This window comes from Hirundo rustica, chromosome 3, assembly GCF_015227805.2.
Source record: "Hirundo rustica isolate bHirRus1 chromosome 3, bHirRus1.pri.v3, whole genome shotgun sequence".
NCBI lineage: Eukaryota > Metazoa > Chordata > Aves > Passeriformes > Hirundinidae > Hirundo > Hirundo rustica.
Window position 1 is genome coordinate 83,248,745 of NC_053452.1, and position 72,089 is coordinate 83,320,833.

The following is a 72,089-nucleotide window of genomic DNA, read 5'->3' on the forward strand; positions in this document are numbered from 1 at the left end:
TGTATAAAACTGTGAAATTCAGAGAATCTACAGAAAAAAAGAAGGGAAGAGCTGTTAGCCTTAACATCAGACTCCATGGGATGGATTTTGCCAATGAAGGATGTACTGGTGCTTATGTGCTGCAGACTGGAGCCCCAGAGCAGCAGCACCCACGGCATATCCAGGACTGCATGTGCTTTCCTTACAGCTTTGCCCTGTGAAAGAGAAGCTGACACACAAATTGGCAGGAAAGAAGGAAAATTGGCTGAGGCTATCTTGGAAATGCATGCAGAAACCATCAAATCTGATAATTACTCTTTTCCTATTGGGAAGGTGTGAACTGGAACTATTTAGTGAAGAGGAGTAATGGGGTAGCAGCAGCTGGAGAAGCCGAATGGGACAAATCTGAGCTGTTGTGTTCAGCAAACCTCGCCCACTACAGCTCCATATTATTTGCCTGACCTTGACCCTGGACTCCTGATCCCCTTCTGTAGGTTTGTCTCCATGCCAGCACTGATCTGCCCTTCACTGCTTTAATCACACACTAGTGTAACAAATCCTTCATGCCTAGGTGCAGTTGTGGTCTGGTCCTTTGAGAGTCAGAAAAGCAGTGATGGGTTTTGCTTGGCATCTGGGGCTAGAAGTCCTTTACACCCTCAACTCTGGCACTTCACAGTGACGTGTTTGCAAAATCTTGATGATACCAGAAGTGCCTCACCCAAAGAAACAAGGCAAGAAAGCAAGCTACTAATGTTTTTCCTTTGGATTCCCAGCACAGTAACTCAATCTGCCAGGTTTATTTGTGGAAGGTGCTGTAATGCAGAGAGATGTTGTTCTCAGCTCTTATTTTTCACATCTTGATATTTATTGATTGCAGTGGGATTGATCTTGAGCTCCAAAGAACTACAAAGGAAAGATAAGCACAGGTTGCTGTGTGGCATGGTTGAAGGGGATAGAATCCCTGAACCTGGAAGTGTGTGCTTTCCCTGGAGGGTGAGGTTCCTCTCCTGAACTAGATGCATGCACTATGCACAGCTAAACTGGATGGGGCAACCAAGCAGCTAGAGACTGGCACACATTTCTCAAGCTCTCTGCTTCTCAATTCCCTGTTTCCAAATCAGAATGTAACAATTTCTTTCTTGTCTTCTGAACACAATTTTTCAAGGCTCCAGCTGACCTTTTCTTTAGAGGGCTATTCTTTAAGTCTGTAATTTTCCATTTCCCAAGTTTATCGGGGGATTGAATCACATGAAATGATCACCTTTAAAGAAATCATACAGAGGACTTGCTGGTGCTGCACCATGCAGCCTGAGGAGGGTACTTCAGACAAGACCATCAAGGCACTTTCAGTGACAGCTTGGTTGAAGCCTAGGGAATGAACTACGCAAATCCTTCTGGCGCCTAAAAAGCAAATCAATCAAATGGGAGTTCAGTAGGACCTCATCACAGCCCAGACTGACTGCCCCAGGGTAGGAATGAGATGCAGACAGACTGGCACACACACACTTGCCTGTGTACAAGCACTTTTTTGCACTGAGGTTGCCCTGGCACAGGGAGCAGATGCAGAGCTGGGACGCACGGAAGGATGACAGCCAGTGGCAAGGCACGCCACACCGTGTGACCTTTGTCTGCTTTCTGCTCTCAGTGTGGTCTCTGGCAGCCAGGAAGGAGGAATGGCAGTGCCACTGCTTTTCACACAGAGTGCAGGCCACGATGGCACATGAGCACTCTGCAAATCAAGATCCTGCCCACCTGTGTGGCAAAATCTGTCTGCATCTACCCACCATGACAAAAGAGCTGAGCTACTACAGCTCTGCTCACTTCAGAGCAGTGCTACTGATTCTGCATCAGCTGAGGACCCTTCAGGTTTGCCTATTCTACCTGCACCTCTTTCATGCATCCTGCCTAAAGCAGATGGTGCAGAACCTTGCTCCAGGGTGCAGCAAAAGCCACAAATGGAGCTTTCATGGCAGCAACCACAAAAGACAGCAGGCAAGTTTTAGACAGGAAGGTTAAGGTATTAAAACCAATTTAATAGTCTGAAAATCAAAGGAAGACTGTAATTATGCAGCCTGTACCTGGTTAGCTAGTTACCTGGTAAAATGTATTTAATTACCTTCTATGGATTGGCAAAGTGGATAGGCAAACCAGGAACTCACAATCCTTTCAGACATAAAAAGCAGTGAAGGTTTTAGCCCTAGGAACAAGAATTCGTTGTGTGAAAAATTCCTGTCACCAGTGTCCAAGTCACCCCAAAGGACCTGCCCTTTATTTCCAGGTAACACAAGTATAAAAAATGGAAGACAATACATCATCCCTTTTTTCTTTTTTTTTTTTTTTTTTTTTTTTTTTTTTTTTTTTTACTACTATTTATCTGGAGAGACCCCAAATGAGCAGGTATTCAGGACACATTGCAATTCCCATGCCATCTCTGGGGTTCAAAGGCAGTTAACATCTTACAAAATCAGGCTCACCCATTCCAGGTGAAAAGTTCTGCAGAGGCTGCTCAAACCAAAGCACTAGGCTACCACCAAAGCACTAGGCTACCACCAGAGCAAGCCGCAGCAAGAATAAACTCTTTTTTTTTCATCGTTTCTTTTAGCACAGACAACACAGGGCAAGTTTCTTTTTTGAATTACAGTTTTTTATTAGATGAACACAGTTTAATACATAACACGTACACGACCTAGGATGCAACATGCTCCCTCCCCTAGCGAGTTCCAGAACACTGCTGCCGTGAAGGGGAACACCAGCTCTGCGTTTGTGACCCCACGGGGATGTACAGACGGCCAGGAGTGGAAGTTTTGCACACAGGTAGGTCTACAGAGGACAGGATGACACACATGAGGAAGAGGTAAAGATTAGGAAGAAGGGAGTAAGCTGGATCTGCCCTGGCTGACGGACTGCTCTCAAGAAGATGTTCTCTGTTTTCCCTCCCAAATTCCTTAGGGACGAGGGGGGTGAAGCATAGGCCATGATGCAGCTGGAGTCCCGTGGAAAGCAGTCGTGTGTGGTGTCATACGTGTCACTGCCAGCCAAGGGTCCCTGTGAGAGCCACTGCTCAGGGTGCCAGAGCAAGCTGTGGACCATTCTGCACTGGGTCTTCCACTCGGGCTCTCTATGAACCGTGAATGTATGGGGCTCCATCCTCTTCCCACTGCTCATGCCAAGGTGTAGTGAAATCAGTGAATAAGTTACTGAAAACTGGTGAGATTTGGCATTTTCCTGGTGATCACCCCACTCATGCACTCCTGTGAAGGGCCACAAGGCAATTTCAGGGTCCTGCTTCTGAACCATGGTATTGCCTGAATAGGAAACCTCAAATAAATGGCCTGATGGTAGAGAAGGACGAGGAGGGACAACCAAGAAATCCCCTGAGAGCTTGGCAGCTACTCTTCATTTCAGTGATAGCACTTGGGCTGCTCAACATTAGAATTAGACACTATTTTAAAGAAAGTGTAAACATGAATTTATGGGCTTTACTCCAGGTTCACTTCCTTTGGAAGGTTTGGTTCCAGACAGTCAACAAAAAGGAAAAGAAAATTAAAAAACAAAGTCACCTAGGAAAAATCAAGAGTTCAGAAGACTCATCAAAAACTGTTTCAGTCTTACAAAGCATGTGCCTTTTGACTCAGGCCTCAAAATAAATTTACTCCATTATTTAAAAAATAGCAATATAGAAACTACGCCTTTCAAAGTTTAAGCTCATCTAAGAAGACCCCACAGAAACAGTCCTCTTTCTGGCAAGGCACTATCCAGTAGTGTGTGGCACAAACAAAAACACCTCTATCAAAGCTACTGATACAGTGAATGTGCACATGCACATCAACCCAGACAGCAACTTTAGCTAGGTAAAAAGATTAAGTTTCACTCACACTGCTCTCTATTTTAAAAAGTGGGGTAATTATAAGTATTAGCTAAAAATTGGGATAATTTTGTTCTTAAGCATAATTTATATGCCAAAATTTTAAACAGAATTAAGAATTTCCTATTTCTTTCAATAAACATCTCAAATTTCCCCAGACCTTTTCAGTTACCTGATAGCTACACTTCATTACTACAAAACTGATTTTAAAAATTCCAGATCATCTTGTGTAACAAACTAGAAGTCTTCTTGCTTTAATTACAAAAATAAGGCTGTTGTACAACAGACAAAATTCACATCCAAACATATATACTCTCTCTTCTTTTTTTTTTTTTTTTTTTTTTTTTTTAAACCAGCTATTTATAATTCAAAAGCACACATCCTAAGGGACTTACACTGCCAATCCATGCAGGCAAGCAGGATATCTTTGGAGCTACTGTTGTCCTCCATACAACTGACCGTGCCCACATGTATGCTCTGAAATAAGCCAGGTTTACTTAACAGCTGAAACAGCTGAAACAAGACTAACTCTCCACTAAACAAGAGCCTTCTCTCCTACAATCATCAAAATTCAAAAGGAACTCTGTGAAACTAAATTCATCCCTGGAGAAATCAGTCTGGTTTTTCCTTTCACGTCAGTAAACCTGGGATTTCACCCAGAATTACTCATGTGTATATGCTTACACACTTAGGTAACTATTTTTCAGACCTGGGAATTCAGGCAGTTCTCAAAGTTTACAACGTTATCAAGTACATGATGAATCCAGGATGGCTTCTCAACTGCAAGTAATCAACTATAAAATTACAGAAATTTATATCTCTATTCATTTACAAAGTTAAATATTTAACTTCTTTTTAGGAATAGCTATATTGAATGTGGTGAAGTTAATGCACAGCTCCACCTCATGTCATATTCCCTTCCTATAGTGAGGTTCAAGTCTCATGAAAATATGGGATTGGCTACAAGAATGTCACAGTACCTTGACACAGACAACATAATTCTTAACGTGCAAACATTAATGCCCGTTCAAGATTTCCTCTAAAGAAGGTGCTCTGCCAAAGATTTTGACAAGTAAATACAACCATGGACTTCAAATCTGTGTGTGCTCTTGCTCCCTCTAGCTCTTTAGCTCAGCTGAGCAGCCTCATTTGTTCAGTCTGTAAGAAGGCGGCGAAGAGGTGACCCAATGGTAACCTACAACTAACTATCTCGAGGGCCAATAAAAAAGAATGGTACCAATCTCTTCTTGTGAGTGCCAAAAAAACCCCAGCAAAGGCAGCAGCCTCAAATTAAAGCCTAGGAGTCAAAGCTGGACTTTAAAAGATAAAGTTTTCATTAGGAAAGCACTGTGGCAATGTCACAGGTCACCTAGAGAGTTATGAGATCTTCATCGCTGGCTATTCTTAATGCTCTGCTAGACAAACCCCTACTGATCCAAGCTAGTGTGGTTCTTCAGCCTGATTTTGACAGTGCTGGACCAGATGACCTTCAGTTGTCCCTTCCAGCTGATGTGTTTGGTATGCCGTGATTACTGATGTCAACAGAGGAAGTGATTCATTTCACAGTGTTGTGATAGTATTGCTTTCTGACACTTTTTACAAGTCTGGCTTCCTTCAAACCACACAGTCTGAGTGATGCTGTGATTGCAAAGCAGCTTTTCTACACAGTGGTTGTCTTTCACTTACCCAAAGACATAAGGACATTCACTGTGATGGCACCACCTTGCCAGTATGAAATCACTTGAGTAAAAACTACATTACAGCATAGATGTTATTTATGCATCCAGATTTGATTCAGAATGCATGATGCAATTTTGCTTCTGTCTAGAATGAATTTTGTAACAGCTATTGGCAAGTCATGGGCCTAAGTTCTGCTATGTGCATCAATGCAGTCCCACTGGAGTAATCTCCACTTCCTTTACCTGGCTCCTGCTCCTCAGCTGAACAGCCTCTCTGGCCCCATTTGGTAAAGCACACACTCAGCTCTCTCACTGTCTTCGAGGCACCTCCACATGACCACATCTGGGGATATAACCAGGATAACAGCTAGCAAAGTTGGGCATGCTCTTGGACCCTGGTGGAGCATTTAACCATCATGGGACTGAAACCTGGCTCTCAAAGTATCCCTGACTCTCATGTGGCTTGTGGTAGAGCTGTGTGTTACTGAGAGTAAACTGAAGTTTTGGCAAAATTTCATTTTAAGACAGTCCAGTTATAGAGGTCCAACCTTGGGCATTAAGACTTTCTCATTTAAGAGATAACTTCAGATTATCATTAGCTACTAGAGTCCCTTTAGCTCTTCTGAACTCCCCAGTATTGCCACCAAGTGTTTTACTGAACCTTTTGCCTGCATTTGGAAACACGTCAAAATATTTCACTTTGGCACCTCCTTCATGATAGCAACTCGTTTTAAACAGTCAGTTGCAATGTGTATCATTAGACAAATCAAGTCTTCATTAACAAAATTAGCAGCCCATGTCTCTTAAAATAACCATGATCTAGAATAAACATCACAATAAATAAATGCAGAGCAAAAATATGGCAGTTATTGGCTTAGACTGAGATCTCAAGATTGATGCTTTTTACCTTCTGGATCATAGCCAGCACAAACATCATCATAACCACCAGCACTTCAACTATCATGATGAGCTAATTTGAACTACAGTAGTGGGAAGAATTAAAAAAGGTAAGGAATGTGACTACATAAGTATACCCACGAATGATACAAGCCCTACACTTACACTCCTTATTCTGAAACATACATTAGAATATCAGGGCCAGTTGCAAAATCCAATGACAGAAGTGAAACATCAACAGTGATCATTTTTACAATGGAAGATGAGTAGCCCAGCCTTCATCCTATTTCATATGTGTGTTATTAACTCCTCATTATTGGAGAGCACCCTCTCATGGCAAGCAGACTACTACTAATGACACACGTTTGCTCTATCACAGTGATCCATTGGGGAAGCTGTTATGTGCTGAAGAATAAAGTCATTCATTCAGGAATGTGCTTGTTGATACTTCACATGGCCTTTCAACAGTTCTGACTCCTACTAAAAAGAGAAAAAATAAAGAGTATTATTAATTATTATTAACATAATGTTACAAGTATGTTCTCATCTCCTGTACCCATGACCTTTGCCTGTAAGGTGACCCTAACACCGGACCACTTAGGAGCTGAGGATGCATCTCTCTGAAGTACCTCCAGACTGAAGCAGGAAGTTTACAGACACCCCTCCAGGCCTCCAACACCATATTTTCCAGGAACAGAGCTGCACAGAAGCTGCTATTTCAGATTGCATCAGAACATCATCTTTTTCCTAGGACAAGTTCTCCAAGCTACCAAGTGAGGCAAGCTGCCAAAATAACCTGCTTCTGTGGTTCTCTGATGAGGTTCCTTCCCACTCCCGTCCCTCAGGGGGTCCAGAAATAAATGAACTCCTGGCAGAAGAAAAGCTCTATAGGTACTCAAGAGCTACCACCCAGGCCCGAAACAGCACCAGTACCAAATATATCTATAACTACAGTATCCAAGGAAAGAAAAATCCTCCCCTCTGTGTCTGATCTACTGCCAAAAGGTGCACCACACAGTCTGTTTGAACAAGTGTCTAGACTTCCATACAGCAATAAAATTTCCTCTGATATACTGCCCTCAACAGAAAGATGTTACCTGGCATTGTGTTTTGACCTCTAAATACGTGTTTGCTAAAACTGAATTCAAAAAAGTTAATATAAGTTCTGATTGCTCCAGCATTTCAGCATTAAAAAAAAAAAAAAAAAAAAAAGCCTAATGAATAAATGCTGAACCATTATGCCAGGCTTCAGAAAGTCCAGTGAATAAGATCCTAGTTCTTTCTCCTGTTATAATTAAGCCAGTTGCTTACAGTTTAGATTTATAATGTGAAGGAGAATGTAATCTTTAAACTGAATTTATCTGCAGTCCCAAATTACTCCCCTGTATATGCTTGCTTTCATTTAAAATGCTTTACTTTTCCTTACAACATCTCAATTACTTCATTAGCGTTAAGGTGATATGGACAAGGTATGGGTCACAGCAGGGATGCATCCAAACACAGAGTTCCATCCAACACAGGGATCAAAGAAAATTCAGTCTCAATATCTCAAGAATTCCAATGAAAAGTCTGCAATACTAAACTAACCTTTGATGCCAAAGTAGGTTTCAGTCCAAGAAACGAGAATACAGTGTTGCTTTCCTTTGATTCAAAAAAGCCATCATAATCCTAGAGAATTAAAAGAGGAAAAGATGAGTCAACATTTGTATTCCTATTTTCCTGATCGATATTACCACACCTTGTATTAGACTAAAGAGTGATGTGTAATAATGCTCAGAAAAATATTGATACTTACCCCTCTCCTCCTACCCAAACCTACAACCCAAACTGCAACGATATCACTGCAGGGGTGAAGAAAAGCACATCAATTCTCTAACTTCAACATCTCTCACTGCTTTGACAGGAAAGTACAAGCATGTACCTGCATCAAAATGAACTCCATTGGAGGCATATTTTAAAGGTATTTAAGTGCAGAATTTCTCCTAAAACCTTCATGGTGCACTAGATGAAGGTGCTTTACCAACATTTCAACAATGATATACTGCTATGTCAGTGTGAACTGATGCAGTTGCATATTTATTTAAACAGCCTCAGCCCCCCCAAAAAACCACAACCCATAGCTGCACAAGGGCAGTTTCTCAGCCTGACCCTCTGTATTAAAAGCACCTGCAAAAGACACCAAGAGGCCAGCAGGAGTGTAAAATGGTCCTCAGGCTTCAGATATATTAGGTGACAAAAGTAGAAAGAGTAAACCTTCTTAAGATGACATCTTGTTGTTTTCTTCTTAAAACACAACATATGCTAACTTAGTAATTAACAAAAATTTACAATTAATTGCCAGAAAGTAAATCCAAGTCAAACCGGCAAATCAACTAAGCCATGGTGTAAACCGAAAGATTACTGAAAGGATTCCCAACAGTGCCATGGATTAAAAATAATCATTGAATTCCTAGAGGACTAATAACTAATGCCGAAGCTCTGCAGAAGGATGTTTGATTAAGCCCTTGACCTCTAAGAGTGAGACTTCAAAAGCTGCATGGACACTATTAAACCTTAAAAAGGTCTGTTCTGGCTCTTCTAAAGCAGATGAAAACCCATGAGGGGCACAGGCTCTATAAGCAACACACGGGAAGACAGTGCGTGATCTGCCTGAGAAATAACCTTCGTTTACTCCACGGGGCTCATCAACAAGTGAGTCACACTGTCTCTGGAGCTGAAGGTAGGGAAGCAGTGGATGAGTACAACCTACAGCGAGAAGGACCCTTGCTTTAACATCAGGGCTGGTCTAAATTGCCTGAAGATGCCCACTACAGCCCTGTAAACTACCAGCAGCCAACCTGTGGTCATGCAGCCATTGTGGCAGACACTTTTTTGGGTCCCCACCAGGAATATTCTCTCTCCTCAGCACCATGGCCAGTCTTCACTGCCCCCCCGACACTTCTTTGCCTCAACAGTTTGTCCAAAGAAGGTTCTGTGTTTGTTTGGGTGAGTCATCATCTCTCAGCACCATTTCCAAGTTCTGGGGTTCTCCTGAAGTCTCTTAATCCCAGTACTGCCATTAGCTACAGAAGTATCACTACTCGAAGACCATAGGTTTTTTTCACTCTTTGTTATAAACTGGTAAGAAAAGAAAGAAGAGAAGGACTAAGAGACTGAAAATAATGGCATAAGAAAAAAGGTTTACTCCTGGCTCTGACAGTGACTGACACTCTGCTAATCCACCAGTATCTATGAATATCTGTTAACATCTGTTTAAACTAACCTCTGTAAAGTAATTTAGTATTTAATAATAAAAAGCTGTCTTCAGGTACTAGTTATCATTTTACTTTCAGAATTATCAAGTCCTGACTTAGTATTTGTTTTTTTAATTTTTACTGATTAACAAACCTGGATTCACTTACTGAAAAAATTGTGAAGGTTAAATGGTGAGCTAAACTAAATCTTTGTTTGAAAGAGTACAAAACCCAGTGGATTGATTCATTTTAAAGGGACCTGAATATTTAAGAACCACGAGAGATTATCCTACAGAAGCAATCTCCCTGATGTTTTGAAATATCTCCATTGCAAAATGTCATTAAATGCTATTGACACTTACTTCATGGGCAGTGGGGGAGAAAAAGCATCATGCTTTTAGTTAAAGTAGAAGTAAATTTGAAACAGGAGAATTTTCCTAGTGATGTCTGTAATTACAACATATGATCTCAAAATATTCAAATGTGAAACACAAAATGTTATAAAAATACAAGATAGTCCTATAAAATTTTTAAGAAATCACTTTGTCACAGTAGTTTCTTAAAAGATTATTGAGAAGTATGACCTCAATGACTCCATGGCTGTGTCATGAGTGGTAGGAGTTCAAAGTGAGCATCCCTGGCTATTCCTGTAACACAAGCAAGATAAAAGATGCTCCAAAAACACCCTGCCTTTGATCTTACCATTAGAAGGAGAGGAAGTCTATGCATACTTGGGCCACATGTAAAGACACGAAACCCATGGGTGAGGACATAAAAATTCTTATCTCAATAAAGAACATCACACCGCTATCAGCAGTAGATGCAGAGGCTGAAGAAGGAAAACAGCACAAGCTCAATGAAAATGAGAATTTCATAGCTAGGCAGTAGCCCAGCTCCCTGGTGACCCAACGGGTTCCGTTTGGAAAAACTCTGTGGGACATTCTGCCCCCCACAGAGGAAAGATGCCACCGCTCACTGGTTTTGGCAAAGCAGCTGTTCCCTCTTGCTGCAGCACGCTTCACCACTAGCAGCAAGTTACTACAGCCCACTTGTCACTGTCCCAGGCAGCTCTACCCAGGGAGTGCTGTGGCTGTGCTGGGATCGGTGGAGCAGCGCTGTCCTGCCCCTGTGCAAGGAATTGCTCCCATTGTCACTGGGAGGCACTCCGGGAGCAGCTGTCAACATAAAAATATACCAGTACAGCAAACTGCTACCCACCGGCCCACTTCAAAAGGCAACTATGTTTACAAATATAGTTTTGACTGTAGTATTTTGAATTATTTTCATTCAATTCATTTAAATTATTTCTGGTGCTTTCCAGAGCTGCTAATCGCACTTCATTAATGTATAGAATTCTGGCATCATCAGTAGCTGAATAAAACTGCCTAAAAACTGAGCACTAAAACTAGTAGGACAGTGGAGACAGTGGACATGAATCATCAGCAGTGCAGAGATGCTCAGTCCCTCCGGAGAAGTTGAAAAGCCAAAAATACAGATGATAAGTCCCATTACTGAGGGTATGAAATGTTACCAAGAGAGACAAATGCCAGTTAGGAGGAAAAAATATATCTCAGAGTGGTTTAAAGGGATAAAGAAGGGACAGGAGGATAAAGAAGGTAAGCAAAAAGGTTTTTTAAACTTTTAAGGTTTTGTTTGCTCGGGGGTTTTTATGTTTTTTATGCTGGTTTTTTGTTTGTTTGGTGGTTTTGTGGGTTTTTTTGCTTGTTTGTTTGGTGGTTTTGTGGGTTTTTTTGCTTGTTTGTTTGGGTGGATTTGTTTTTTGGTTTTGTGGGTTTTTTTTGTTTTGGTTTTTTTGTGTGTGTGGTTTGGGGTTTTTTTGTTTGTTTTTGGTTTTTTGTTGTTGTTGTGGTTTGTTTTGTTTTGGTTTTTTTAAGGGCTATTTAACAGGGTAACAACTAGCTTTAGGCATGGTTCCTCACGCTTGGAGTTGGAGGCAGGTCCATCACCCACCGTGTACCCTGAGCAGGATACAGAGTTTCTGGTTTCACACCTCCACAGTTACAGCACTCAATACGCTCAATGAGCTGCTGGGCAGTGGATTATCTGACCTAATAAGCTCTTTGTTGAAAATAAACTGAAGTCACTGTAGGTGAGCTGCTTGCCTGTAGCTCACCGATAAATAAGCCTTGTGTGGCCTAAAGCTCTGTTTTGCTTTCCCAGCTCCTGCTGAGTGACTCTAAACTGGATATCGAGACAAGCTGTGGCTGCAAAGGTCTTCAGGACCAAAGTTACCCCAGAGGGTAAAGGGGAGGAAGGCTGTGAAGCTCACAGTGGTGGCAGGTACTAGATGTGTTACTGGACACGTGGATTGCATTTCCAGAGCATACCGAAGATGCTAAAGGTTTCCGCCAGAAGGTTCAAGTTCATGAAAGAAAAATGTAGTAAGAATTACTAAATATGTTAAAGTGACATTTATTTCAGGAAAATACTCAACCATTTTATATCTTTCCTAGGCTTATGGCCACTGCTGGGACAAAACTGGGCTCGATGGACCTTCAGTTTCACAAATGTAAGGCCATTTATGCTAATCTTAAGGTGTATCATGCACTAAATTTTAAAATTATTGTAGAATCATAGAATGATTTGAGCTGGAAGGGACCTCAAAGATCATGTAGTTCCAACCCCCAATAATCAGCAAAGCCATGTGATGTTGTCCATTAAGTATGATGTCAAAGGGAAAAAAAAAGAAACCAAAACACCAAACAACCCAAGCCTCCAAGCCTCACATTTCCATGGCTTTGTTTTTAAAATTTAAATCTTTGCAGGTTATCCTGGAAATAAAAGGTGCTGTGGCTGCTTTGCACCTCTTTAAAACCAGATTAATCAAAGACAGGAGAACTTTGTTAATGTCTACATTATTCAGTAATCCTGAAGACCATGCATTGCCCAAATGCTACAGAAAACTAACATCAGTCTTAGTCTCTGAGACACTGGACAAGCATTCAGGAAATCTGACACAAATGTCTTAGGTTCTTCTGGCCTTCATGTCGGTTTTATGCCAATTTACTCCAACAGGAAAACCATTGGTCCTTGGGAATTCTCTCCTCTTTAGAAATCCCACTTCCAGAGTAGGTTCTTCTCTCCACAGTAACGGGCAAGTTCACAAAGCTCAAGCTGGCTACAGCATTAGCTGCATCCCAGCTGTGATGATCACTAGACCTTAAGTGTGGTGTATTCCTGGTGCTGGGAAACCAGATCACTGCAGTGAGTGATGTGATTACAGACACTGCCATAATTAATTTGGCTCAGGATTTTGTTAAGCAGGTATACTCAGGATTGTTTAAATAAACACTGTCACTGCTGGGAAAAACTACTAACTGCACACCAAAGTTAAAATTGGCAGTTCTGCAGGTCAGCATAAATAATTAGTTGGGCTTTAAGGAACATAACAGAAGCATAAAGGCGTTGAGTCGAAGTAAAACATTAACACAAAGTAGATTTACAATTAGCAATTTTACTTTCAGTACTGCACTGAGATTAGGAGAACATTACATCTAATGAACTTCCAAAGACAGCAACTGTGAATAAAATTCTTTCCAGTAAGTTTCTTCAAACAAGCAAGTTGATTTTGTTGCTGCTTGCTTTTAGTTGGCCACAAGAGTGAGCTTGTTAAACATCTGAGACAAATCTTTATTGCTTACCACACCAAGAAGCAAAAAAACCAAGAAACCCACCCAAATATAGCTTGTATAGCCTTTCCTAAAAATTTTTAAAGTGCAGTGATTACTGGACTACACTTACAGATTACTCCCTTGGCATGTGGTTCAAATTTATTTCTCTTTGTCAATATTTTTAATATAAAATTATGATCTCTCCATTCTTCTAAAAGGGGCAACATAATTGTCCTTCAAGTAATAGTGAGAAACTCATAATCTAAACACATTGATTTGGCACTTTGCTACTGACTGAGTTAATACTGTATGCCATTGAGAATGAGCTGTTAGCATCCTCCTGAAAAGGGCAGTTCCGTTCTTCAGAACAGATGACATTCATTTACTGATCTGATTAGGATTACAATGGAAAACTCTTACGCAGCACAGCTCTCCTTGGAGAATGTGTGTGCATGTGTGAGTCCCTTCTAATATTATATAAATATACAAATAAAAGAAGATCTTGTCTGTACAATACAGGACAAGTTAAATATGACAGTTTTCATTACCTAACCTTCTGATAAGATCTCTGCACAGGCTTTTTAAAGATCTTATAGAATTGACTCTACAAAGCAACTTGTTACTCCCCTACTAAAGGCCAGATGTTTATTTTGGTAATCTGTTTGGCTGTAGCCTTCCAGAAACAAAGGCTTTAATAAAAGGGAGCAGATGTCAGCCACAGCTTTATTGTTTGGACAGTACAGGACAAACTCAGGCTGATGTGATGTTTGCCATTCATGCAGCAATGGTGCCAGGGTACACAGACATCCACTGTCTAAGAACTGATATCCCTCACCTCCCAGGCACGGAGTCCAACTGCAGCAGGACCTCCCTCAGACCAGCACAGAAGACCTCAAATCTAGTGCTTAGCGCCCAACTGGGGTAAGAGAATATTCAGGGGAGTTAGTGGCAGAATCCATAAGTACTGTGGGTGGTAAGAGCTGCCACCTCCAACTTTTGTGCACCTTCCAGCTCATTGTGTCATTTTACAGATTGTTTGGATAAGAATATTATCAAATCAGACCACGACAGGAATTTGAGAAAGGGAGAGATGGAAATATCAGGGAGTTAACTATGGAAGTCAGCCTGTTACATGAGGCAATGACTAAAAGACACAAAATGACCACGTTGCACAGAAGCTTTGCATGCACATAGTTTAACTCAGACACAGTGGAACAGCCGTGGACTGAATTACTTATTTCATCCTGGCTGTTCTCTGACAACAGCCAGGGCCTTTTCTAGATATTGTTCCAAAGTACTGCTACATCTGGATTCTGGGCGATACTATGTGACTTCAAAGTATAGCTGCCACTTACTAAGATTTCTTAGCCTTTCCTCATATATAATTTATCCTCTATTTTAGAACTGGCCTTTTAAAAAGACTTTCGTTAAAGCAGTCCAACATCTTCAATAATAAAACCTATTTTTTTAAAAAAGCATGGGACAATAGGAAGTTTCTGTTCTGTGGAAAGGAGAATTAGGATCCCAAACAAAATTTTTAACAATTATGTCATATTTGCTCATAAGTTTTGCAGAATATCAGTGTAATAAATATAAAAATGAAAAAGATATGTGCAGCAATTTCTACTATATCCTGTAAAAGTAACAATTCCAATTTTACCAGTCCCTTTTATGTGTTCTAAAATACATGTATACCCTACATTATTATATTTAGGAAATAAAAAGTCTGCAAACAAAGTATCTCCAGAGATGTCTTTGATGCTTATCATCTTTATGTGAGAGGATGGTTTACAAAATACCTGCTACCTCACTTTGAAACAGCTATTAATGAAGTTTATAAATAAAATAAAAACTGTGTGCTCCACAGGATTGTACTTTCTCCACTAGAGGGTAAACAGCAGGAATATAATACATTACTGAAATGAGTCCTGACTTCTCTGAGGGAGATAAAATTCTTGGACTATTTTATTTTAACTTAGTGCTGAGCTTCTGTTTTTTAAGCCTTGACACTGGGAAAGCTGGCTACTCTACACTCTGCCCCTGGTACCTCCCTTTAAAAAGTGCATATTACACAGAACTAAAGCTCTTTTCCTCAGGATGCAGAAAAGCAATGGAGATGTGGATGGCGAAAGCATAGGCATAATCACAAAGTTATAACTAGCTCTTGTGAATGATCTGAACAGAATCCTCGCAACATGGAGAAGAACTCTTGGGCAGGGGTTGCTTTCCAAGACCAGCTCTGCCTTCTATGTTCCTTTCTTGAGACAAGGCCATAATCAGGAAGATAAGCAGTGCATGTCACTGGCCTCAAGTCACATTCAGACTAGGGTTTGTGGATTCCTGTGAGCCAAAAACTGCTCCAATACAACTGCAAAAGGTAATTAAGAACAATTTCACATGCAAAGATTAAATTTGCCATACAGGAAACCACTTCTGATGGCAAAAATAATTAGTCAAGAAAGTTTTAGCATCATTAACCATTAACAATTGTTACATGACCTCTAAGCAATTCACGTTAACTTTTATCTAGCAAAATTATCTCTCTTCTAAAAGCAGACCTGGACCAAGAAAATGCTAATCAAATAAGATACCTCCAAGGGTGTAGAGAATCCAATGTATACTTGCTGGATACCAGATTAGCCTCACAACTCCTCTAGCTCCTAAAGTTAACACACTATAGCAGGCACACTAAGGTGAATTCTGCCACATTGTTTGAGGATCTAGAGACAGAGTTCAAGTTCTCTGTACCTGTAGGCACAAGAGTAATAACAATCTCCCCAAAACCAGGCTAGGGCAGAAAATCTGAGGTGGCCTCTAGCCAGTTTCGTTAAATTCTCTTCTTTTGTTTATCAGTGAGCAGTTACTTCTTTGTAATATGACACCTATAAAAAAGGAAGAAAAAGAAACATGTATGCATCTTTTCATGATCTTAAAAAACCCAGAACAGAATGATACGTAACAGTACAAAGAAACCAGGGCTAGAATAATTGGCTGTGCACTGAATAGTTTCCCAAGAACACTGCACATCTTTCAGCAGTCTATTCTATTTCTTTCTTGTCTATATGCCTTTGCTGTTTTGTTGGAGTTGACACCCATACACTATATTTCAGGGAAGGACAATAAATATCACATATCTCTGTCTTTACTGCTGCCCACTAGGCACTCTATGAGGACTTACCATAACACTCTAAATCATACAAACAGCTTCAAAGGGAAAGGAGAAAAAAAAATAGTCAGCCTGCTATGTAAATATTTTCCCTTTGGCTCAAATTCCCACCTGGAGACAGATTTCCTTTTAATTTTGGTTGGCCTAAATTTCAGGCAATTCCCCTTCAGTGGTAGATTTGTGCATATAAAACTGTCACTGCTCAAAGTGCTAACTTGCAGCTTCACAAGAGTGTAGTTTCACTGGGAAGCGGATATTTCCAGGCTTCGGAAATATCCAGGAATCACTTCTAGTCTATGAAGAGTTGTGTACTCAGCTGTGGAGAACTCAAGAAGAGGGAGGTGTGAGGCACAGGCTTAATTTCAGTTTTCCAGCATTCCTGGCTTTCTGCTTAAATACCTGGGCTGCTGCAGGGTGCTGCTGCCTGGGTAGAGAACCTTGTAAAAGGACGTGATGTCCACTCACGAACCCCAGAGCCATGTCACTGCAGAACATGGACACAAGGAACAGGCAGACCAGGCTGCCAGAACTGAGATGGCTGCAGTGGACCTGGGTTGGGAATGTAAGGGCAAGCTGACCACAGCTCAGTGGGCCCGTGACACATCAGGACACCGAGGAGGAGATGCAACAGGCTCATGATCAAGGGCTGGAGCTGACCACTGAAGACACTGAACAGGTTGTCCGTGAATGTGAGACATGTACCACGATCAAGCAAATCAGGTGGAGAAAGCTCTTCTGCTGTGGAGAGCAGTGGCTGGGAAAGACAGGATGGGATTATTTTCTTGGGGAAACATAATCCACAATTTGAGTTGCATTTCATAGCTGTAGGTCAAAGTACTATAGCAGGAGCCACTAAATCTAATTGAAGATGCGCTCTATAAAGAAGTGGGTGAGACAAAACTGATTCCAGTGCCCAACAACACAACACAAATTACAGATCCTATTAAGGCTCGACTCCAAATTAACCCCACTTTACTATTCTTTATGCAAAGTGCATGAGTTTTCTCCAGAAACATGCAATAGACACCAACATCTCCTCACTCTTACAGAGCACTAATTAGAGCAAGAAAACTGTAATAATTTCAGATTTACACTACTGCCAATTTGTAAAGCAGGATCATGTGTCTGATTTATCTGAAAGGTAGACTCTCTTTTCACATACAATTTTATAGCAACTTCACTAAGATGAAACAACAGACTGTAAAGTCATGAACATATGTAAATTATCATATTGTGGCTGCTATAACACAGCATTTGATTATCAGTCAAATTATTTGTGTTCTCGTGTGCTTGCAGCTCTTATCTTGTTCACAGGAAATAAAAATTGTTCTTGCCAAGCACTTTATTTCAAAATCTCTTAGCATAACTTGTTACTGAAAAATGGGGAGTGCATCTCAGAAGACTGAGAAAAGGAGAAGATAGATTAATGATTAGTGACTGTATCTGCAATTACACCAACTCAGAAAAACCACAAGGTCTTGCTCACACCTCAAAACATGGAGTTTGCCTCGTGGTATCAGAAGAATCCCTCCCTCTGTGGTACAAGACAGTCTGTGGACCAGTAACATTGATCATCTTTTTGTACCTTTCTACCCTCCTACATGAGCTGCCAGATGTTTGGTTGACACAAATCCATTTTGGGTACTTGCTGAAACTATTAAAGACAAACTTCCTCTGGCTTGCCGTTACATCCTGAAAAGTGATTATTTCAAATGGGGATGTCCTAGCCAGGAAAATCTAGTCTTAGATAAACCCCCTTGTGCACACTGCTGAGGTTTTTTACTAAGAGAAAATAGTGAGAAAAAATATCCCAAAATTATTAATGCTAATACTAACACAGAAAAAAAAAAAGAGTATAGCTATGAATATAACACAGAGTCATGGACATCATATGCTTGTGAACTTCTATTGAAATAACATGACCAAAATAAAAAGTGTACCTAGTTTTCTTGGCACTGTCTAGCCCTCATACCTTTAGAGGAACAGCAATGGACCTGACCAGTTTGTATCGCAAGGAAGTGTGAATTGTCAGCAACATAGGCATAAGCCAGAACAAGTATATAGAAAGTCTCCTGATAAGACTGTAGAATGCAGAAAAACAGACATTTTTTTAATAGAGAAAACTGGATTAAAAATTACCTGAACACAAATCAGAAATGATAAGCTACAAATTTCACTAATTCAACTAACAGAAAATTCAGTATGTTTTCAGTTTAAGTTACTTAATAGGGATTATGAAAACACTCACTGTGGAGATGACAAAGACAAGATGTGCAAGCTTTGCTGACTTTTATCTAATTACAATATTTTACCCCCCTTTTCAGCACTGACCTCCTTTGCCTTCTGCATAATGTTTCACCTCCACTCTATTACCTAAGAACTTTATTAACTAATGCAGTAGGTTAACTCATGACTGTTGGAGATCCTGCACATCCTTTCTCCTTCATCCTAGAAAATATAGTTTCTTTCAAAGCATGTTTGTTCTTTACAAATGTTCATGCAGACAGTGAAGTCTAGTAATAGGATTAACTCTGCTCAACCAAAATGGCTATCAGCTCAGCAGAGATTAATGAGATCATCTCACATGTTGCATGACATCTTCTGCCTTGCTAATTCCAAATAGCAACTTCTAAGACTAGGTTAAAACACTTTATAAAGGCGATCTGAAAGAGTAAGAAACAACAGCTTAAAATGCTGCATTTCCCAGGCAAACTAAAATCACAGAGAACAATGTAAAGGCTGTTATTTGTGAGGGGCTGATCCACAAGCAAGGGTAATAATCCCTTCCACGTCCCAGATACATTTCTTTGATTGACTTACCTTGCCTGGAAGTAAGAAGATAAGAGTTACACTGCTGCGGTAAACAAGTAAGTCCAATACAAAGCACATGGGAAGGATGTTAAATACTTTGCTTGGAGAAACCAGTTAGCTGCTGCATCATACCAAACCTCTTTGTTGCACAGGATCCTAAATCACTTTTCATATGCTTCCTGCATTAAGCTAACAATTGCACTGCAGTCAACAGGCTCTCATCAGGCCTGAGCAGCACAGTTGGATCTGGCAGGGACTAAGTCAGAACCACTTTGGATGTCTGTATCAAAGGCTTCAGCTTGCGCTGAAAGACACCTAAAAAAAAAGCCCACCCATCAACCTGTTGTCAGATTTACAGCAAATAGTGCTCATTTATCCTAAACACTCTGATTGTATAAAGACACTCTGAGCATAAATGGAATTTACAGCATGACAGCAGCAGAGAAGGAGCTTAATTACAATAACAATAAAACTCAATCTAGGCAGTGTTCTCATTTACTGTGCCCAAGACAGATTTCCTACTGTATTTTTGTGCTTGGACTAGACCCAAGCAGCAAGAATACCACGAATTCCCAGCTTACAGTGCTCTCACCAGGCACTTTACCATCAATGGGTCATACATGAAGCTAGTGACATTTCTGATTTTTACATTCCTAGAGGGAATCCCTTAGATAGCTCTGGAATTTACAGAAGAATGACCTGAATTTTCCCCGTATGATCATTACCTGATCCTATTGCCCCATTAATTCAGATTCTACTAGAGAAAGCTCAGCAGCAAGTCCCATGTTTAAATGGGCAGCTGAGTGTGCTAACACATCATCCACTGAGAACCATAGCAGCTACTTACCCCACAGTAGCGATCATCACTGAATATCTGTGGTGGCAGTGGATTGCCTTGTGCAGGCTGCCTGTCCTCAGGAATATTTTTATACATCCATTGTCTCTTCTCCTCTGACATGGTGATATCCACTTCTTCGAACTCTATGCGATTGGCTTCTAGAAACCTCACCACATCCTGTTGCCTCTTCTTTATCTAGATGGAAGAAGGAAAATTAAAAAAACGAGAGTCAGAGCAAGTCCTCCATAACACAGACATGCTCACCAATCTGAGAACATTCTTCCTCCCCCATCCCACTTTCATAGGATGGGAAGCCACAAACTCAGACAAAGGAGAAAATATTTTTTCAGTTTTAAGTTCATAAAAGTTGAGCACTGCTGTTTCTTTACGTGTTGGCAAAGGTGATACTTCTTCACCTCAATTGTGTAAGGCTGTCTGTTTGATTCAGCTTTGGTAATTTCAGCCTTTACCCTCTAAAGACATTTTTAAAAAGCAAACTGTAAGGGTCTCTTTGGAAGTAGAAGTTAAAAGAGGCAGTCCATTTCCAAAGACATTACGGGCTACATTTTAAAAGTACACAGGCACTTAAAAATGCCAGGTAAATAACCTGACAAGTCCCAGAAGAATTTACTCCTAAAAGTGTTCATTGAGATGAACATGTCAGTACATCTCAAAACAAACAAACAAACAAAAAAACACCCAAAACCCCCACACCAGCTACACACATTTTTGTTTTTCTAGACACCTACATATTTTTTAAAATGCAGTTCAACAGTTTCCCGAGCAAGGCTTGTTGAATATTTACCTAAGAGTGTCTGTCACCATAATATGCATGCCTGAAAGTAAGCATGATGTCATCTCTTGAAAATGAACTTTTTTGCAAAAAACAAAAAGCTTGAAGTTTGTATTAAATCTATGGGGTTTCTGCCCCTCAAAGAGAGTATCATCTTTATACAAAGAGGCAGAACACTGGCAGGTTTTATTTCATTGTAGTTAAGATTGGTTGGATTTAATGATCTCAGGTCTTTTCCAGCCTTAACAATTCTGTGCTATTAAGATCAGGCCTTAAGAGCTAGCTGGGCTTCAAGAAGATACACTCAGGTAAAGACAACCACTGCCTCAAAAAGGATTTTACATCAAGACAGCAATCTTTGAAATGAAAGTCTGTGTACTTTTTGCACCAACCTAATGAAATTAATACTTTCAGAAAGGAACTATAAATTATGTGCCATATTTTTTACAGCTATCATCACAGTGTTATTTGAAAAAAAAAATCAGCTTTAATAATTTTACAGTATTCCTGGAGTGTCATATCCATGCAGTTGCTGGCTGGCATAAAGCCCAGGTAGATGAATCATGCCTGTGGGTATCATATGACCTAGATACTCTTTGGAAATCAGAGGATTTTCAAAATGCATGTGCTAGTTGCTCCTGTCACATAACCGAGTCTACCTATCTAAATGCATCACAAAAATACATAATTTTGAAAGCAATGCTGATGGAATTCTTATTTCCTTGAAATGAGGCAGCCATCCCAAGAAACTACAAATACAAAGCTTTGAAACAATTACTGTCTTTCTTAAGAAGTGTTCTTTTTCCTTTATTTGCACACACCGGTACAGTTTTTTAGGCATATGTGAAAGAATCACGTTTTCATAGAGAAGGCAGCTCCTAAACTTGCATGCAAGTAATGCATTATCAACAACAGCAACATTACTGCATCATCATCATCATCACTGGTGGTACCAAAGGCAACACACCTTTTACTACGTCCCTAAAAACTCAAAGTGTAGAAGTGAAAGACAAAAACATTTTCCTCTGCCTTTCGACAACAACAACAACAAACAACAACAACGAAAAGAAGTTACAAAAGAAGACAAAAGAGACAGACTGAAATAGTCTTAATGCAAATATTAAATATCTGGTTAAACAGAAGGGAGATGTCTAAAAATATATGTGGGAGAGGTAATTTAACTATAGTGAAGTGCTGCTAACACTCACATGAGATGTTCTCCTGCACTGGTCAGAGCAGTGAGCAAACTCCGGAGTGGCTGGGCCAGCCCTCTGGCCCCAGGGCCAGTTGGCATCCTCTGGCCAAAGCTGGTACACCTGCAGCCTCTCAAAGCTGCTGCCTGCAAACTGCACACTGGGAATGATCCCTGGCACGCTGTAACATCTAAATCATGGCCAAGGGCTGCTTGTGAGACTCTAAGCTAGCCTTGGCCAAAGCTGACTGTGCCAGCAACCATTCTTTAAACAGTTCCAGAGTACCAGAGTGCTCCATTCTCGGGGCCAGGACACACACCAGTACAGGTGTATCCACATGGACCCATTTTCATCTGCTGTCTCCCAACAGCCTGTAAACTGAGCAACTTAGATCTAGTCAGATCCCTATTATTTTACAGTTCACACCACCAGAATGCTCCCACAGGCACAAATTTCCTAATGCCTCATTTTATTTTTATAAAACTAATTAAGATGTTGAAGTGAAGTAAATTGGGGTTTTCAGTTTTTTTAGCCATAAGCCTTACAATTCTCCACATGACATCTGTATGAGTTATCAGCTGTAGATGTACCAGCTGCATAAACCTAAACAAAATAGCCTGAAAATTTCAAGCCAAAAAAACCTAGCATTTTCTCCTGCCCAATTTATTCGATTCAGGCCTATAAACTGAAACAAGAGCATTAGTTTTATTTCAAATCCTATTAAATTACGCCTTGTTGTTTAAGATGGATGCTCAGAGCATCTGTCAGAACAGAAGCCAGCTGATTATTCCCCAAGAAAACCACAGGACCTTTGTCTCTGTCTACAACTGGATCTGTGCCGCAGAAGTGCGTCAGCCTCACAAAAAATCCCGCCTGCAACTCTCATCTGTGCTTACCCAGAGCCCTAAAAGCTCCCAGCATTTGGCCACAGGAAACATGGAGCAAAGGCAACACGGCACAAAGAGCAGTGTCAGCCCTCGCTCCCTCTTTAGCCTGTCCTGTCAAGAGCCCAGTGGAGAAAAATACATCCTCGTTCGACAAACTACGGAGGTGGAAAACACTTTTTGTAAAGTATCTTGCTGCTTCCAAGATCTTTCTGCTTCTTGAGTCTGATGCAACGGAAAGGAACCTGAAAAAAACAATCCCATTGTCAGAGGTACCATGTTCAGAAAAAACTTGGTTTGTGGCTATTCATACACTGCTTTGGGAAAGCGTTTGTAGTCTTACATGACAGACTGCTCCAGCATCAAAATATTTTGGGTAAAAATAGACACTGTAAAGCACACCTTCAAAACATATATCCACTGTGAAGTTTCAGAGGGAAGTCTTTATGTAATATGATCCTAATCTATCCTTAAAATGCAGCGAGAAAACTGATGGAGTTAATGATCTGCTATTATAGTCCAATGTCTGCATCCCCTATTTTTAGCAGGGTAATTCTTTTCTGAACATCATTTATCTGGGTTTTGTTTTATTGTTAATCTATATTCCTATTCTCAAAACTTAGGGAAAAAATCCTCAGAGACAACTCAATTTTATCCTTGTATTCAGAGCTGGTATCTTTATTAGGATTCAAAAGCAACAGAAATAGGCTGTCCATTGTGATACATAAAACATGCTAAAATGAGCTAATCACTTAATCAGTAACCCGATTTATAAAGGATGTCTATTGCAACTAAAGTATTCTGTCTTTCTGTCCTAGTTTTCATTTCTTTATACTGATTTGCAACAGGTAACAGGAGGATACATTTTCAGACTGCTTAGGAGAAATATTTCAAAGACATACTCAGGCCAGTCCAGGTGGGACCACTGGGATTATCTGTTCTAACTTTTAGCATCCATGAATTAATTCCTCTTACAAGTAAAGGGTTTCTTCTGACTTCTTTTCCCCTCTAAGCTCCATTCCTGAACTGATAATAACAGAGAGCTGGTCTTTGCAAATTGTTCCCACAATTAATTGACTGTCTTTACTTGAAATATTTGCTTGTTTCTGTTCAGAATCCACCTTACTTCAGCCACCTCACTTTTCACATCTTTGCCCAGACTAAAAACTGTTCTGTTCTAAGATCTCTGTTTCCCACACAACTAATATCAGATCTCCCAGCTAAGCTGAACAGTGATCTCCAGTAGCAAGAGAAATCCTATTGCTATTTAGTAGCAGAATGAGAAAATGAGGATGCTACCATCATAAATCATGTCCTGGTTGGAGCAGAAGTTTAGAAAAATCAGATTACATCCTCTATCTAAAGTTCCCTGGAAGCTTCTCATCACTTCGAGCAAGTGACAGTTTCCTTCCTTTTGCCCTGCCCATGCTTCCTGAACCCATTTTCAGAAGTTCTCCTGTCCTAGAAAGGCTTCCTCACTGAGAGCTGCTGAACCAGAGGAGATAGTCTGTGGTCTCTTCATTATTAAAAGTCAGCTGCATTTCATACTATTTCTATACTATTTTAACCAAGATATTCAAAACCTTGCAAAAATCTCAGTAATCCAGATTTATCTAACTCAGATAGCATAAACAAACATTACTTACACTCTATGCAAGATGACTCAAGTCACAATATTAATAGGAACTGTGCCATGATTAAAAAGAATTTCTCTGCCTTTTATCATTAGCCCAGTTAATATAAATGGGACAGAGCAGACACATTCTCAGTTTCAAATTTCTTCAGAGTATCAATAGGAGGAATGTTGCTGAATGTCTGGTGCTCACAAAGTGGATGTGGAAGGTTGGTCTTCTGCTGTAGACTCTACCCCCCACCTTCCAGAGATAAGGCACTCCCTGGGCTTCTGTGCTCCTGCCTGCAAGTGGAGGGAATGACAGCAGGTACCACTCTTTGCACTGGCTGGCAACTGAGATGTGCAGCACTGACTGTTCTACAGTCTCATCCTCTTGGAACTGAAGGAACTGAAAGCCCAGCCTGAACTGTCCACTCATTCCAGACAGATCTCATGAACAAATAGCCATATTTCTAACACAAAAGCCCACCCCCAAAAATATTCAGAACACCCATGGTGGGTGAGAACAAAGCCTTATGAGGTTATCTTCTAAGCTGGTTTGTCAGACCACGAGCACATTTTAGAAGCCGGACATTTAAAAAACAAAAATTGAATGCATTTCTAAGTTCATCTCAAATACTTGTTTCACAGCCTGGCACGCCTGTGCCTCTAAAGATGGAGAAGGTCCTGCTAATTTTCTTCCTTCTTTTTAATCTGGTTACTCTTTCCACACACCTGCCCTCACTCTAGAAATGCATCCGCCACATTATCCACCCACTGACTCAGCCAAAAACTGAATGTATTACATTTGGCAGGGGCACCTTTATGGTGCAGTTTGATGATACAACTCAGCAGATCTCACTGCTGGCTGTCACTGAGTTGACACAATGTTCTTCCCTCCTGCCAAGCTCCTGCAGCTTTCCTCACACAAGCATAATGCAGGAACCAGGGGAACAAGGGAAGGAGCATCAATAATGTCAGCACCACAATCTTATCAGTTTACATCAGGAACAAAACTGCATCCTAAAAAAATGGCTCAGCAGTGGCTAAAGCATGACCAGCTACAGGTATTTGAAATATGAACTGCATAAGCAGCATTTGTGTTACATAAACACAAGCTCATCTCACCCCCACAACTGAAAATATTATATGTGAGCCTCTGCCTTTGCAAGTCATGCAAACATAACCAAAGGGACTCTTGCAGTGTAAAATGCAGATGTAATATAGCTACTGCAGAGGATTACTTATCTTCACTCCTCACACAGAGGTGGCTTAACATATACCCACAGATAATAAGGAATTACTATGTCTAACAAACAGATACAAGCCCTAAACACATTTAAGGAACAGAATTTTAAACTGTGTTAACACATTCTCTTCTGTTTCCACGATGTTTCTGCTCTCATAGAGAAGCAATAAAAAACTATCCCATGCATTCACAAGCTTGAAATGCAAATCCTCGTGGTCCTGTTACATTTGAGACCAGTAGTGACAGAGATTTTCTGCTAAATTTCTCTTTCCTATGCCTGACTTAGAAAAAGAGAGCATAACTGACCCCTGGCATTTTTTATTGCAGTGAAATGACAGCACTGAGACAGAACTTCACAAAGGATGATATAATTAATTCATTGCTCTTGGCACAGGAAAATACAACTCAGCCATGTACATATGAAAAAAGGATGAGAAGCTGTGATGAAGAGAAGTTTAATAGAGGAGAAAAAATTTAAATAAAAATAAATAAAAATCAGCATTGCATAACTGTTTCTGAAAGTAAAGTGAGTGGCTCTCCACTGTAGCAAATACCTCATTGCATCTGACAGAAGGACAACACTGTCTTCTCATAACAGGCTTCCAAATTGCTAAAAGCACCTGAATGCTTCATCCTCCAAAAAAGAAACGTTTCAATATTCTAAAAAATAACCACAGAACTCTTCAACCTGAAGAGAAACAGAACAGTTTGTGAACAGTGGCCACATGCAGCCAGCACTGCCCAGGTCTCCTGCTAGCAGCAACCTTCCGCTTGCACACAGAGACATAATTAAGGACACACAATATGAAACACCATTAAACTGAGAGGGCAATCTGTTCAGCTTTATGCAAAATCAGTCTGCAGGTCTCTGGGAGCTGCTGAGATACTGCTTAGCCAAGGACTCTGCACACCTTTGCCTCTCGGCAATGTTTGTAGGGTAACTTTGAAAAGAATCCAGTATTTAAGAAATGCAATTAAAATTTGAGACCGGTTTGATTTTTAAGAGATTCTTAATCACAAGCAGTCAGCGAAGGAAAACATTTTCTATAAAGCTACAAAGACAGTTAAACTGCTCCATGTCCAATGCCTGCTAGCTTCATATTTTCCTAGCCAGACGTTGCACTCTGATAAATGTATTTAAATCTATTTCTGTGTGCACATATATCTATCACAAGGTGAGGGGGCAAGTCCATTATTTAAGGCAGTTTCCTGAAATCATTGCTTTCTGTGCAAGTAACAGAGTAACATTCTGAAATACAAAGGATTCCTTAGCAAGTATAAATACAACTACCACTGCTAAAACCAAGAGATGACGGGAGTTCGCTCACCAGTTTATTAGGTATGGTTTCAATAAGCACAAATGGAAAAGGAGAGACAAAAATGGAAGCAACAGAAAAAGAGAGAAGACCAAGAAAGGGAAAAAGTCAACGTCCTACAGAAAAATCACCTAGACAATGCCCCGCAGGGTGCTTTTGAGATGTGTGCAGCTGAAAAAGCCTCTGAAGTCATCCCCAAGTCTACTTCTTTTGAATTCTTCTGTGTTTTGGAAAACAAGACTTGTCACCGATGTACACAAATAAAGTCAGTGATTCTATAATTCTCTTCTCACTGTAGAAACAATGTGTTCTTACAGTGTTGAAAATCCGTTTACACAGGAGTCTCTGATGGAGTGTAGGAAAACAGATGCTATGAACCCCAAATTATGGCTCACTGCTTCCTCATCAAAAGAATAAGAATGCCATTGATGCTGGATCCACCTCCCAATAAATGCTGTGCATTTTTTTTTCTACTGCATCAACATGAAACTAAAAAATACAGCATTGCTGTGGAAATAAAAAATAGCTAAAATAAAGTGAAACTTTGTATACTGCAAAGCAGGAATTGAACCAGAACCTGGAATTCTCACTGAGGGTACAGGCAGCTCCAAATTGGTGAGACACACTAAGCAAAAGGACTCCATGCAGACTGAGTAACATAGCCAGAAGATTCCCTGCCCAGCCTGGCAAGCAGCAGGTGACTGCCAGATTAAAGGTCAGGATGCAAAGCTGGTTGTTCTAGTAGGGGAGCTTGCAAAGCCTGCTGCCAGTTAGATTATAACCTACAGGAAGAACCTATGGAATTACACTATCCTGAAAACATTTCTATTTGACAAAATGCATGCTTGAAATGGTATTTTTGCTACAGATACAGAATCTTTCCTAGTCGTAGGTATTTTCTTGTGAGGACACTGGGAGAGCATGTTGGTTCTTCAACGGTTCTTTATCTCTAACTAAAACAGAGGGCAGACTACCAGAGCTTTGCCCATAACTTCATCTAATTTTAAAAATGCCTCCGCCAACAGTGAGCCAAAAAGTCAAAATTTTTAGAATTATGAGTTAGGACCTTTTTTTTCCTTTTAAACAAAGTTGAGGATTGTAGTTGCTAGCACAAGAGATGCGAGAAACTTTGACCAGCTTGGAAGATCTCAGGGATTCGTAGAGCGTATCCTCAGCTATCAAGAACTTCTGATGGAACCATCCTGCAGGGCTAGACTATTGCTTCAAAAGGCTAACAATTGAAATCTTAGCTGGCAGCTAACTTCTTTCAATAGATAGATGTTTTTGTTTGCAATTTACCATATGTTTCAGTAGTTCAAGGGAGTGGTTAAAGTGTTATTTTCATGTATTTTCCCAGCAGAAACCTTTTAAAGATGCCAGAGAATAATTTAAATCTCCTGCTTGGCATTCTGCATTTAACTCCTCCTTGTACTACTCCCTTTCATCAAAATGGCATATTTATAGCAAGTATTTTGCATCATGAAAGAAATCCTTTCAACAAGCAGCATATATCTTCTTTTTCAAAAGACATATACATAAATACAAGTATGATAACTGCAACCCTTATCATTTCAATTACTTTTCAGTACCTACTAACTAAATGCAAGTTGTTCTTTGATCTCCATGCTATATTACATTTATTCATGTTTATTTCTTCTGATTTCTCCAAGTTATTTGATTCTGAGGAATATCCTTTGCTCCCCAGCAAACTTCCAGTTCAGCAAGGCAGATGAGAACTGTCACGTCTAAACTATTGGAAATTCAGTCCTGCATAGATGAACAAAAGTTGATCTTTCAGCCTCACAACTGTGCAGAGTAAGCAGAAGAGATAGTTTGTGCATAGGAGTCCAAAACTGCTACAGCCAAAAATCTACAGGGATTTAGGGATGTTTCTTTGTCGTGTGCATCAGCTTGCTTGGTAGAATTATGATTTTGGGAAGTAAAACACGATTAATCCATTTTGTTCCTGTATTTTCCTAAAGCATTAAATATTTGGTAATTGATTAAATTTTACTGAAATAGCACCAAAGAGAGCAGCCTTCTAAGCCGGTTTTGGAAAGTAAGCAAATGCTCTGATACTAAGCAGTGTGCCCGGGCAGCCAAGAGGGCAACCCGCATCCTTGGGTTCACCAGGCACGGCGTCACCAGCCAGTCCAGAGGGGCGATTATTCCGCTGCATTCCGCCTTGGTGCTGCCTCACCGCGAGTGCCGTGAGCAGTTCTGGGCCTGGCAGTTTGGGAAGGATGTGCAGGTCCTTGAATGCATCCAGAGGAAGGCAACAAAGCTGGAGGTGGAGCTGGAAGGAATGTCCTGTAAGGAGCACCTGAGGGCCCTGGGCTTGTCTAATGTGGAGAAAGGGAGGCTGAGAGGAGACTTCATAACTTCCCACAGTCTGCTGAGGAGGGGAAGTGGAATGGGAGGTGCTGATCTCTTCTCACTGGTATCCAGTGATGGGATGTGTAATACCTTACTCAGGGGAAGTTCAGACTTTTCATAAGAAAGCCTTTCTTCACAGGTACTCAAACACTGGAACAGGCTTCCTAGCTTGTCATTGTTTAAGACACAATTAGACAATGCCATTAATAACATGCTTTAATTAACTTCTGGTGAGCCCTGATGTGGTCAAGCAGTTGGATTAGACGATCACTGTAGGTTACTTTCATCTCTGAAATACTCCATTCTACTCTAAATTCTGTGAAGAAAAGAGTTTAAAAACAAAAAATCCCCCTAACAAGAGATTCACATGTATTTCCTATTATGTAACATGTTTACCACCTGAACTTTTAAGATGAAAACACAGAATTTATTCCTTTTTTGGTGATGAGGTGAGTCAGCAGAACACAGAAAGTGTTTGAACTAGTTCTCTGTATTTATCAGTCACATTGTTTTGTCACAATGAATAAAGCATTCCTAGCTGTATTTTCTGTATTTATTGCAAATGAGATATAAATTTTCAGCTCTAAAAAAAATAGGCCACCTTTCCTCCTTCTCATTAGCTTTAAGTAGCAAAACCCGGTGGCATAGGAGTATTTATCTATCAGAATAGATAAAAACACCTAGCAGTCCAGGAGACGTAACAAGCAGTTAGCCTTGTTTCATCTGGGTGGGGCCTTAGTTCTGTCAGCTCAAGATACAAGTTCCTCTGGCCATCTCCTGCCATAACCATGAGCTGCATCCTCTGTGTTTTGTCACTCAGGGCCCATAGCCCAACACCCAGGTACCCCCAACTGCGGCTCCAGCTACTTGCGAAACAAGAGCCAGTGGAAGCAGAAGGTGGATCCATAAGATGCCACAAGCAGCAGTCTCCTGACAGCAAGGCAGAAGGTTTAAAGCACATTCAGGCAAGCTTGAGGACTGCAATACTCTCTAGCCCAGCAGTGGCACGCTGGGTTTAATGCAGAATCTGCATTAAACATAATTTAATGCTGTTCCTACATAAACACAAAGTCACAGCCATATCACTCCCACACAGGTACTAATCCTCCTCCATGAATTTGGAGGAATAAGTCCCCTTGACCACTTAGAAAAAACATCCAGCCTTTCCTCAGGAGGGACTATGCTTGCATTTGCTTGTTTTCTCACCGTAAAGGAGCAGAGATACTATCATTCCAACACGCCCCCAGAGTTTCAAATACAAGTTTGTGAAATAAAGTTGTTGATTCTTTCGCTATTTTCTACTGGCAGTTACTATCCACACAGCACAGATGTGTCGTTCTGCCAGCCACAGATGTACACACCCCTGACAACGCACTTCAAAATAACAGCAGTGCAAGTCATCCAGAATTCGTTGTGCTAAGTTTTTGCAGATATTTACAGGTTTTCTCAGCACTACATGAAACTACAACAGAAAAATGTGCTGGTGACTCAAGACAAATGTCATATTTCAGATAAATCTGGACTATGTTACTGCAGCATTTTCTCACGTTTTTGTAAGGCTAGAAGGATGGATTTTCTAAACAAGGGCTGACTGCCACTGCTATTATTCATATCAGTAACAAAATTATCTTTGATTCAACTGAGCAGAACAAGGTTTCTAACCCTATTAATAAATGTCAACATTATTTCTCTTTCAACAAATGCAACTATATCTATGTAGCTTGTGTGTGTTTTGCAGCTCTGTATCTGTAAATTCTCTTTTCTTTTATACTTCTACAGACCCATTTCTTAGTGACAAGGTGCATCCCCAAACACAGCGGCCATCTAATTATTATCCCATAAACTGCAGGCACATCTCCTGTAAGGTCAACAGGAGTCACCTCCACATAGCCAAAGGAATTGCTGAATAAACACCCTGACTTTCAGATCTCCCTGGGGCCTCACGCTGGGAACCTTTACTAGAAAACAGACCTTGCTGCAGGCAAGCCAGTTTGATTAGCAGGAAGGGACTGCTTGCACATCAGGGCCTTCATAGCAGCTGTCTTCTTTGATCAAAGACTAGTTTTGTATCTCCTTTCTAACTAATTTTAGTTTCCTTGCTGGTTCCTACTGAAGAATGTGATGCTATCTACAGCCTTCAAATGCCACTCCTGCCTCTGTATCTACATAAACCTATCAGATCACTCAATTAGAGATGTTTCAGAAAGACTATCTGACCTTAGGAGATGCAGATCCTGATCAAAGGTTTAATGCATAGTTGAATTGCATTTCTTGAGATGGGACAGGGATGATAATTTCACTAACCCTGCAGCAATTTAATGGCAGGTTTCAGTTGCTGATGCTCTACTGTTCATCAGATCAAAGGAAGCCTCCTTTCAAATGAAGGCACACAAAAATTCACTTGATTTCCTCTGAAAAACACAGATTAAGAAACCAGTCTTTGATTCATAATGTTACTATTAAATTGTTCCAAATAATCCCTCAAAGGTTTTAATATCACAGATAATACCCAATATCATCCTCTGCAGCATATGGAAAGCCAGGAAACAAAACAAACTTGTGAAAGCTTTAATAGAATTTCCACTGTTAAATTCTGATGAATTTTTTTCTGAGTCACTTTCTCTTGCTTCAAGTGAGACCTATCCAGTCAATTCAGAGGACCTGTGCTGCATGGACTGGTGAAAAGCACCACAAAACCCGTATCTCCCACCATATGAAGGTAAACAATATTCTGCCCTTTTGTAACTGCACAAAAAAAATCCAAAGCCAATGCAAGAGCATGTTAGCATGTGTGAATGGAACATACCCAGTCATGCTTTGATTTGCATTTAATATGAAGCACAAGTTCATGGTTTCAGGCCTCTTCTCACAAACAAAAGCTCTGCGGGTAATCCCGATGGCAGAGTTTGTGACCGAACAATCCCATGAAACGGGACGTTCGGAAAGCCAGAAAGTGTGGATGTTCAGGGCTTTGCCTGAAGCTATCATCACCCCTCTGGCAGTGGCACAGTAGACATGGCCTGGTGCTGCAGACACTCGGCTCCATGGGGCAACGAATCACCCACCCACCTGAGCACCCACGAAGGCAGATGCTCACAGCTGGCATGGAGGAGGCCAGGACACAGCCAGGTGTTCTGTCCTGGAGTTCTGCAACAGCCAGAAGAGCAACTTTGAAGCTATCAACACCAGAGTCTTCAAATGCCCTGTCAGAGCTGCCAGATAAAAATCTTTGTAACATTGTTTACACTGATGTTACCTTTTTCCTAGGTTGGAACTATTTTATTCCACTGTATGTCCCCATCAGCCAGCACAATCATATTGGTGGATAACCTACGTTGGTATAACTATTCCAATATTCTGCAAAACAACTCATTAGCTGAAGTAAGGTACATAAACAAAGCTTTTAAGTACAGGCAAGACACATGGAATAACACAGAATAATAGAGATAGGTGAGCAAGCACCAGGATTTCAGCACTCTAGCTTACACCGAAGATAGACATCCACAGCTGCAATAAAGGACCAGGCATTTTTGACACGGCCCCAACAGGTGCTGACATATCTTGAGCATCCTAAAGGCACCAGGACTTTATTTCTCTTCTGGGAATGCTAAAATCAGCAGTTTATTTTTACTGAGGGATAATTAGCATTATTAGTGATTCAAAGGTTCAAGTATGTATACATAAACATACATATATATATCCATATCCACATATATATGTGGATATTTGTATCTCTCCATGTGTGCTTGCAAAAGTGCATACCTACATATGCATATTCAAACAAAATGCAAGTTGATGCATATGCAAATGTCACTCCCAGTCATTAACTTCTGCAAGTTTATTCCTTGCAGTAAAATGACAAACACCTTGTGTTTTCCCATTTTGTCTTAGTAGGAATGATGCGGATCTGTTATCCAGGGACAGAACAGCAAAACCAACAATAACAAATTTTGGAACTCTCAACTGTGAAGATAAGGTCTGTCCTACCCAAGGCAGATGGGCAGCAATAGAAGGGCATACTGTCACTGATGATTCACTTGATTCCCTGAACAACCTGCATCTCCTAAGAACTTCTCTTCAGAAATCAGCTAGCAAGACAGTTACCCCCTTTTCTTTGTACCAAATTCAATTACAGTGAAGTACAATATTAAATCTAGACTAAGTAACCTTGTTTACTGATGTAAATCAAATTGATTTTCCCTTCCCCCACTAATGAGATAGAAATAACTTGTTTTGAGTAGGTTCCTCATCACTGTAGCTCTTATGACCACAAAAGGGCCCACATTCTTTAGAGTCAGCTTCTTCAGAATGGTGATAAATATCTTACAGTAAAGTAGCACACCTGAATGGAAGGACTGCCACAGTTTTGAACTGAAGAATTAAAATATTTCACCCCAAAATACTTCACAGATGGAGCTCTAGAGCCCACACAAGACAATGTTCTTAAAAAAGGAAGTTTTGTGTCCATGTTCTCTTGCAATACGACAAACTATGTTAAATTGATTGCCTGTACGTTTGTATCTCATTCACTGCTTCTGCTCAGTCCCCAACAACTCTGAGTCATTCCTCAGAGGAATGAAAGATCAAGTCATCCTCTGCACATGGGACACACTGAAATCTGATGTTTTCAGAAATGACAGGCAACAGTGACTTAGGTCTCTGAATTGAATCCATTTGCCCATCCAACAAGTGCCAACTAAACAACCCACTAACCCCAGGAGAGAAGATTATAGAAAGCAATATCTCAGCTACTGAGGAATTCAGAAGCTCTTCTGAGCTTTGGCAGCTATCTGCAGACCAATTTCATTGATAGTCACCGGTAAGAAACACCACCACTGCCTCTACATTTCTCCTCACCTTGCCAAGGAAGAAAATTTGCCAACTTAAGGCACTTTTGCAATGTTAGCTATCTTCTGTAAAACTTATTTTAAAATTAAGCTGTTAAAAAACACTGACATACTTGAACACAGTCATGCTTTTTTTGATACAGTAGACATCAACTAGGAATAGATTCCATAGAGTAGTGCCCTTCTGTGTTCATTATTCTTCCTAGCAAGTTTCCACACTGCAGGGAAAACAAAGATTGCAGCATTTCCTTTTGGGCAGACTCCCTGAGGAGGCCAACACCTGAGGCTGCAGGTGGGGAAGCTGTTACCCTTGGAGTACTTGCTAGTAAAGAGATACACTCTGGGTTACCAGCTCACTTACAATTCTCTTATCTCCAAGTTGTACTCAGATTGATAAACACAAAAGTGATACTGATTTTATACAATGAAGAACTTCCTTAAATGCTGTTTTGCACAACTCTCAATTTATGAACATTACTGAGTAATTTGTACTGATAAATTGCACGCAATTTAGCATGCAAAAAAGTTAGCTTTTACTTCAATATTCTTTTTCAATTATTATAATCAAATTCAGTTATATGCAACATCCAGAAATCCCTGGCACTATGACCAGAGTCAGGAAAAAGAACTTCTAGACTTTAACAATATGGGTGGAAGATTAAGGAGAACAGGTCACCATCAGTGAAATATGTCCATTTCAGGACTTGCACGTTGATACTGCCATACTCTATAGAAAAACAAAGGGGAAAAGTCTTCATAACCTCAGTCGGAACAATATCTCCTTTGAAGTTTTATTACAGCTAATTAGAACCAAAGGTTGGTAACCAACCTTCTGCACATGACACTGTGTAGTCCAAAGCATGTTCTTTAAAGCAGCATTATTTCTGACATGATCCGTCTGCCAAGAAGAAGTGTAAATATTTGAAAAGCACTCGAGCATGCAAGAATGGTGCAACAGTTAGGTACTAAATACCATACACAAGTTCAACCTGCATCCTTGTGACTGGAGTTCACACTCAACTCCTTCCTGAACACATTCCTTAAGCAATCTGAACTGCTGTTCACAGGCTCGCAGTTCTCTCCATCACAAGGCAGGAGAATGGAACTAGAGTTTAGACTTATTTGGAATACAGACCTGAAACCTAGATGTACAGACAGTGAGTCCTTAAGGTGAAAACCAGCTAAAGCTTTCAACACTGACTTCCCTGCCTCACAGAATTCACAGTCATGAGTGAACCTCGCAGGCTCTCTCTGCCACAACCTTGCAAAATAGGACTGACAGAAGCCAGCATAGATGAATATGAGTCACATGACCTGATGATAAGAAACTTGAGGAAGAATGAAGGAACTAATTTTGTTCATCAAAGGGACTAGTTCCAGAAAGTTCCCAGAGCTCTCCTATGCACCTAATATAATTCCTAATGTCCAAGATGTGGATACACATGATGTGTCCAGTGACTGAACAAGGATCCAGCTTTTTTCTTCCAATATCCTGTGCTCTGTAGTTGCACAGCCAAAAGCACCACCACCTCGAACAGGTGAAATGACACAGTGTGATGTTCATGTGGGGTTCATGAATCAGGCTTTGAGGATCCAATCCAACAGGCTGAGGATTCAATCCTCAGCACGCTGACAGATGTAGACAATACTGTAGTTAAGCACTTAAAATACTGCTACTTCCTATGTAAATATTGCAGGATCACTTCCAGCTGTAAAGATTATTGTCTCATTTCTGAAAAGCTAGCTTACCTGCTTGCTCTGATCTTATTTTATAAAATATATTAAAAAATAATAATATTTATAATTTACAAAGCTTTTATTTTTTTTTTTAGTTGAACTTGCATAAATCACATGCAGCATTGTAAAGCTGTAAATCCTTCCAAATGGCCACCATAACTAACACTGTTTTCTCAAAAGGCACTTGTATCACTCAACCAAATCACTTTCAGTTTTGGCTGTTGTGCTTTTGGGGTGCAGAGAGGCAAAAAAAAAAAAAAAAAAAAAAAAAAGTTAAGATGGTGGATATTCTAGAAGTGACATATTCTAAGTCAACTCCAACAAGAAGCACAATCTTTCTGAGAAGTGCTAGGAGAAAGGTTGAGTTACAATGAATTTTTACAAATAAGGGTGGAGTTGAAATTCATCATCCATCGGAAACCAGCTTAGCCTTAAGAATGCTAGCGCCGTATTTGTCTCCATTAGATTACCCAACAACACGTTTGTTTGTGAACCAAACAAACATGACTATAATTATTGTGACATTCCAATGTTTTATAATGTGATTTAAAGTCATTCCAGGAAACAAAAAATCCAACTCATTTGACCTCCATAATACGCTTAATCAAAAGGAAAGCTTTAGTCTCATAAAACCAATATTTGCTATAGAAACAATTTAACTATAACTGCACCTATCTTATCAAGCTTCCTAGTAAAAAAAATCCATAATCCTCTTCAGTTACAAGAGTCAAAGTCCAAGTTTTGGTCATTTAAAAAAGTCTATTCTTTTCAGGTTGTTGCTGTTCCTCCCCCAAACTCTCCTGTCCTCCCAAACAAGTTCTCCTGAAGACTGTGGCAGAGCAGCACTTATCTGTGCACTAAAAGGAATTAATTTCAGGGACCTGTTTTTCTCATCTTATGAGAATACAAAAATTACAATGGGAAAGTGTTTCACATATCTCACTAGTCAGAGTAGATTGTACCTGCTTGCCATTATTTCACTATTTCCCCTATATTATCTGTTCAGCTCAAGAGATGAAGTTTCAATAAATTAATACCACAAAGGAGAAAGTACAAGTGCGGCAGTTGTTTGAAGGTTCTCCATTATTTAACAGCTCTTCAATGATATTCCCCTTACCTGATCTTCAGTCCTCTAACTGCAAGACTGAAGTCCTCTCTGGTTTGGCTTTTCTAGACAGCTATAGGAATTCCAAACTTAAAGTTACTTAGCTCATACTATCAGCTTCCTGACAAAGATAAAGCTGCTTTAAAATACTGAAAACCATTTAACTATGAGTCCATATGTAGTACAGTAGCACAAGTGTAAATTTTTATTGATAGACTGGAGAAAGTGAAACAGATAAAACTACAGTCACCTTGGAATTATTTGGTGAAAAACATGGGCATAAACTATTTCCTTAAAACAGTGAAGAACTGCTGAGGGAGAAAAGTAAAGGCTACTTTTAAAGTAACATTTCTCTTAGACACAAAAGAACATTGATTGCCCTTATCAGGGAGGAGTAGCAAAGCCTGCCTCCCCAGCCCTACAAAGAAGTGCTTGGAATTCGAGACACAGCTTACCAACACAAGTAGAAATTCAGGTCAGAAGGAGCAGGAGACAGTAAGACTTGTAGGAACATGCCTGTCTGCCTATCCAGAGGTTTCACATTGCAATTCAATTGAATCTGCCTAATGCATGCTTAAAACAACAGGAGGTGATTTAGAAGTGTACCCGCACGCACAATGCCTCCCTCCTCCCTTCCCACAAGGTCTCAGAAATGTCTGTACAGCGTCCCTACAGGCTAAACCCACGGTCCAGCTTCCCTAAACGCTGAAGATCAATGTTTCCACTCAAGCAACAACTACATTTGGGGATCTGTGGGTTATTTTAAGTTCATGAAGCATTTATAGTCACAAGTTTTATTAAACAAACAAAAAGAAACTACAGCAATTAACCTCTTGGGGGTCTAAGAACTTTCAGATGAACGGAAGGTGCTGCAGAGAGAATTCCTAAAGCAAATGATGGGAAAATTCACATTATTCTTGGCTCCTTCTCATTTGCTTCGATTACTTCCATTTCTCATTCTTTGGAATGACTCTCAAAATATTTTATGCACTAGACCCGTAGAATTATGTGTGACAATTACATATTTTTATCTTGTTTAGCACAAAACAAATTACACCAAGTATCGAGATCAATAAACTGCTCTAGTAGTTTCTAGATGAAGTTGTATTTATGCAAACTGAAGCCTATTCTGAGTATACAATCATTGTATTTCTCAGGAATGTTTCAGCCAAATGCCTATCATTTGACCTGGGTATTCGGAAGATTTCAAAAGGAGACATATACAAAGAGTTTAGCTCATTATATTTTCCAAAACAAAAGCTTACTCTAGAGACTACATGAACTTTCCATTTTAAAATAGAGTAATTTAACACAGTATGTCTAGAGAGATTGGAAAAATAATTATGTCACAATGACACTGCCTTTTTTTTTTTTTTTTTTTTTTTTTTTTTTTTTTTGTCAGTCAGCATTAAATATAGAAGTTTCTGGTCAATTACAGCAGGTCAGGTACTAATCTGAGAAATATCCACTCTTCCAAGCAGCTAGCCTACAATTTGACTCAAGTTGACTTACAGGTAGAAATTAAACTGTGTATTCTGACACCATTTTTAGCAGAAGACAGAGTAGGATCTTTATGGGGCACTCCTTTTTCTCAAAGGGGAAATAATTCTGTCTCGTGAATTGCACAGGATCCCAAAAAATAGCTGATATAGTGCTGAAGGCTGGAGGAGATGACAATTGTATGGCTCAAACATTTTTTCTTTCCTTTCACTAATGTTTAGTTCCAGAAGGATGACAATAAGTTTAAAACTTCCCTTAAAACTGTTTAGAGATGTGAAATACAGTAACCACCCTCTTCTTCAGATACAGATTCCCACATAACTAGCTAATAATAGTGTCTTCTTTGTCATTTCACTCCACCTTAGCCTGGATCTAAGGACACCCCCTGCAAAGCCTACAGAAAAAAGAAAAGCCTCTGTGATACAACACTGAGAAGAGCAAGAACCCAGCCCACAATTAAAGTTCTTTAATGCTGTGATAACACAGATGAAAAAAAAAAAACCTGTCAGGAAAGAGATGTCACAGCTCTGGCCCTTTATAACAGCACCTTCGATCACTGAATCATCTGTTCTGCTCTAGTTAGGCTGCACTCAGATGTACTGCTAACTAGATGAAGAAAGTTGACTATCACCAGCATGCAAACTGTTACCCATATCCTTCTTGTTGTCCAGCCCAGAAAAAAAGTCAGCAAGAGAAGTGATGTACAATTTAAATTGCTTGTCAAACTTAGACTTGGTTGACTGGGTTAACAGATAGTTATGAGGATTATATTGCTCTGCTAACTGCATAGGTACCTTGCAGGCAGACAGGGTAAGGAGTGAGCCGAATCAAAAACTACTAGCGGTAACCTCCTTGCAGACTGGAGATGGGGGTGAGTGAAGTATGTGGCCCTTTTCTACCCCTCCAACAAAAACAAAATACAAAACCATGTATACTGCTCAGCTCCTGGGGCATGAAACAGAAACTAAAACCAGCAATGCTACACTACCACAGCGTGAACCAACTGTCCATGCAGGGAAGATGATGTTCCTCTTATGCATGCTTAATGGATTACAGAGTTCTGAAGATGCTGTGTTTACTCAGTTGGCTACTGAAATGGATAATTAGTTTTTATTAGCTGTAATGCAGTCACTAAGTATTTTGAACATTTCATGCCAAAACATATCAGAACACATATCTGTCATCATGTTACTGAACTGAAAACTAGATCCATACAATAAAAAGCTGAAGGAACTGAATACATAATAAAACTTCAGATAAGAACGGGCTACGTCCTTCTGCAACACAGAAAGTGCTGCTGCCCTCACTGCCAAAGCATAAAGAATATCAATTATATCTAAATTCTTTTAATGTTTCTTTTTAAAGAACGAATTCAGTAGGGCGTTTATGCCCAGATTTTCTTAAGAGAAAGCTGTCACTTTATATGAAAGTGTGGAAATTCGTAGGTCACACGCATAATTAATTTAACAAGAGAATGATGTACAAGCTTCAATTAAACAAAGAATGCAGTGATTCCCTTCAAAAGCGAGTCTGAGAAGAGCTGTACCTATTCCAGAGTATTCCTTAATGCAGAGAGGTGCTGTTGGCCTGAAGCCTGTCCCCAGCTCTCCTTGTATTTATCTGTCCACCCTCCCGTGGGTGGCAGGCACCGAGGCACCGCACCTGCCCGGGCTCGGCTCTCCCCCGCACCGCGGCGCTGATCGCCTCCCAACAGGGAAAGTTTAGCCTCACTTAAAGACCTCTAAGACCCTTTAAACATACCCAAGACTCGTCCCCTACAAAGGTTTCGGAGTGCTTGGTTAGCCAAAGGCAATTTACCAACTCGTTAAGCTCCGACAGCCTTGCGGAGGAGAGTTATCTTTCCCGCCCCCGTCGCACACGCAACCGCGGCAAATTCAGCCCCGCGTCCCGGGGCAGCCCACGGACGGCCTCGGGTCCGTGCCGGCGTGCGGGGACAAGGCTCGGAGCCCAGGGCAGGCTGGGCAGCGCGGGGAGGACGAGCTGCCAGCCCCGCGCAGTCCCCGGCCCCGCAGGCTGAGCCCTGCCCGCGGCGGCCGCGCTCCTCTCCCTGCTCCCCGCCGCTCGCCCGCACTCACCGCCACCGAGCCCGAGGAGGAGGCGACGAAGACGCGGATCACCATCTTCACCTCATGAGCCGCGGCGACAGGAGCGGTCGGGACGGGGCAGCGAGGCTGCGAGGAGCCGCTCCCCCGCACGGGACTGGGACGGGGCCGGGGCCGCCCAGCTCCACCCCGCCACCGCCCCCGAGCGTGGCACCGCCCGCAGCACCCCCTGCCCTGCCCTGCCCGGCGCTGCGAGCGCAGCCCCTCTCGGGCGAGCCGGCTCCCGCTCCCGGCTGGCAGGAGGCAGCGATAGCGGCGAGAGGCGGGCGTGTGCGGGCGGCGCGCAGGGACCGACGGGCGCTGTAGTCCTCCCCGGGCGGGGACAGCCGTAGCAGGGAGCCAGGAGAGAGCCGGGAAGGAGCCTGCCCGCCCCCAGCTGCCGGGGAGACGGAGGCGTGCGGCGGCCTGCCCGCCCCAGCTGCCGTGCCCCAGCGCCGGGGGCTGCCCGCTGCCACCGTGCCCCTGGGAGAGGCTGCGAGGGGCTTGTGCCGCCCTCCAGGTGCGCTGCCCGCAGGTCGACGTGAACAACGCCTGAAATTGCTCCCCCCCGCCACGAGGGCTGCTCCTCGTCCCCCTACCCCATGCGGAGCCACCAGATCTGATCCGCTGCGTCGGGTCTGGCCCCTTAGTCGCCGCTTACTGCGGCAAAGCGGTGGAAAATGAGCCGTTCTGGACAGGCATTCCTGTCAAGGCAAGCAACAGGGACAAAGCAGGAGAGATAGGGCACTAGGTGAGAGAGCTGTCCTACGCCATACATCCCAAAGGAGTTAAACAGCGCTGCCCATTTTCACTCCCTGGTATGGAGGTACAATTCCCAATACTGTCAGCTGTGGAGCAGATGTTATTAATCATCGGGATAAGCAGATAACCCCAAATAACCCTTCATCGGTCGGTTCATCTGCAAGTGACCAAGGGGAATTCAGTCCTCATCAGCTTTCGGGTCTGTGAGGACGCAGCCTGCCTTTAAATAAAGTCAAACACCACACAGCTGACAACCTTATACATGTTCCTACAGTCGTAACCCTCATCCTCTTCCCCACACGCAGCCAGATGGTTGCTCATTCTCTCTGACTAAATTTCCCCTTCACATCGTTTCACCCCAATGATGAAGTGTGCTGTGTCATCCTCCCTCACACACCTTTGCATTGCCACTGCCCTCAGTGAATTTCCACTGTTCAGACTAAGCACAGACCTTGACTTGCTGCTAAATATATCCTTAAAGCTTGCTATACATTTTAATATTGATTATTTATTTTGAAATCCTGAATTTATTGAGGAAGGTGCCTAGAAAGAAGTAAAACTCTCAGTTCTCTCTCAGAGTTTCATTTATATTGTGGGAGCCATTGGAAAGCTTTCTACCAATTTCACTGTCCTCTGGACTGGAGCTTAATATCACGAATATAAAGTCCTAAAATTTTGCAGAGATATATGTATTACTTTGCTTTCCTGAGAGTGCTTGTTGGCAGGAAAAAATAAAAAAAAAAAAGAGTCAACTTTATTGGAGTGCACTTAGGTACAAAGGTTAAGATTTTCTGGCTTCAGTGCTCCTGTCTTCGCTTGAGCATAACTTTTGCTATGGGAACCACAAACTGGGGAATGACAAGTGTTTGTCATTTAATTGCTGCTGGATGACCAAGGAAAGCAGCAAAGGAGACAAACTTGTTTTTATGTTGGTTTGTAAGGCAACAACAAGCAACTTGTTAAAATTCTGTGATAGGTGAGTAATTATAGGAATTTGTTGGAGAATTCCCATTACCTGACCCAGTGAATTTTCTTCATGCTGCAGGATTATTTCTAACAACAATTTTTCCTGCATTTCTCAAAGTATTCTTTAAAAGATGGAGGTGCTTGCTTCCTACTTGTTTCTCTGTTTACTCACTACTAGAAAATATTGAGTTTAATATTCTCTTTTGGCCATGCTCTCATTTTATGAAACTAAAATCAGGGCAACTCACTGCAGCTGGTTGTACTTTCACAGCTCTAATATTCACTCACAGCTCTAATACATAGCTTTATACTATAATATTAATAACTCCTGCTTGCTAATATATTTCATAAGTACTGCAAAGCAGAAAAAACATAGCAAGACTGATTCTGAAGGATGCTGGACATATTTATTTCTCACTAAATAGAAGAAGAGAATGCTCCTACGTCTCAGAGACAGCCTTGACACATAACCAATAACCCAGAGAGGGCACGTGGCAATGGCATTATATGAAAAAGCATGACTGTAAATAAGAAAATTAAGAATTCTAATAGGACTGTAAAAACTGTAACTAAGGTATTTTTTCATTTGTTTCCTCTTCCTATAAGAATCCTGCATTTTGTTAGGTCCAAAAGCCATAGATACAATCTCCTTTCCCATGTGGAAAACAACTTTCATTTCAGTTCATTTGAAAGTTTTTATAAGGTGCATAAATTCCCAAAAGCTATGGGGAAAAAATGACAGACAAGACACTGCACATTTTTCTTCTTTATTGTTTTTAGAGTCTCCCTTTTGTTCCTGCAGCCCTTGGATTGGTAGGTTCCTATGGCTGGAACTTCAAAACAGAGTCTGAGCAGCTACATTCATGGCCACAGTCGATAGACTCAAATTGAGCCAAAGTCATGACCAGTCTGGTCTTCGTGACCAGAGCTCATAAAGGTCTTCCCTCTATTACACTCGGCACAGCTTTAGCCAAAGCGTCAGCATCTTTATTCCACACATATTTAGAGAAACCACCAAAGAGTAAGGGGCTCCCTGCCCACATTCAACTTGATAATGAATGCAACAATTTAATTAAAGCATGTTTTCAAATGCTTTTTAGAATTGATTTTGAAAAATCTCAGCCTGTATTTCAATGGATTCTCTTGTAAACCTCAAATTTTTAAAGTATATTTATAATATTTTGAGCTAAAAATTTTGCACCTAGAACTTTTTGGTGTCAACTTTGTTGCAACATGGCAATTGAAAAATCCAGACAGCTTTCTCATGTCTCCCTTTTGCCAGTCTTTCCATACACATAATGAAGCTAGTTCATTCATTCATGAAGCTGAAGATTTTAAAGCTTGTAGAGCATTGTCCTACTTTATGTGGCTCCTAAGCAGAGAATTGTTCCTCTGTGGAGTGTAAAACCTATTGGACATCAGCCTGTGATATTTTGCATTTTCACGTGGTGTAAAGGTTAAAACTGGATATCACCCTTTGTCCTGCAGCTGCTGCTGGTAAATGTCCTGAGGCCACGCCTTTAACTCCCTTTCTATTGTACAGTTCTGGAGGCTTGAAGACAAAATGGTATGAACTTTTAGTTAAGTAGAAGAAAAGCAATAAATTAAAAACATTGCTAAAATGATTTATGAGCAGTTTCCTATGTTTACAGAAGGTACAGAAAGACTGGAGTAGACAATGTGAATTTAGAGGGGCAGGGGTAGTTTCGAATGATTTTGTGGTAAGAATGATTCATTGTTATGCCAGATCTTCATGGAAGATTAAACAGAACTTTACTGCTGCTAAGGTAACAAAGTACACACAAACCCAAGGTTCATGAGTATGTGGAAACAGAAGCATAAAAGTACAACTTTGCACAAAGAACATTCTAGTTATGATAAAAGATGACTGTATAGTAAGATGCAACAGGCACCTTTATAGGATAAAAATACAGGAGAAACGGATTATTATGTTCAGGGTTGAAAAAATTGTTCAGGTGGCTTTATTTCCACCTGAAAGAAGCAGTCTGTCTGAGGCATTTTAGAAGTTTTCTGGTCTGTGGGTTGTTAGTACCAATCAATTATTTCTCTGGGTTCTGTGAAACATTGCTAAGAAACAGTGAAATCCCAGACTCTGCAACAGTCCACATACTTTACATTTCTAAAGAGGTCTTTATCACTTTAAAAAAATTTCAAGTACCAAAACATGTTGAAAATTACAGATTTAGAATGCCATTAAATGCTCTGACAGTTCAGATCAGTCATTTTTTGTAGAAATGTCACTGTCATGATAGGGAGCAGAAAATGAAGTTAAAGGGTAGAGAAGACACAGTGCTCCAACTTCAACAGAGCTACAGAGTATCATCAGTGCTCTTGCTCTGCAGAACACCAGAGAAAGGTAACTTAAAGGCTCTAAACCTTACAAAATGGCTAAGATAATGTAATGTAAGTACAGGACTGTTTCACTTGTTGAGTAATGTCACTGATAGCTGTCTTGGCCAGACACAGCTTGAAAGCACATGAGATGATGCTGCTTAGAGCCCAACTCTCCACATACATCCTAGAAGCCATTGTATTTTTATGGTATTTTATTCACAGAAATAACCTCCAGGGCACATTTTCTCCATTGTGCTTAAATGCCTGCAGCTGTGGGCTGTGCATATTCTTATGAATCCTCCTCTACATGTACAACAGGTCAAGCAGCTCCTAGTCAACGTTACTCTATCCTTTGCAAAAAATTTTGGGATGTCTTATTAATCATTGAGGTTTCTCAATAACAAACTCAGTTCCATCCAAGACTCTGTTCTTCCAGGTTTAAATTCAGAGCATTTCTCAGTTTTCCCCACAGTTTTTAGAGATAACATCCCAAGATAGAGCTCTTTCTCTTCTGACTTGAATTACTTTGAAGCTACAACAAAGCCCATGGGTTAAAGCAGGCTCTTGGGAAGAGACAGAGCTGGAACAATTTTGAGAAATCTTTTGATTCTTGCATTTACAAATTTGTGGCATGTTGAGGAGAGCAGAGAGGTATAGCTATTCTTCATTTCAGAATTATTTCTGTACCATCTCTTTATAACTGACAGAAAAAAAATAGACACAAACAAGCAAACAAAAATTTTTAAAAATCCCAGAGGTCTTAAGTAAACCTTCCTTCATGCCATTTGAATCTAAATGTACTTAGATAATTACAAAGCTGTATGAGTCCTTTCTTCTCAGTAGCTGCTCTTTAGTTGAAGTCACAATCTGCTGCTTTTCAGTTGCTTTGATTCCTTCCATGAATTCCCAGTACTAAGGACCTTTGAAAAGAAAAACAGTTTCCTGTGAATTTCCACATCTGATATAGGTCAGTCATCTGACTCGCTCAGTCAACTGAACCTGGAGATTAAAACACCTTTCATGTTCTATATAATTCAGTCATCATTCCTTAAACTTCCAGCTACACTGTGTAAGAAGTTCTAGAGTTCATTTTCTACTTGTGCTTTCAACAATCCAGTTACTGAAGGCAGCAGCTCTGACTGAGGAGCAGGAATTCAGGCAGGTTTCAGTCAGTGTCAAGCCTTCAAGCCTTCTACTCTGTGTACACTCTTAGCACAAGATACTGCAAGCAAATCAGGCCCAACAATGTCAAGTCCAGTAGGTTTGCATCCGTATTTCTGCTGATTTGAACAACCTTAGTAATCTACACTACTGCAGAGGGATGAGGGATGAAAGCTCCCACAAATCTCATTTCCCCATCTGCAGTTCCAATGAAACCTAAATTAGCAAGCACTCAAAGATGTGAAGTGCACTCAAAGAGCTGACATGGAGCTGTATATTCCTGCCAGCCCTTTCCGGGAGGGACCTTCTGCCAAGCCCTTGGAAAAACAATCTACCACATTCATTTTGGCTTTTTTTTCAGCTGGTTTCCCATATCTGTTCAGTTCCACTCTGACAAGGCACTTTAGCAGACTAATTTCTTGCAGGATACAGAATTGGGTCGGCAATAATATTTACATATGCTAGGACAAAAAGAGAGTAATCTTGCAGAGAATAAGGAGCAGTTGAGTACATGAATTCTGGCAACTTTCCTAAAGTGTATGCACTAAATGAACTAAGAATAGTTATTATTTTTATAGTTTGTAGGATTTTTTTTGCATGTTTCACAGAACAAAGAGGTGGGGAAACATCTCAAACATGGAAAGCTGATGTAAATTTGAGGATAAGGATTATATGTGCTCTGCATGTCAAGCGTGAGTTCAAGCCCACAGATGGAGGCCACTCTCCCTCTGAGGGGACACAAGACTGTACTTGGTCACAAGTTTGAGACAATCTTTAGGAACTCTCAGAAAAAAAATTTTGGCCCACCTTTAATCCTCACCTCAGAGGCCAAAGGTGTCCCCACGTGCAGCACGGGTGGCCCAATAGTGGTCTGCTGGCCCCTGCCCTGTCTCAGGTGTAGCCCATCTCTCTGCAGAAGGTGACACAGAGCTGACAGAGCCCTTCCTCACAGGCAGGAGGCACAAGAAACAGGAATTTAACTCCATAGAAGCAGTGCAGACAACTGCAGCTCACCTGCTGGCATTCTTCTGGACCAGAGGAGTGATTCCCTGACATTCAACATTGTTGGCTTCTCGGGCAGGGGCCAAGGAGGATGAAAGAATGGAGAAATCACATGGGTCCTGTTTTCCAATTTGGAGAGGGGATTATCAAGTGGGAGCCGAAGCTGGTAGAGGGAGAAGGCAGAAAAGGAAAGAGTGGCAGCAGTAATTAGGCCTGTGCTGCAGACAGGCTGTATTGAACTACATGGGAAGTGATTGCAATGTCATAGGCTGTTTGAACCAAGATGACCCTTTAGTGCCTGGACAGCAGCTGAAGACGTGGATTCAGAGCAGGAGCACACAGAACGGAAACAAGGTGCCTGGCCTGGCACCATCAGGTTAGCGTAGATACAACCCGTGCAACCAATACACTGAACAAAGGAACATGTAGGAGGCAATGTAAACCGAACAAAAAGACAGCCAAATAAAGGAGAAACCGCACAGTGTGTCAGGTGATGGATAGAGAAATCATTCATGTCCTTCCATGCATTGCCTTACAAGTCTCAACTCAAACTGTTTTGAACTGAACATGGACCTGCCTGTCAAAGCAGATATACATTTTGTATTCTTTGGTAGTGTAACCCTGCAAAATTCGCTAACATTTGTTTATTCTTTTTAGATTTGTAGAATAAAGTTTGTTACATTTTGCATTTCCATGTCCTGTGTTCTGCACAATGTTTTCCCTGATCAAATCATTGGTGCAGCTGCCACTCTGTCTCAGAGCTACCACAGATTTATTTTCCTCTGCTATAAAGGTACTGGGGAGGTAGCAGTTGGAAAGCGGTATTTTCCATAGAAGGTTAATTAACCTGCAGCTGTTGTTCAGTTGTAAAATGTAAAGTGGTGGAAATGCTAAGTGGAATTTTTAGCACTTCCCAAAAGTCAGCTACAAAACTCAGTACTGCTACCCCTGGCCACATTTGATCTTATCATCTCTTCTTTGCAGAAAAAGAATGACATTCTTAGCATGCATGTTTTTCCTCTAGAACTGCTGGTTGACACAATAATTATGTATGACTTTTGTCAGTGAAGGCTCGGCTTAGGCCAGCTTCCAGACTAGTCAGAGCATGAATTGGATGGTAAGAACAAAAAGCTAATAAAACCCCATTTGTTTGTTTGTTTGTTTTTAATTTACTAGAAAAGGATCATGAAAGACACACAACTCGTCTTCATAGGAAATCTGCAAAACAAGCATGGCTTGATCAAAACAAGAAACTATGAGAGGTTAGCAAAATTAATCTTGCTGCAAGAAATATTATTTTGTCAATTCATCAAAACCATCTTCTCAAGATATATATACTTTCTATTTCACTAAGCAACAGACATCATATCGCCAGCAGGATCGAGTCTGCTGCTCCGCTAATGGCATGGCAAGGGTAAGCATGTCAAAGCTGCCATTGATTTTTTTCTAAATGCAGCTAGACTGAACTAAAATTACTTTCAGAATAACAGATATAAAATAACTAATGAAGGTATGGCCAAGCAACTATGCTGCTACACTTATTTTGATAGCATACCTGTCTCAGACAGAACCTATTTTAGTCATGGTCAGCATAGGCTGCTCTTAGATAACTCCTGAAAAAGAAGCTACAGTATTTTAAAAACCTTACTTGTCTAAATTTACTTATTTGTATACAGGAAGTTGTCTTTTGACCACAATTTCTCTACAAATGGACAAATATGATATAAGAGCTCTATCAAATCCTAAGTGGGTGAATATTTGTGATGTCTATTTTAACATGTAAACCCCCTCCACCCCCCAAGCAGGCCTATTTAAAACAACAGGAGATAACTTTGACTCAGTACTAACTTTTTAATGATGATAACTAAAGTTTAGGAAAGTCTGAGGAATATTAAACTCAACACGATAGTGTCATAATCAGATGCAGTATTTTTCAATGGAGTCTAGATCGTGGGACAACAACAGACCCATTCTCAGAGTTTTTGGACTACATAATAGGCTGCACTGGAGGCCAGCGTGAGGGGTTCCTCCTCACATCATCAGCAGTTCAAAGACTGTCAAGGGTTCAGCAAAGACTTCATGGGAGGCTTGACAGAAGGGAAAAATGTTGTTTCATATACTCACAGAGCCAGTTCAAATCTTTCATTTCAAATCACTAGAGTCACTAGAGCCTGCAGCTGCAGTCCTTATTCCCATTGAGTAAACCCCACTCAGACAAGCAGCATTCAGTGAAATAAATGGGACTACCTGCGTGAAAGACATATACCCCACAAGATGGGTTGCAGATTCAGGCTGGGAGACAACTGTGAATCATCATGAAAGCAAGAGCAGAATTCTTTTTAGAATATGACTGGCAAGGGCCTTACAAACCTTCTATTGCATGACCCAGTGGTGAGACAGGGGCCTATAGGGGCCTAGAGAAATCTGGCTTGGTTCTGATTTTAGCAGCCAACCTAGCTGCAGCAGGCAGAAAATCAGAGAATCATATGCATCTTGCACATCTTCTTGAAAGCAACTTCTAAGAGAGTCTCTCCTGCAATATTTCTTTTAGGATCTTTCAATTTAGTCACTTTCTGTGATGTAACCATTAAGCATGATAAGCAGTAAATAAGTGTTAAGCACGGTCTTCATACCTACAGACATCTCCATCTTACTCATATTCAGCTTTATCTGTGGTATCTTCATGCTGTCTCCATGTTGCTGCCACCCCCAAGGCTGGGGTGCATTACCTCTTAGTCTTGAATTGCATCTGGTTCAACACAGATGTTGAACCAATGAGAATGATTTTTTTTTTTGGACTAGGATATAATGAAGATCATGGCTGAAGATGCAGTTTCTCTCACAGGCTGGAATTCATGCATTAAGAATAGACCCCTAAAGTATTCAGAGCAAATTTCTCATGAGACTGATCAAAAACAGTGCTGTGAGCTTCCCCAGGAACTAAGAGCTATTTATATTTCTTGGTACAAGTTACACTAACAAATAAAACCAAGTAAACTGGGTTATAATATTTCTCCTATGTCTGGAACTTGCTGAATTCCAACACAGATATGAATCTTTGTCAGTGAAGCAAATATTTTTTTGTCTGTCACATGGAAATTCATGTCTTGCTTTAATATGGGAAAGGAAAGACCATTTACAAATGGGTTTAGTCCCATAGAGATGGTTCTTGCACAGAAGCATCTCTCTTACCTACAGAATATTAGTATGGACTTATTAAATTCAAGTTACATCCACCTACAAAATATATTTTATGGTATTTATATTTTTCAGGAATTCAGGAGACTAGAGGAAGAAAAAACAACAATAAAAAAACCCACTCTGCATATAGTCTTAATCTCAGCTCCCCACTCTCTGTTCCCTTTTGTGACCTTGGAGTTTTTTGCAGTATTGATTTGTAGCATTTCCAAAAATGTTAGTTCTATTCTAAAGGTATTGCTGTCCTTTTGCTATTTTTTTTTTTTCAAAGAAAAAAAAATTTGTTTTAGTAATTATGAATGATTCATAGCTCCTGCAGATCATTCAGGGACACCATTCATAGTTAATGATTAAAATGCAGTAATAAAACATGAAATGTTTGAAAGTCAACAGTGATGCCTCTGAAGGTAGATCTTTGACAGAAATTGCTGACAGCATCAGAAAATCTCCCTTTACAAATATATACCCAAATATAATAATTTTGCTCTTTATTTTTTTCTCTTTTTGCCTTCTATTCCTTGCAGGCACCTTTTGTATCTGCAGTTTCAGGTCAATATTCTAGCAAGATGGCAGTTTGTCTATAACTTAATTTAGTATTTTTCTCTCTTCATTTATATTTTTACTCATTTTTAGCCTGCAGTGATTATTTGCATGGAAAAAAAATTGCCTTCAAAGTCTATATTTAGCCTGATATATCGGATTAGAAATGTAAGCCAATCATCCAATGAGGTTTATTTTAAATCCTGTGGAAGTTGTGCCAGTCTATTGAGTTTTCTCAGCAGTGGCACCCATCTTGTGTGAGGTCATATGACCTTTAACTCCAATGCCGAATGTAATTTCCCACCAAAAGGAGTATATGCAATACCCTTAAAATAGCCATTTTAGAATTTATAAGGAGAAGAAGCCTGAGCAGCACCTTTTTATTAAGTTGATGAACTGAGGGCTGTGTTTGTGTTTTAAAATATGCAAAGAATGAACAGAAATATCAAGAAAAAAAAGCAGAAACTTTTTTTAAAAAGCTTTTTTTAAAAAAAAACTCATTTTCTTTTTCCTTCCACAAGCAGTATTCACCAATTCTTAGTTCAAGGTCACCCACCAGTATTGGTAGACCTGCATTTTAGCCAGTATTTATTATATTAGTCAACATTAATATCAGTTAATACTATTTTTAAGTTCTACATCTGCCTTAACTGCTGCTTTCCATCTCAGTTGGTCCCCATTCTGCCCCTCCAAAAAAGCCAAACATTTTGGATTTTTTTTTTTTTTTTTTTTAAAATAATGCTACAGTTTTCTTGGCAATGATTGTCTAGGGATGACTATCACATTCATCATCTCCATCAAATCTATTTATATCTTTTGGTTAAAATCCAGCTTTTGATCACTGAGCTGCAGATGGAGCTCCCTGAACAGCCAAGGAGTCCATGCATCTGTGCCAGGAACACTTGGAGTCACTGTGGAGAAGGGGCTGGGAGGATCTGTCATTACACAGTTTTTATCCCATCAACGTCAGAGGGGTGGCAAAAGAAGGCAAAGACTGCTAACTTACCTATGTGTTAGTGTCAGGACTTTCAGCAGGCTTCAGGGTTTTTTTCAAGGCGACATGAATTTTACAAGTATTTAAAGACAATATAAGGACTAGATGTGATGTCAAACTTCCAATGAACTATTAACAAAATATTAAACAGATGTACTTTTAGAGTATGGAAAATGCAGGGTATGAGTTCTTTTTAAAACATATTTTTCCAGCAGAGCTTGTTAAACAAGATCAAGGCAGTTCTAACCTATAAACTTCTGGATGATCTGCGACAGGGATATTTTTGTTTTCTAGGACATGGGCTCACTTGAATATTTCATTCCTCAAAGTGCATGAACAGGAACTGAAGAAAGGGTTTTAGAAAAGAAGGAAGACAGTCAGAATATTCTCCTTCAGGGCCATGAGCCGTGGAAGAGCCATCCCTGTGCAGTGCTGCACTGGTTTCAAAAGGGCTCTGCTCCAGGTGGACATCAGAGTGTCTCCTCATGAAGCACTGCAGAATTAGGCTAAACCGAACATATTTAATATGGTCTCAGAGAGCTAAGCAGCTTATCGCTGTGTGACAGATAATACATTATACAGCTGAGTGGCTAATAGATTAAACAGAGAAAGGCTGATGGCAGAGCATTTTCACTTCCTTTGGCTTACATTCTCTCCACTGTGAACTTGGAAGGTGAAGAAAAGATGCTCAGCTTTGTCAGTTTCTCCAGAAAACCCGCTTAAAAATATGTATAAAGTAAATACTGTCTTCTGTATGTGAAGAACTGAGCAGTCCTTAAAGTCATCACATTTCATAAATCTTGATATAAATGGATCTTAAACAGGAATGAGGAATTAGTAATTAGCTAAACGTATTATTACAGGAAATCAGTCAAATGTTAAGAACCCTTTAGTTTGGTTCTGAAATTTCAGTTTCCTAAAAAGAGGTTTCAGTCTACAAAAGTACAAAGGAAATATCTCTGCGCATGGAAAGATATCTGTATTTAGTTGCACTGGTGTGTACAAGCCACTGAGAAGGATCAGGATTTCACATTTGTAATTATTGTCATAAATCACGTGAACAGAATGAATGAGCTAACAGCACTTACATGAAAATAAAGAGGTGTTTTTATTTTCTGAATTTATATTTTAGGAAACTGTGTTTATTTACTCAAATTATTTCAGAACTGTAACTCTGTCTCCTTCCCTGTGAAAATGTGACCACAGCCAGTGCCATGGTGTTCATGGTTCAGCTAGCACTCTCCACAATGATCCCTGTGCATGCTTTGGGAGGCAGCACAGGCCAGGGCACATTCCTGGCTTGGAAACAGCAACACAATTTCAGAATCACTGCATTGCAGACTAACATATTTTGAAGGGACTTCTGGAGGCCATCAGTCAGACAAGCTGCTCAAAGTAAGGGCAGCTACATTGCACTGCCTGGGGCTGTGTCCAGTTAAGGTCTTAGTACCTCCAAAGCTGGACTCCAAAACCTTTCTGGGCATCCTTCTTCAGTGTTTGACCACTCTCGTGGTGAACAATTCTTCCCCACCATTTGGCCAGAACTCCCCATGCGGCAATGTGCATTCAGCTGCCTCTCATCCTTCCACCGGGCACCTCGGGAAGAGTGTGGATAAATCTCCCCCACACCTTCCCAGCAGGTAACAGCAGACAGCACTAAGTTCTCTCTGAAGCATCTCTTCTGCAGGCTGAGCAAACCCAGCAGCCTCAACCTCTCCTTGAATAGCCTGAGTTCCAGCTCCTCACTAGCTTGGCTGTTCTTTAATTCAATCAAAGTTTAAAGGATTCAATCAAGGTTTAAATGTTTTTTTTCTCGTACTGGAGATTCCAAGGCACATTGCTGAGTCATCACTAGGATCCCAGGGCTTTTTCTGGAGAACTGCATTCTGGCCCATGCTTGTCTCATGGGGTGATGACAGCGGTGACTGCAGAGTGCCGCTGGCTGAGGCCAGCGCTGCAGCGCCTGCCGAGCCAGCGGGGCCGGGCCGGGCCGGGCCGGGCGGCGCTGGGCTCAGCCCGGAGCCCGCGGCCACCAGGCCGCTCCGCAGCCACGGCGCTGTCCCTGCGTGAGCTGCGGCCCCACCTGCAGGGCAGTGCCCTCGGCACAAGACACGCAGCTGAAAGCAGCTGCCGGTTGCAAGCGTTGGCCCGGCTGCAGCCCCTCCACAGCGCTTTGGAGACCGCTGTTGTCTGCACAGGCACGGAACGAGCCCGCAGCCCAAGAGCCAAACCTCAGGAGTGGGAATATCAACCCAAAGCCCCAACGAACTCCATGCCTTGGCCAGCTCAATAACAAAAGCATTAAACAATACTAGCTCCAGCTTCCATCATTTAGGGATGCCTGTAGTTACTAGCAAGCCCTTGTGAAAAAAGGCAAGGGGGTGAAAGGAAGAAGGACGAATTTAAAGGCGGGACGACCCTGTTTCCAACCCCTCCATCGGCTTTAAGGGCCGGTTTTATCCGCTGCCTCCGCCAGTGTTGAAGCCCCATCTAGAGCATGGCCACGCTATTGCGCCCGCCGCCCCGCCGGGACCCACACCCGCAGCTCCGGGGCGGGGAGCCAGGGCGAGCGACAGAAACCTTGAAAGAAGTGGAGAAAGGTTAAGAAACCGAAGTCAAAATGGCCTTCTCTGCAATCCTGTGCCTCTGCCGTCAGGGCCTTTGGCAATTGCATCGCGGTAATTTGTATTTCAGACCTCGTATAGAAAAAGGTAATATTGAACCAGCCTTCTCAGGCAATAAATATAATCACTTGGGTAACTGCAAGCAGCTTTAGCTAGCAAGTGTCATCAAGCAAACGAATAGAAATGCTGATATGGGATACTAATGAAGGTATTAACGGATTACGGGTTTATTAACGTCAGTCGACACAATTTCCCAGGAACCCAGACTGTCAAACAAATTTGATACTGTTTTAATGAGATTAACCATTAGGTTGATAATGAAGATTGTGGCTGAAATAGCATCTTTGCCAAATATTTGACATTATCTTGCATTAAAAAAACAACTATAAACAAAATCAATGTAGCATATTACATATTAATTTTTAAAACTGGTTAAGAACCAGGCCATAAAAATACACTACAGCTGAAGTGTTTTCATTTCAAGGGATTGCATATTTTCCAAAGTTACAGAAGAATCTTTTGGGTACAAATTTTTTCAATACATTCATCAACGCCCTTGATGAGAACTGCATCACTGTACATAAAGTTTGCAATATGACACACAAATTGCTGCTAATGTGAAAAACAATAAAGGTAACAGTTCTGTTACATTGACTGATCAATTGTTAAGGTAAAAAAAAAAAATTGTCCAGTTTTGTTAATTCAGATGTGACCACAAATGCAAGATCACGCACCTGAAAACCAAAACAAGAACCAAATATCTAGATCTGGGACTGAGTTCTATAATGCAATAGGGCATGCCAAAAGAACCACGTAAGAAGTAAAGGGGTTAATCAACAGCAGTTGAATGTTGATGCCACAATAAAGGTCTTAATGAAAACATGACTTATGCATACATGAGAATTTAAATAACCCACTGTCTTAGTAGGACTAGTGTCATCAGCTCCAGTATTCCTTGTCCATAATATGTATTCCAGTATTGCAGAATCACAGAATGTCTGAGGTCCCAGGGACCTCTCGATATTGTCTGAGCTGATACCCACCTGCTCAAGCAGGGTCAGCTAGGGTAGGTTGTTCAGGACCCTGTCCAATCACAATTTAGAGCATCTCCAAGTATGGAGATTCCTCAGCCTCCCTGGGCAAACTTCTTGTCTTTGATTGCTTGTACAGTAACAAGTCTTTTCTTATGTTTAAATGGAATTTTCTGTATTTCAGAATGTGTCCATTGCTTCTTGTCCTGCCACTGGGCATCGCTGAGAAGCACCTGATTCCTTTGCCTTTACTCCCCTCATCAGGTATTTATAGCCTGTCATACATCAGATGCCCAAATCCCTTCATGGTCCTTCACTGGACTCACTCCAGTATATCCATGCCTCCTTTTTGCTGGGGTGTCCAGAACTGGTCCCAGCACTCCCAAAGTGTGCCACCAGTGCTGAACAGAGGGGAGGGTTCCTTCCCTCACCAGCTGACAGCACTCTCCCTCACAGCCCCAGGTGGCATTGGTTGCAAAAGTGCACTGCTTGTGTTAATGTTCATACATCACTCATGATGTATCCCAGCACAACCTTACCTACATCCCGTGTTCAACCAATCTGTACCAAATTATCTCCCTGGCACAGGTACCCAGCTTTCCTTGTCAACGTCGATGCTGTTCCAGATTGGAAGTGACCTTGGAACTGGGATCCAGCTAAAATCCTGAGGTTAGCTAATTTCAACATCCTGCCTCTGAGAACGCCCCCAGCCTGCTTAATCACAATTATTTCTCCAAGTGACAGGTAGTCAGTGTCAACCAGGTCTTAGAGGTTGTACTTTCAGAGCACTGAAGACACTACCCAGCAGGTCTGGCAAACATTGCTAAAGTAATTTATCATTACAAAATTCCCACTTCTCTGGACATGCAGCTACAGTCATGAGTGAAGATGAGTTTGACTCAAAAAAACAAATTTACCCCAGAATACCTGAGATACAGCCACTCACCTCCTTCCATAGGCTCTCATAAGAGCAGGCCTTAAAACTTAACTTAAACATGAAAAATTTAAAACTCCCACATCTCTCCCATTCCATTCATCTGGGTAGAAGCACTTCCAACTTCTACACCTTCCACTACTAAAAAGTGCATTTTCTTGCTTGGAACTAGTTCCAGCTTCTCACCGCTAAGGTTTATTACACTTTTTAACCTCTGGACTAAAAGTCTCTACCTGGAGGAACAATAGAGCTCACCATCAAACAATCTCGTAGCCTTTACTGGTATTGAATCTTCTTTTGGGTGTCTCTCCCTGTAACACTGAGTTTTATGGACCCCCTGGTGATTCTTGAAGTGTGTTTGTGAAGCCTTTTTAGTTTTTCAACACCTTTCTCCAAGTGTGGACACCACAACCACCTATCTTATTTCAGCTGACAGATTTCACTTGTGGCACAGAGAGATACGATGCTACTTTTCTCTCAATTATACAGGGCAGTATACAGGGAATGAACTGGGCTAAATCTCCAACAATCAATACTTCTCTTTTTTATTATTATTACTTTAACCACATGGTGACCAGAAAAAGATAAGGCAAGTGAGAGTAAAGCCTATTTCACTCACTTTGTTTGGATGGACATATCTCCTTTTTCATTGATGATATGAGTTGTCAGAGAACTAGACCCTCAAACCCAGCATTTTGTAAACATCCCTAGTGCAGTCCTTCAATCTGTCTAAGTAGACTCAGGCTTTTTCTTTGACTATATAAAACATCCCTCCTCTGCATTCCAGGTAAGTTCAGTCACTGTCCTTGCTTTTCTGACAACTACACAGTGACTGATCTCATTAGTTACTGGGTTTTGGAAGAGGATTGACAGTTTTGGTTATAAAACAGAAGGGGAAAAAACATCCAGAAAGCGGTCTTCATCAGTCTAAGCATCCTTGAAGCACAGTATGGAACAGTATGGAGAAACAACATCATCAGTATAATATTCCAGCATTTGGGGGCAGGAAGGGGGGGGTGGGGGGGGGGGTGGGTGGTGTTAAGCTATTTCAAATCCTGAGAAGACAAAAAAGAATGGTCATAGAATATCCTGAGCTGGAAGGGACCCACAAGGATGACTGAAGCTAGTGCCATTTAATAGTAATAAGGAAACTTCCAGTAAACTGATGAATACATTGCAAGAGTTTATGCACTACAAGCTGTGAAGGCTCAAATGCACCCTACACAGGATTTTAATAAATTAAGGATATGGAGTCAGAAATGCTGTCACCAAGCTGCTGTCCTACTCAGTGGTACCCAAAGTGCCCAAGGCACATGTTCAGATCAGAAGCATCTAAGCCTTCAAAGCAAAGGGCAGCTCTGGACATATTTCATGGATAATTTCAGACTGCCTACACAAACAAGTTTGACTTGGGGCACATCCAAAAATCCAAGGACCCAAGTTCCAACTCTCTCATATGAATGGGTTCAAATCCCTACCTTCTACTTGCCCAAAGTCTGTGATACACAAGAGTGTGGGCTGAGATTCTGGCACTTGTTCCTCATGGGAAGCATTCCATTTTGCATTAAAATAAGCCAAACAAAATTTGATTACATGATTAGGTGTGTAGAGGTGGTATGAGTTGTTCAGATCTCTTTCTGGGTTTAACACTACTAATCAAAGTGCATCTATGTTCTGAATAAAGATTTTTTTAAGGGGACAATTTTTCTGTGTAACTGAAGCAATAAAACCATTTTCAAAGCAGTTCACATTGAACACTGAACAAAATTTATTTTGATATAACCTCCACTCTTTTTCCTTATATCAAAGATGCACTTGACCTCATTCCTCTACAACGTAATGTATATCATAAACCTGTAAAGGGACAGAGGAAAATTCATTTTCTATCCTAGCAATGAAAATTAATTTTAAAGGCAAAAGAGATAGACAATCAGAAGCAACATACATTGCTTATGATTAAAGATTTTTTTTTAATGATTTGGTCACTGCCTTTTTCTTTTTTTTTTTTTTTTTTTTTTTTTTTGGTCAAAGACTAATATATATATTGTAAAATGTGAAATATACATATTATGAAAATGTGATTATGAAAAAGCAGCAGAAACAAGTCCACAGATGTCATGTTTGTCCTTCAAAAAGTTATTTTCTGGAAAAATGTTACTAAAAACTTCCAAGAACAAATTCAGCATTTAACATAAAACTGCCAGATCCTAAATAATATGTGTGAAATTTTCCTCCCAGCACCACGTCTTCCTGAGAAAGATGTCTTCAACTGAAATGTCTCTTTCAAATATTTTTTTTTTCCTAATCAAACATTCAATACTTTTTTGCTCAGCATCTTCTCCACCTCCCCAGGCTTTACTGGGGTTTTTTTGTAAATTAAATTGCCTATAAAACACTTGTTGCTAAACCATTGGAAACAATTTCCTTATTTTAATTTGTGTCCCTGCTAAAACACACCTACATTCCCAACATGAGCAGTTAAAATTTTGCATTATAGTAATGGAGCACCTTACATTATTATGTGGAAGTGTTAACTCATCACATTGTAAATGCTATCCCTGAGATTCACCAGCAATCACTTTATGTTATTCACTTAGTATTTCTCCACAAGGCAGCTGTGAGCTCAAATATCAAGCAGGTATACTAACAAAATGAATTCTGATAAATTTGTAAAACCTCTGAAATCAGCTACTGCTGTGAAGTATACACAAATGTTTCTTTCATTGCACTATATCTGCCCTTTTATTATTTCAATATTTCACAGCCTTGGAAATTTGTATTGTTAAAAACAAAACCCCATGAACAATACCCAGTGTGCTTCTTTTATACATCCCCAAGTTCAGCTGAGTTCACAGAAGCCCTTTCTCTGGTACCTGTCAGACACACAAAAGGGGGTCAGGAATGCTGAAGAAGCTCCAATACCACTACGGTCAGGGAATGCTCAAGAAATCCCTCTTGAGGGGGTTGAAAGCAGTCATATTGTGAGAAGTGATACCAAAAGACATTCATTTAAAGAGTTATAACATTAAGTCGTCACATGAGAGCTGTCGCTTCTCAGCCTATGACTCAGGAGCACTTGTGGAAACAAAGAGTGGAGAGGTCTTGGGTCACTTCAGAACCCAGGACATGGAAAACAAGCTCAGAAAGTGATTGCGGGTTTTGATTTCAAAACACAGGTGAGCATGCACTAAGAAAAACAGCTGGCCTCCAACAAAACCACAGCCTATCTTCACACATACTTTAAAAAGTATAAGGACAGCATGAATATTGAAAATGTAAAAATGGAGTGACATTCATTTGCATTGCAATTTAAAATATTTGATTATATAATTGCAGATAGCTAAGAGCATGGGAATATGCACTCACACACAAGGTATGTTGTTCTCAGGACAATATTTCAATATACATTAATAAAAAAACAATGAGCTAGACCCTAGATAAATAAATACTCCTGCTCTAGTACAGATATCTTAATTACCTCATATACCAAGTTTATAGAATTGGACAGAGAGGGTGATTTCCAGTGAGCACCTCCCACTGCCAAATGAGCACAGTGCTCTCCATGTCCAACAAGTTCATTTCTGCAGTGCCAAAGCCCTGGAGAGTGTCTGGGTTGAGCAGGATGGAGGCCCAGCAGCAGTGCCTCCTGTGTGGCCCCGGCCCCACCAGAGCTGCCAGGCAGTTTCAGAGCCCAAGTGGAATGGCCAGCATGGCCTGAGAGTGCAAGGGGAACACAGGGCAGAAATTGTCTTTGTCGCCACCGTGGTCTTCAGCAGCTGCTGCACGAGGGAGACCATCGAGAGGAGCAGTGTGCAGTGAGAATTGTGCACCTTTGTTAAAAAAGGCTTGCTAAAAACAGTGCCTACTCCCAGCCAGTCACATATTGACAACTAGTGGAATTTACAAATACTCTAGGTCCGGTTGAATTCAAGAAGAGCTTGCACAATCCAGCTACTGGAATAGTCCAGTTCATTCAAACAGTAACAAACAAGGTTCAGGATTGCTGAACGCACTAACTAGAGGGTACTAATATCTATGGTAAAAGCACTAACTTGGGTGTCCCTACAGATATACCAAATTCACTAACTAGAGGGTCCTAAGAGATAGAGTAAATGCACTACTTACGGGGTATTAATAAGTAAATACACTAATTACAGGGTACTCATATATACCATCAATGCCCAAACTATGGGAGGTTAATATATACAGGCTCTGTCAAGTGGCCCTATAAGCACAGCTCTGTGCACGAGGATCTCTTTCAAGGGCCGTGGGTCAGCAGTTGTTTGAGCCCGTGTAGCAGGCAAACGTACTCCTGCACGGCCTTTGTGTGGGTATCTGCACTGCTCGCCAGGTGCTGGAAGATGTTTAGCGGTTCAGCCACCTGGAAGCTGGAGGGCAAGCTGATCTCCATAGGAAACCTCTCATTGCCTATGACAAAGTGGTGAAGCTGTTTTGTCTCCAGCAAGGGCTGGAGGTACTTCAGGATATCCATCAGTCGCTGCTGGAAATCCCTCCTGCGCCACCGTCTTAGGGGTACAGTGATCAAGAGGTGTATCACCACAGTCTTCAAGGCATAGCTGGAAAAACCCATGCCCATCAGGAAGGAGGTGAGGAGCTGCAGGCACTTGCAGTGCCAGCTGTCCTGGAGAAATGCCTGGAAATGTGCCTGAAGAATTTTGTCTCTGCCACAACATATGTCTCAAGCCACTCTGTGCTTGGGACGCCTGCTTCTGTAGACTGGCTGCCCACAAAGACATCTGAGTCTCCCTGCTGCACTCCAAAGATCACCTCAACCACAAAGCTTTCCTTGTCTTTGCTCAGCTGAAATTTACAAGAGCGGCTGGAGGGCCGCAACATTGAACGCCAGCAGCAGGATTGAGGCTACAGCAGCCAGGCTACTCTCACGAATCGATAGAACCAGTGGACAGTTTTCTCCACATCTAGATAGGCACCAGTGCAGAGGGTGTGCAGGAGTCTGGGGTCCTGCTTCCTTCTCAGCTCCTCCTTGGGGTGGTAGAGGAAGCAGAGCATATCCTCCTCCCCCAGCTGCTCTCTCGTGCAGGTGCACAGCAGCTCCACATGGACACAGAAGTTCCTCTGGAGCATCCCCACAGTGTCCAGCTCCAGATGGAAGGCATGTCCTGGAGGAGGACTCAGGAGTACAAGCACACGGTACACAATGTCTTTTGCATGGAGACTCCAGCCTTCAAAGGTGCTGGCCACTCCGTTGGCTTGTCGTGGCACTGGGTAGAAACAATTGGGCAAGCCTTGTCCAAAGATGTGTGTGAGTTTGTCCATCAGGTCTATTATCAGCAAGCAACCTTTGTCCAAATCCAGAACAGGCAACTGTATGCGCTCCTCTAAAAGGCTTCCGAGGTTCCTTTGGATGTTGGGGTCATCGTCTTCTTCCTTTGCATCATGGTTGTGGAAATACACAAGACAGAGGGTAAGGCAGACTTAATTAGCATGGCTGATTTGATAACCAAGATGTCATGGCAGGAACAAACAGAGCCTTGTAGATTACAGAAGATAGGATTAAACATGCTTACAGGAAGAGAGAAGATTCAATCAATGCTCTACAAGCAAAACATGTTGTAAATGTATGAATTGTATGTATGACCTTTTAACCTAATTATTGTAGTGGAAAATTATTAACCTTCCTGAAATAGTATACAAGCTTTTGGGGAACCTTAGTAAAAATCGAATTCTGATCACCAAATCAATCTTCCCATCTCTCCATCAATCATCAATACATGGTTGTCTTCTTCCTTTCCAGCAGCATTGGCATCATCCCCCTTCTCATCATAGTCCACTTCTTCTTTGGCATCATCATTGCCTTGTTTTGCTTCATTTCCAACATTGCTTTCTGACTTTGCCTCAACACTGTTGCCTTCTTTGCTTCCATCCTTGTTGCCTTCTACCACATTTGCATTGTTGCTATCTATTTCTTTGCAACAACGTGTCCTTCTTCCTCTTCTTCCTCCACCAAGTTGCAGCTGGACCTCTCCTTGTGGTCACTGCTGTCTGGATCGTGTCTAATTTTGCCGAGTCCAAACCACAGCACCAAGAGAAGGACAAGGATTTCAATCAGAGCCCAGAAGTGCCCCACCAGCATGGCTCCTCAGGCCCCAGCACTCGGCTCCAGGATCTTCTGCTCCATCTCCTGAAGCAGCTAACTCGTGTGCTGGCTCAGATACTCAGCCTGCTGCTGCACGCGCTCCCACGTGGCCTCATCCAGCCCATTGCCGGCCTGCTGCGGGTACCGGATGAGGCCTTGACGCCAGCAAGAGGAGGAATGTAATGGCGAGCATGGCCTAAGGAGAAGAGCAGGGGTTGACCAGGGATGGGGAAGGAGGCACAGGTAGGGGAAGTGGGGACAGGAGCCCCAGGGATCGGAGGGCAGGAAAGAGGGGGCCCGGCAGCCGGCAGACTGCGAGGCCTGTGCCGCTGCCCCAGCAGCTGCACCGTGCCCTGCCAAAGGCGCTCCCGCCAGGGACTGGCCTCTGAGTGCCCAGTGAGGAGCGGCTCCCCAGGTACTCGTGTTTCTGCCCTGGCCCTTGTTCATCCTCCAGCACAGCCTCCCGTCTGCGTGCACGCTCGCCACTCACCGAGGCTGTACTGAGACGGCGTTACCTGCTGCTCCTCTTGGTAGCTGCCCCCATTGTGACACTGGTGCTGAGATGTCACAGGTGCCAGAGTGCATCCTGGCCAGGGAGAAATTATGGGTGGACTTAGTGATGTTAAAGGTCTTTTCCAAGCTAAATTATTCTATGATTCTATTCTATAAGTATCTTACTTGTTACTGTACACTGGACAAGCACTCCTGGCTACCCAGACCTGCTTTGAGCCAAAATCTCTATAGCACAAACTTGTTAATTCTGAATAAATATGTTTTTGCAGGTGCATATGCAAGGTACTACCTTTGCTGTATATGCACGGAGATGTATATAAAGCTTTTTGCATGTACAAGGCACTATCATATGGCCTCTTCTGCTGGAAAACATCCAAAAATTTTAAGTTCATAGGAGCCCAAAGGGGTCTTATTTGGTACTTCATACCTTGTCTGATAGCTTTAACCAGCCTTTGATCTTTTGCAGAAACTGAATCTCTAAGTCTTAATCTCACAGTGAATTATCACATCATGTCTTCTGGTTAAGGCAAGCAGCACATCACTTTGGCTCCCTCATTTGTATGACCATGCATTCTTTAAGTCCCCATTTCTTACTGAAATTGTAGTTTTGAAAGCAATACTAGAAAGATACTCCCTTTTCAAATTTGAACATCATCTTTGTTCTGTCAGTTCAGGGAATCTGTTCTATCTATCACATTAGGTGCTGTTATTGTAACAGTTTCTACCCTGTTTGCCACAGCTATTTCTATGGTGCAGTGAAAATCAATGGCGTTTTTTCTATGCATCAGGGATTTCCCATCAATATTTATGTACAACAATTAAATGAGCACAGGTTCCACTCATCTGAACAAGCGTGGTGGCTTTATCCCTTTTGGAATCTCTGGAAGTAGCAAACTGTGACATTATGACCTGATTTAGTGTTTGAAGGTTTCCATCCCCCTTTCTAGAGCATCCCTCCCTTCAGTTAAGCTCCAAGGCTAGGGCTGTTCCTTCTGAGCTTTCTACTTCCTCCTCCAGCTCTTGAATTAAATACACTGTTTAAATGACCTTCCCAACCGAGCAAGCAGTTAAGATATCAGACTTGTTTTACACAGACTGAAGAAAACTGCAAAACTTTATGTCTTGCCCAGGTGATTTATCTATTTCGTCCTGTCCAAAGGAAATACAGCACCATCAATTATCTGCTGTGTATCAACTGTTAGGTGGTTAGGACAGTATCTAGAATACATTATTTGTAGTTTCTAGACTAACAAATTTCTATTAATTAATCCCTTTGCCAACCATTCACAATATCTGAATTTATTCCAGCTCGGCAGCTAATCCAGGTCTGTTGGCATTATTCTGGATGGAGTATTTGACGGAGAAATCTGATGTCATTTGTTAAGAACAAGAGGCCTGTTTTCATTATGACTCAATACCCGTATTCCACATATACACTGCCTAAATTCAATACCTGTGTTACCCATATTCAGTAAGTAATTATTAGTTAGTCACTAACCAGACCTCAAATTGTTAGCCATGACAATCAGTCTATAAATTATCAACACAAAAAAAGGTCTCTCCCATGTATTTTAATGCTTTCTCATGTTTGTTTGTTTGCTTAATTGTTTTTTTTCTGCTTACAATTTTCCTAGCTACAGTGGGCATGGAGATGGATTATGAATCCCTTTCATCCTATTTACAGCAGCAACAGCATATCAGATTCTGGCCTGGCTTGCTGCCAGATACAAGCAATACATTTCCTCCAGTTGCAAGCAATAAAATTATTCCATCTTTGTCATTCCCTGGATCTTTTTGAAGGACATCAATGATTCTATGCCAGCGTTGCTGTGATGAATTATATGCTTTCACTGTTTAGCACAAGGGTGAGCTACACAAAGCCCCAGAGGATGAATTTTAAAAAGATCCACATGCGTTTTTATGGTTTATTGGAACCAATTTCATAATAGCAATGCAAGCACAGCAAAAATATTAAGTGTAATTAGGGCGACAATCAAAATTAGGAAATTCACAGACCTGTTGTTGGGGTTTTTTGCATGCTTCATGCCTGTTTTTTCAGATATTAGGATCAAGAAATGAAAGCTCCATTCAGCTTAGGAGACTCCATGCCAGGTTTATGCCTCACAGCTACTTCAGTGCTTCTGAAATACCAGTATACATCTCCTTTCCTTTTATGGGAGTTTATGCTGACACGTTTCTGATTGTATTCTAGCCTACTCACTAAATTACATTTTCCAGTAATTTAATTAAACATATTCAGAGTTCTTGTGCACAATACACATAATTTTTTAGAGTCTCTCAAGTCTTCTATAACCATGTTAGTTTGTTTGCTTGTTTTTTCTTTTTCTTCCTAAAAGTTATAGTCTGGGAGGAGGTGATAGCAATATTTTAATTTCAAGTGCATTAAAACTGTATTTTCCTCATATATTTCCTTATTTTTATTGTGAAGTGAAAGGTTGTGCCTGAAAATATCACCTTGGTAAACAAAAACTGATAATCCTGTTTCCTCCATTCTTATTATTTTTTTTTTAGTGATCACTGAGCATTCATTTTGAACAGTCAGAATTGTGGAGACACAGCTGTGCCAAGGGCAAATATGTCTCCCTCTCAAGAATGTCCCATTTATGCTTTCCCATACAGGCAGGTTATAGTCTTCATCGGAAATGTTCTACTTTATCCTGCTCCACCCAAATTCTTGTGTCACTTTCATCACTGTGCTATCATAACATACTCCATCAGCAAGTGAAGCAAGCAAGCTCTCCTGTTTCCTTTTCCCTTCCTCTCTCCAGAAAGAATTTTGCCTAACTACATTTGTTAATAAAGATTAGCATTAGGATAGAAAAATAGCAGTAACTTGGAGTAATAAAAGCCAAGGTTTAGAAATCCTCTTACTTCTTTGTGGAATAAACCACAACAGCTTCATTACATTGGGCCTGCCTTTGAATTCAAGCCTTTTTGCCAGCTTTAGGCAATACTTTCATCCTTTTGTCAGTACAATCCATTCCTGCTCCCCCCTTTTGCTCTCATCCTCTACCCATCGTTATCCCCAGGGGCCACCCTGACCCAAAGCCTTGTGTTCAAACTGGCAATGCCAGAACATGCCCAAGGCTCCCCAAAGGCTCCCTTGGTCCCACTGCCCAGAGGAGTTGTGAGAGGACACGATGGGTCCCAGCACTGTGGCAGGCTGCTCTGCTACCCTTCTGTGGGAGAATTCCTGGCTCTTTTCTGCTCTAACGTCAGGGTAAATAAAACTCAGGAGACGTTTTTTGAAGTTTCACTCTGAAATTTATTATCCTTATCTATTACAAACTGACGAGATGTGACCTCTCTCTAAGAAGATGAGAAAGTTAGCCTAAAATGGTGTCTATTTAACGCTATTTAAGTCTTAATTATCTAATAAACAGTTGACATCTATATTATTTATACTTATAATCCAATTATGATCACCTGAAACCCACAATGTGGACATCTTTCACTTACAGAAAACCACCTAGATTTGTGAAGAAGGAAGAAGAAGATGCAAAAAAGACATCTAATCTACACCCAAAATTCTCCATTTTGGATCCCATATCATTATACACTAAAAGCCAAAATCTAAATTTTTCACCCTGTGAGATCACACAATGCTATCCAAACTACATCCCCATGATCCCACTACTATCACTCATTTTTGGAAGCCTGTTTTAAGGCCTCAGGTCAAATGCAGCACTTCTCTGAAGTTCTGTGCCAGTCAGCACGGAGAGACAAAAATTCTCAGCATCTAGATTTCCCACATTGTGCTCCCAGGCAGTTCTCTGAACAGAATCAGAGAAATAATTAGGTTGGAAATTACCTCTGAGGTCATCAAGTCCAATCTATGAACACCACCATGTCAATTAGACCATGGCACTAAGTGTCACATCTAGTCCTTCGTTAAACACTCCAGGGATGGTGACTCTACTCTACATTCCAATGACTAAATCCCTTTCTGTGAAGAAATGCCTCCTAATGTCCAACCTAAACCTCCCCTGGAGCAGCTTGAAGGAAGCTATGTCCTCTAGTCCCATTACTAGCTGCCTGGAAGAAAAGGCTGATGCCCACCTGGCTACAATCTCCTTTCATGGAGTTGTAGAGAGCCAAAAAGGCTCTCCTGAGATGCCTCTTTCTCCAGGCTAAACACCTTAGGCTCCCTCAGCCACTCTTCATAGGACTTGTGCTCCAGACCCTTCTCCAGCTCCGTTGCCCTTCTCTGGACACGCTCCAGCACCTCAACGTCCTTCTTGTAGTGAGGGGCCCAGAGCTGGGCACAGCACTCTTGGTGTGCCCTCACCAGTGCAAAGGGACAATCCCTTCCCTGCTCCTGCTGGACACACTATTGCTGATACAGCCCAGGATGCCATTGGCCTTCTTGGCCACCTGGGCACACACTGGCTGGTTTACTCGGCTGTCAACCAGCACCCCCGGTGCTTTTTCCATGGGCTGCTTTCCTTCGATTTCCTTCCCTTCCACGTGCCCAACAGAACCAAGATGGCGAGGGCAGGGTTTCAAAGTCTGCCGACCTCGGGGCACAGCCCCGGGGAGCCCGCCGGGTCTCCCCCCGGGCAGCAGCTGGGCAGAGCCCGGCCCGGCCCGGCCCGGCCCGCAGCGCCCCCTGCAGGCGCCGCCGGGGCACCGCGGCGCGGAGAGGCAGCGCCGCAGGGTTCAGCCCCTCCGCGCCCCTCTCTAGCAGCACTCAGCCAGTCAGCAGCGGGAGCCCAGCCTCCCACCAATGGAAAGACAGGCTGCCTCCGAGCTGGCAGGGCGAGCAGCCAATGGCTGACGAGGAGAGCCCGCCCCCGCCCCGCCGCCCGTTGCCGGGCAGCCGCTGTCAATGGCCGCCGCGCGGCCCCTTTAAGCGTAACGCGGCAACCGCCTGCGCGTCCTCCGGGCGGGCCGAGGGGCCGGGCAGGTACCGCCGGGACGGGCCGGGGCCGGCGGGGACATTGCGGACATCGCGGGGCGGAGGGAGCGGCACGAGAGGCGGGGGACAGGAGCGCCACGGGGCCGTGTTTTCCTGGGAGTTGTGGGGACTGGGAACGGGCCCGGGCCTAGGCCTGGCCCCCGAAAGGTCTCGGGCCGCTGGTGTTCCGTTCCTTTCCTCCGAAGTAATATAGTGCATGTAAGTTTCGGTGAATGCATATAAAATGTGCCATCGCGAAGTGCTGCTTGAAAGTAACATTCGATGTGTTCTTTAAGAACGTCGCCGCTGAGTGAAGGAGGGCTGCGTGGCTGCGCTGCGCGAGCCGGAGGTTGCTCTCGGGAGTGGCTGAGCTGAACTCGGTAAGTCCGCACGCACCGCGGTGTGGGTGGGAGTATGAGCGACGGCGCGGGCCTCCGTGATGCAGTCTGATTTAGAAACATAATCTCTTCTCCCGGTTGTAGGACTGGCCTGCATGGGCTCTGTTTGAAGTGCCATTTCCTCATTTCTGACCTGGGATTTGCACCAGATTCTTCATTTTGAGATCTGACACAAGTAACGTTGTGGTTTACTGGGACAGAGTCAGGTAGATGTAGCATTGGCTTTTAAAACCATACAGCGTTTTAATTCACCGAAGTGCAGGACAAGGCAACAGTCTTAAGCTGTGCCAGGGGATATTTATTTTGGACAATTAGGAGCAATTTCTTCACAGAAAGGGTGATTAAAAAGGTATGGGCTGCTCAGGGTGGTGGAGTCATTATCCCTGGAGGTGTTTAAGGAAAGATTGTACATGGCACTTTGTCCCCTGATTTAAATGACATGCTAATGTCCAGTCACAGGTTGGGCTTGATGATCTCAGAGGTTTTTTCCTACCTAATTGAATCTGTGATTTTGGAAAAAAGCTAGTAAACCTAGAAAAAACTGTGTACAGCTAAGTCAGCAGCTGCAGTATCAAATGAAGTTATACTTAGTCCTTACTAAGGCTCTTCACTCAGTATGTTTTGATGTCATAAAAGTAAATTTTTTTGCTCCAGTCTCTTCTGGAAAACCTGTAGTATATTGGATATGAAAAGATGGATGCAGAGAGAGGAGGGAGACGAATTTCTTTTGAAATTATTCTTTACTCTTAAGTTCAGCAGTTCAATAACTTGGATTGATGCTTTTGGTCTGAAGCTGGCTTTCTCGCACTGTCCCTCCGAACAGGTGGAGGAACGGAGCGAGCCGTTAGAGGTCAGTGTTTGTACGGGGGAAGTGCCATTCGGTGACCAGCGAGAGCACTGAGCTTCCCCTGCTCTGGGAAGGGTCTTAATACTGAAAAGGACATAAAACGTTTTATGAGTCTTGCACTACAGAACTAAGCTCTGGGTGCACTTCATGAGAAGAATTGCTAAGTAATTTTCCTTTCTGTCTATTGCATAATACCTGTAATCCTACGGTTCAATTTCTGTTTGTGTGGTTTACTTAGGTGTAATAGGAAATCTCCTGTCACCACTGCAGTTGTTTCGTGTTCTCTGTTTTGTCATGTCCTTCAAAGTGACCTGGTGCTTGATTTTCTTTTTTATTTTGTAACAATGAACATGTTTTTGATACAAAATATGTAAATAATATCAATAGATAGAAGTAGCAGAGGTGAAGGAGTATGAAATCCTGGAAACAGAACTCTTTCTAAAGTTTGTGTAAGTCCCAGATTTCCTTCAGCCACTCTGTATTGATGTGATCTCAATTCATTAGACTTCTAACAACATGCCTTGAGCTTTTGAGGAGAGAGGATTGGGATTTTGGTGGTAGTGGGGGAGCTTAGTAAACCCACTGCTAATCCGCAGTATTTCACTCCTCACAACTTATTAAATATATAGGGGAAAATAGATATCTTTGTGGATCTTAGTCACACAAGTTGAACTTCTTTATAATCAACTCAAACTAGTTTGCAACAATTGGAAAGTCAGGGAACCAAAACATTTCCTGATTAAACAGTCCTCAGGTTCACTGTAGTAAAACTCAAATATCTTCGTTATTCTTCTGTTCTCAAGATAAACTGTGCATTCTTTTGTTAACCAAATTTTATTATAAACTGCTGGAAAAATTAATTTGGCAAGACTTGACAGGTTAAGGGGTTTTTTTGCTTTGTATGGGAAATATGATAATATTACGAGTTTATAAAACTGAAAACCATTTGAAGATCCAAAAGATGGTTTTGGGCATTTGTCAAGGGAGCTGTCTTTGTTTTACCTTTTTCAATTTGTTTTCATTCCATTGCTTTACAAGTACTTCCAGAATGCATTGAAAATTCCTGTTCATTTATGTCGCTGTATGTCAAAATGATACTTAGCAAAATAGTCTCAGGAGTGGGGAATATCCAGTACAGGAGTGGTGGATAATTCTAATCCTCCAGTTCTTACAATTTGTTTATTTTAAATACACTGAGTTTTGAAAAGCATTCTTCAAAAAGATTATTGCCTCTTCAGTGAGCTCTTGTAAGGCTATAAAATAACTGATCAGCTTCAAGTTGGTACGTGAAAGTAAGTGCTCTTGTTTCATATATATAATTAGACATGAACTATAGGCATTTATGCCTTCCCTCAATGTAAGAATATGAGGTCTGTGCCTCCAGAGTACTATTTTTATATCTCATATTATTTTAGTACTTTAATATAAATATATTAATTTCTATGGTTTTGCATTCCCTGAAATTCTGTCCTGTGGAGACAGACCTGATGCAGTCTTGCCTGTGCATCCTCTAGAGAGCAGATTGTCCCCAAAACACTGCCTGTTTGGGCTTGTTTTGCTCTTCAAGGAGCAAAATAACATCCATTCTGCCAGGATGGCAGAACTCCTGGCCCCACAACTCCATTGTGGGGCCAGGAATTAGGAAAGAAAGAAAGAGGGGGTGGGGAAGCACCCTGATATGTTCTAATATTCTTACATGATCTTATTTACAGTTATGATTAGGTACATCCTTCTGAAATAATTTTAATAACTCCATTATCTTGTAAGGAAAAAGAACAAACATTCCTGATTATTTGAATGTTCATAATAATGATACCTTCCAGCATGTGTTTAGCAATCTCTAGGACAAGTGATCTCAAGCATAGCTTATTTAACTTTCTAGGCTTTGCAGTGAAATTAAAGTTTTTTCAGAATCTTTTGACAGAAGTTTTCAGCATCTAATTTTTTTGGATCACTTTGAAAATATCTAGGTGTTTAAAAAAGCATTATTTTAGAAAGTTACCTCCTAAGTAAAAAAAATACTCTTTTCCAGGTAATTCATTATTAATTTCCAAGCATCTTCCCAGTTTAGAAACCATGATAATGGGATATTTATTTTTCTAATTCCTTCTGTACAGATTATGAGGCCAAATGAATTCCAGTCACTGGAGACAGAGTTGTGCTAACAGTGCATTGAGCCAGAAAGCTTGAACTTGTAGTGAACACTGTCGTGGCAGCTGACATTTCTGTTCTGCTTGGCTCTGCAATAATGCATGTATAGGCATTGAAGGCTGAGAAGCATGCCAAGTTTGTTTTATTGGGAAATAATATAGTGAAAAATTTACAGCTCATTTACAGGGATGTTGAATGTCTTGCAGCATAGAGCAGTTTTGACTGAAAGCAGCTCAATTTTTTGGTGTGTAATTTGCTTTGCCTCCAACTAGGAGGTTATGTCATTCAACAGGTGGAACTGATGGGCTCTGATGCAGCTCCTATTTATTCACCCACTAGAGGCTTGATATCTCAAAGTTGGATTGAAAAGAAGAGATGGTGAAATTAATCTTGAAAGCTTCCAAGAGTGGTGAGAGAGGCAAAAGCCAAGGAAGCTGAGCATAGTCAGTAAAACACTTCCTAAACTGTTGAGAAAAATTTTTTGACTGAGAAGGTGAAGAAAAGTTTGAATATATTTGCTCCATTACATTCTCAGGAAGTGTCTCCAGATACAAAGTAGGATGATTTCGCCTTGAGATTATGGGATTTTTCAGTTTGCATCAGGCTGCAGGAGTGGCCCTTCTTACTTTATGCCTGCTGCAGGTGTGATGTTTATCATGTACTGGTGGTATGGTCTCTCTTATCAGATATAAAAAGGTATATAAATAGAGATATAGAAATACACATGACAGAAGCATGTGTGCTCTGGCCAGTCCTTGAAGGT

General features: G+C 41.4%; 2 protein-coding genes across 7 annotated transcripts in view; one reads left to right on the top strand and one right to left on the bottom strand.

The window, feature by feature from the left end:
• Positions 1 to 2,601: 2,601 nt before the first annotated feature.
• SH3BGRL2 (SH3 domain binding glutamate rich protein like 2) lies at positions 2,602 to 40,969 on the bottom strand. Of its 3 annotated transcripts, none has more exons than XM_040060177.2 (4): positions 40,809 to 40,969; positions 20,110 to 20,295; positions 8,008 to 8,088; positions 2,602 to 6,897 (listed from the first exon to the last, which is right to left on the bottom strand). In XM_040060177.2, the coding sequence occupies exons 1-4, from the start codon at positions 40,851 to 40,853 to the stop codon at positions 6,847 to 6,849; spliced, it is 363 nt and encodes a 120-aa protein (XP_039916111.1). In that variant the 5' UTR covers positions 40,854 to 40,969; the 3' UTR covers positions 2,602 to 6,846. The 3 variants fall into 3 exon arrangements, with proteins under 3 accessions (XP_039916111.1, XP_039916112.1, XP_039916113.1); XM_040060178.2 differs by having other exon boundaries at positions 2,602 to 6,900; XM_040060179.1 differs by lacking the exons at positions 2,602 to 6,897; positions 8,008 to 8,088 and adding an exon at positions 14,880 to 16,167.
• A 26,876-nt stretch (positions 40,970 to 67,845) lies between these two features.
• LCA5 (lebercilin LCA5) overlaps positions 67,846 to 72,089 on the top strand; it is a 17,610-nt gene continuing 13,366 nt past the window's right edge. For 2 of the 4 annotated variants that reach the window (XM_040060658.1, XM_040060661.2), the window contains exons 1-2: positions 67,846 to 67,939; positions 68,227 to 68,310. The gene's annotated coding sequence lies outside the window, so the exon portion shown is untranslated. Of the gene's footprint in view, positions 67,940 to 68,018; positions 68,150 to 68,226; positions 68,311 to 68,445; positions 68,535 to 72,089 lie in introns of those variants that run through there. The other 2 variants (XM_040060659.1, XM_058420081.1) reach the window with 2 other exon arrangements.

Bases quoted from the DNA above. Each gene is read 5' to 3' on its own strand.
- SH3BGRL2 (XM_040060177.2), bottom strand. From the start codon at position 40,853: ATGGTGATCCGCGTCTTCGTCGCCTCCTCCTCGGGCTCGGTGGCG. The intron at 20,296-40,808 runs GTGAGTGCGGGC...TCTTCCATCTAG, and splicing joins CCTCCTCGGGCTCGGTGGCG to ATAAAGAAGAGGCAACAGGA. The intron at 8,089-20,109 runs GTAAGTAGCTGC...TTAATTCTCTAG, and splicing joins GTGATGATCGCTACTGTGGG to GATTATGATGGCTTTTTTGA.